The sequence below is a fragment of the Juglans microcarpa x Juglans regia genome, chromosome 1D (genome assembly GCF_004785595.1).
Source record: "Juglans microcarpa x Juglans regia isolate MS1-56 chromosome 1D, Jm3101_v1.0, whole genome shotgun sequence".
NCBI classification, from domain to species: Eukaryota; Viridiplantae; Streptophyta; class Magnoliopsida; order Fagales; family Juglandaceae; genus Juglans; species Juglans microcarpa x Juglans regia.
In genome coordinates this window covers 11,928,999-12,001,087 of record NC_054594.1, presented here as the reverse complement: position 1 = coordinate 12,001,087, position 72,089 = coordinate 11,928,999, and the positions used below count along the sequence as shown (strand labels likewise).

Sequence of the window (72,089 nt, the reverse complement as noted above, 5' to 3'; positions counted from 1 at the left end):
AGCAAAGTTTTTCCAAGAACACTGGGATACAGTAGGCAGTCGAGTCTGTGAGGCAGCTTTGGAAGCACTAAATGGAGGCAGGTGGGAAGGCAAACTAAATGAGACTTTCATAGCACTCATCCTAAAGAAGACAACCCCTACTCAAGTGACAGACTTCAGGCCAATAAGTCTATGTAATGTATTCTACAAAATCATTGCTAAGACCATTGCTAACAGACTCAAAGCTGTCTTGACTGAGATCATATCCCCTACACAAACAGCTTTTATACCAGGGAGGCTTATAACTGATAACATCATTGTGGCTTTTGAATCCTTGCACACCATAAAAGCCAGGTTGAAGGGAAATGATGGTTTTATGGCTTTAAAACTCAACATGAGCAAAGCTTACGATAGGATTGAGTGGGAATTCTTGGCTTCTGTTATGCACAAGATGGGTTTTTCAGATTCTTGGATTGATTTAGTCATGAAGTGTGTTACCTCAGTCACTTATTCTCTTATAGTAAATGGGGTGTCTCAACCTTTTTTCTGTCCCTCCCGAGGCCTTAGACAAGGTGATCCTCTATCCCCTTACATTTTTATCTTGTGTGGAGAAGCTCTCAGTTGCCTCCTGAACAGGGCAGAATATAATGGTTTCATAACAGGCTTACCTCTTGGACAGAATTTTTTGCACATTACTCATCTGTTTTTTACAGATGACTCTCTACTTTTCTGCAAGGCCAACTCAATTGAATGGAGTCATCTTTACCACATGCTGGACACTTATGAAAAAGCATCAAGGCAAAGACTAAACAAGGAAAAAACCTCAATCTTTTTCAGTAGGAATACTAGAGAGGAAACCAAAGAGATAGTCACAAGCATTGCTGGGGTTCGAGGGACCAATTCATGTGAGAAATACTTGGGTTTACCAGCCCTCATTGGAAGATCCAGAACCTACTCTCTCAAAGGCGTTTTAGCCAAAGTGCAAGCCAAACTAAGCAGCTGGAAAACCAAGCTGCTATCACAAGCAGGGAAGGAGATCCTTGTAAAGGCTATGATCCAGTCAATTCTCATCTATCGCATGGGAATCTTCAAGCTGCCAAAACAACTACTCCATGAACGCAATAGATTGATCAGATCCTTCTGGTGGGGGGCAACAGTCCCATGATCACAAGATACATTGGGTAGCATGGAAACAGATGAGCAAGTCTAAAAAGTCAGGAGGGCTTGGCCTTAGAGATTTTGAAAATTTTAATGCTGCCCTTCTAGCTAAGCAATGCTGGAGGATCCTTTCTTTTCCACATTCACTGGCTGCGAGGGTACTTCAAGAGAAATACTTCAAAGGACAGAACTTCCTTTCAGCAAAAAGGGGCTATAACTCATCCTTCCAATGGCAGAGTTTTATCTTTGCTAAACCACTACTTGAGGAAGGGTTAATTTGGCATATAGGTGATGGGAATTCTGTGACCATCTGGAATGACAAGGGGATACCTCAAAAATCCACTTTCAGACCTCAAAGTTCCACCAGGTTTTTGCCAGTAGACAATAAAGTGGCTTTGCTCATCGACCACCCTACAAACCAATGGAATCTTCCTGTGCTAGAAGCAATTTTTAACAATACAGAAGCTAGAATCATCAAGAGTATACCCGTCAGTCCATTCCAGAAATCAGACAAGTTGATATGGAGATGCACTCCCACTGTCACTTTCTCAGTCAAGAGTGTCTACTACCTAAAGGAGGAGATGGATGAAAGAGAGGTAGGCCAAGCCTCTGAGCTCGAGAAGGTGTTTGAACCGTGGACCAAAGTATGGCATATGCAGATTCCAAATGCTACAAAGTCTTTTCTATGGAGAGCCTGCCTAAATGCTCTTCCCTAAGATACAAACCTTTTTTAGAGAAAGGTCACTAAAGATGCTTCCTGCCTCATCTGTCACTTATGTCCAGAATCCATTGAGCATGCACTGTGGGAATGCTCATCAGCCCAGGATGTTTGGGGTCAAAGCAGTAGAAAGCTTCAGAAAACAAAACTGTAATCACATACTTTCAAACAACTTTTAGAAAGTTTGTTTGAGCTCCTAGAAGATGATGTGATGATTGAGTTTGCAATAACAGCTTGGATGATTTGGAAAAGAAGGAATGATATGGTTTTTAACAACACTTTCACGCATCCAAACTCCCTCATTCAACAAGCCAAAGTTTTCATTGAGGAGCTCAGTCAGCTACAACATGCCACCAAGTTTCCAACACCTGAACTGGGGAGGTCATCCCAATGGGAAGCTCCTCCATGTGGCCAGCTAAAACTGAACTGAGATGCTGCCCTTGACAAAAACAATTGCAAGGTGGGGGTTGGTGTAGTTATCAGAGATTGGGAGGGAACATTTAAGGCCACCATGAGGAAGAAACATGATCTTTACCCTGACCCGCTATTGACAGAAGCCTATGCTCTCCTGCAAGCAGCCATTTTCTGCAAATCACTAGGTTGGAAGGAAATCATCTTGGAAGGGGACTCTCTACAAGTTGTCAACTACCTCAAGACTGGTGAAGTTAATGACTCGTATGTGGGCACAATGATTAGGGACACTAAGTCGATTTTGAACTCACTCACATCTTGGATTGTGAGACATATTCTTAGAGCTGGTAATGTTGTAGCTCATGTCTTAAGTCGAGATGCTCTTAGTAGTAGAGATAGTATCTGATCTGTTGGTACTATCCCAACCTGTATCCAAACTCTTTTTTAAGTGAATACATGAGACTTTTCATAAAATAAAAAAAAAAAAAAAAAGGGTGTGGCAGTTTTTGTAGTATTGTGTTAAGTCATGGAGATTGACAATATGGCTAACCTAAACTCAACCCGTTTAATTAAATAGGTCAAAACCTAAAATCCTAATATGATCCCTATAAAATAACATATAAACTTAACACGTTTTGCATAACTTATTTAATAATGAACTCATAATGAGTTAAATTAACTAATACCCGTTTCAACCTAGCTATTTCATCCAAACGGGTTGAGTTGATCAGCATATTTATTTTGACTTAATTAATATAATTTTATATATAATATAATGATAACTATATAAATCTTTCACAATTAAAACTAAATTCATAATAAAATATTAAAATCAATATCCAAGCCATAAATAGGCAAGAGCAACCGGCTCTAAATATTTCTAGAGAGAGAAGCTCTACTTTCTCTCTAGAAAAAACCACCTCAGAAGGGGTTTGGGCGGGGGGGAGCTTTGGCTCCTCCCTCCCTTCTCCCAAATGCAATTTTCTCCAAGTGTTTAATTTTCTAGTCGGTGTTTTGGATTTTGTTTTTGTTTTTTTCCGGTCAAAACATGGAGAATCAGCGTTCGATGTTTTCCGGTAGCCAGCAACCACCACATGCCCCACCGTAGGGTTCCTAAGCTGCTGATCTTTCAGACTACCAAAGGTTTTTCGCCAAAAGGTGAGGCACGTGATCCACACGCTCGGGTCAAAGTGCGCGCATGGCCTCTACACGCCACCATATAGAGGGCTCTGCTGCCACCACATGCAACGTTTTCTGGGTCAACAATCTCGGTAGCTCAGGATCGACGGGTCTAGCACACTCTTAGCATGGCGCGTGTCCTTCATGCGCCATTACAGCCTCCTTGCTCAGTATTTTTTCGATTTTCATTGTTTTTTAAATTTATGTTTATTTATATTTCTATTTATTGGGTATTTCCTATGTTTTTATGTTCTGTTATTTGTGTTTAGATAAAAATAAAAAGAAATAGACTATTGAACTTGTTGTCCTCAGCAGGAGAACCCTTTCCTCATTTGGAGGATGGGTGATGGTTTTCCCGCTCCTCCTTTGGAGGATGAAGGGTGATTTTCCCTCTCTTCTTTTGGAGGATGGGGATTGGTTATCTCAAACAAATAGTGATTAAAATATTTGTTCTTACAGAGCATCATATCTCAGAAGGTGTTGTCATTAGAGAATCTATAAAAGTTAAGACAATGCCCCTCACAAAGAAATTTATGTGCGAGAGATCCCTAAATAGATGAATAGTTTGGTTTGTAATTTGAGTTTTTTCCTATATTTATCAGTCACAACTGTAATTTTAGTTTCATTGAATGAAATGAAGTCTATTTTCAAAAGAAAAAAAAAAAAAAAAATAAAGGCAAGAGAATTAATATATGTCTAAAAGATAAGATTATTAAGTAGTCGCAAACAATAACCGTTAATAGTTTTAAGATATTAAGTATTCAAATAATAATATCAATATAACATCCTCACAACAACAAAAACATAAATCTTTGATTTGGTTACTAAGTTGAGATGAGATGAGATAAAAGTTAAAAGCTGAATAAAATATTATCAGAATATTACTTTTTAATATTATTTTTCATTTAAGATATGAGAAAGTTGAATTGTTTATTGTATTTTGTTGGGGAGTTTGGAAAAATTATAATGATTAAATAAAATGAGATGAGATGAGTTTAGATTGTTTTAGTATCCAAACCATGTCCTTGAAGATGGAAGTGGATGTTAGACTAAAAACAATTCTAGAATGCGGAATAACACTTTAGAAACAAGAATTGATAGATTTTAATGCCAAGAAAAATACCTCCAGCCATTGATGCTATTCACTGTTTTTGCTACATTTCTCTCTGTGTTTGGCACTTTCAAACTCTTTTCCACTCTATTTAGATGGTGTAATACCGAAGGGAATTAAGTGAGTGAGTCTGGGGACCAAACACTATATTTATAGCCGAAGCCTCCATCAAACTTCGGTGTTACGTGTCTCACGTGATCCTATTTTTCATGAGATCAATTATGAACGTGATGGAAAAGTGGTGGACCACTTCAAAAACTCTTAAGTGATATACTCGTTCTCACGAACGTCTCCGTGAGAAACGGTCAATAGTGGAGTATTAGCTTTAATCTTGTTGAAAATAAATTTTTTCTAGTGATACAGGTTGATTGCAAATTAACTGGTAATTGACCTTATTATAATGTCAACTCATTTATCAAACTTAAACCTACTTAAGTCATATTGTGTTCAAGCTCGGTTGACGAGTCGTGTCACATAATTATCTAGTCTATCTAGTTATTTGTTAAATGTCTAGCACCCTCGTTTTGGACTTTCTTACCTTCGTTAATGCTCCAATAAAGGAAGATAACTAGTAGGTAAAACTGCATCCTATACATATACACAAGTAGTTGACCTCCCCACCCCCTGCCATATTCCACACGAAAATCATTTGTCCCATTCATACGGGCAGATGGGTGAGGGGCAGGATTCGCCTGATTGCTAAACAAGGAAATAGCAAAATTAACCAATCAAACGTCCAGTACTACTATCCGAATGAACAGAATCAATCTGAATAAAAACCAAAAATAAGAACAAAAACGAAAGAAACCAACCCATTTGTTTCAAAACGCTAGTGGAGGGAAGAAAAATAGGAAATATTTTTTAAAAGATGACTAAATTGGAAACGACTTCGAGGGTAGTTAAGGACGCAGTGTGCGAGGTAGTGGGTTTTGCTACTAGATTTACATAATTGTTTTTAATTTTCTATTTTCAAAATTTTTATAAAAGTAAATTCATAAATTTACGTATTTTCATGTTATACATTAGATTTATTTTATGATAAAAATAATTTTACAATATGACGTATTACATCAAACTACGTACGTTAGTTTGTGATCAATTTTACTTTTATCAAATTTTTTTGTAGTTAAAATATTTTCAAACAGAATCCTTTTAACCAAACAGTGGGGATTGGTTTAATAATTTTTGTGAGTTGAAAGTGTATTTGAATGGGTAGTTTAATTTGTAGTGTTATGCTTTGCCATTTGAAGAAGAGTCACAGGCTACTTACGGGAAAAAAAATACAGCTCCTATGGTTACAATAGTTTTCTATTTCTTTCTTGGCTGTGTACCTACAAGAAAATAGGTCTTTTCCAGTGATTTTAAAATCATCACAAAAAAAATCGTTACAAAAGATTATTATTTACGGCAATTTCTAAGTCGCCGCTCAATTCCATCGCAAAAAATGGGAAACGAGGAGGGAGATTTATTGTTTATTTTTTGCGGTGACTTTTTACACCTATTGCGGCAATTTTTTTCGTCATAACAAAGTATTGTAACTGTAGCGGCATTTTATTTCCGTCAAATTTTAAAATCGGCGCAATAAATGCTTTTTGCAGCGAATATTATCACCGTAAAGGTCTTTTTTGCCAATTAATACTATTAGCGGCGAATCAAAATCGCCGGAAAATCTAATAAAAATTAAAACCCCTGCGTTTTCCCTTCGTTCCTTTAAATCTCTCCGATGTCTCCTCCTCCCCTCCCGTCTCACCCCAATCCCTCTTCTCCCCCGATCCCCACTCTTCATGCCGACACGCAGCAGCCACTGCACGCCGCCGTCGACCCACCGTCACCGTCCACCTCCACCGTCGCCGGCCAACCCAACCAAGTCCCTCCCTCGCGGCTTCTCTCTCTCTCTCCCGTAGATCTCCCTTGAATTCCTTTCTCCCTTGGATTCCCCATGCCGCCGCACCACCTCCAGCTACCGGCATAGCTACCCCCCAACGGCCTCCAGCCCCTCCACCGAAGCTCTCCGTCTCTCTCACCGTCGATCTGCTCTCTCCCTCAAGGATCTCGCTCAAGCTCCTATACCCACCATGCGCCGCCTTCCTCCACGACACAGTACCGTAGAAACCGCAACCCATTGTATTTCAGAATCTCGAGATTTCCAAAACAGAGGCTTACGGTACCCAAAGCTTCTCTCTTTTCCAAAGGTATTGTCTTTGTTTGGTTTCTAAGAAAATTAAATTTAAAAAATTGGAACTCTAGCAAGATTTTACTTTTGATTCCTCAAGTGGTGTTCGGTAACGAAAATAATACGATGAAAGACTCGGATTTGGTTTGGATCAATTGTTGCACATAACTAAGTTGGGGTTTAAGTAAATAAATTTAGTTTTGTTGCTGTTGTTGCGAATTAGAGAATTTTGACATATGGAAATAGAAGGTTTTGTTCATATATGCCTTTTGTTTCAGAGAAACTAATAGAGAACTAATTGAACATATCAATTTCGATGGGTTTTTTGTATTTGGGTTTGGATAGGGACATACGTTGACTGAAGAGGAAGTTGTCAATGTGCTGGCAGAGGTTTTTCTGCATCCAAACTATACAATTGCTAGTGTAATTTATTACCAATTCTTTTAATCATTGGCTTTTTTTTTTTCCTCATTGTTTGTGAATACTTAACCGTTGGACTGAGATAATTTTTCCCTTCCCCTTTATGGCCATCTTGATGGCTCCTTGAATTTTTTTTTTGGGAATTTTATATTCTAGGGTCATCTGGTTGCATTAACTTAAAACACAGCTGATGTTTTGAATTTGTTTTGATGCATATACATAGACTTTTGTTTATCGGAAATGAATTGTTTGAGTTTTCATTCTTATTGCATTTGTAGGGAACTAGTAGGCCCACTCATTCCATGTTTTTCCTTTCATATTCTCATCAAGACTCCACACCTTTTTCCACAGCTTAGCAATTTAATTGCTCATAGCAGGGTTCTAAGTTGATAGGTATCTGTGAAAACTAAATTATAACTTTCACTGACATTTGGCTAATGCCAGTGCTCTAAGGTAGAGGAAAGGTTGAATAAGCTAGATGTTATCCCTATAGAAATCTTGGGAGAGAGAGGATCTAAAGAGAGTGTAAAGAAGTGCCTAGATTTGTAGAGATTCTCTCTTTTTATGGAGGTCTCTTTCATTGTTTAGAATAGTTGTGTCTTATTTGTTTTATATCACTTTTACTTTTTTGTATGTTAATCAACATCTTTTAGATTTATCTATTGCTTTTATACTCGGCATTGGGCTATCATGTAAAGCTTGAATGTCCGTCCTGCTTTTGTATAGAATTAATCCTTTGTACTCAAATTTAACATCTTATATGTGAAAACAGATTGGTAAGTAGTTATGTGGTATTCAGTATCATGCTTCTTCTTGTTATGTGCAGATGCTACGTACCAAAGAATCTTTCAACTTGCGGGCGCAGTTAGTTTCAAAGATGGAAGGAAGATTTACTGGTTAGCATTATTATATATCATTTTGTAATTGATTTTCTGGGAAAGTGGAAGTTGAAGGGGTATTATAGAACCCCAAGCTGTATGGTTGCCAGGTGCTACTGAGCTACAAAGGTGTTGACATTGGAGTATGTTCAAGGTTTATATCTAAAAAAAATGTGTTTATTTTGCTTCACGTTTCTAAGTGTTCTAAATTATTAAGCCACCTCATTTATTTTATTTTGGTAGTAAAATACACATTCATTCCTAGATCTATTGGTTTATCTGTGTTTACATGATTAAATACACATTCATTCCTAGATCTATTGGCATTCACAATGCCATTAATCTATAGCAGTATCATTTTTTATGTGTGCTGTACAAATATTTTGTTTCTTGCATAATCTCTTTGGTGCACATGTCCATCAATTTGCCATGTATGTGTTTTAGGAACATGCATACATGCATGCAATTTCATAATTAGGTTTCATATTTTCTACTTCCTGATTCCTTCTTGTGTTAATCAGCAGATTTTTTATATCATCAAGCTGAAACATTTAATTGATTTCAGGCAGTACATATAACTAAAGTCCTCGAGATTGTGTTGGATGCAGAGCTAGGGGCTATCAATTTTATTTTAGATCATGTAGAGGTTGATTTTATTTTCATCTAGGATAAGAAAGTGACAGAAGTGAGAACTCAAAAAAAAAAAAAAAAAAAATTGACATGCTTTGGGCTCTATGATGAAATTATTTACTAAACCGTATTACCTCATAGTTTAAAAGCAATAGATGGTTCTGATCAGACAAATGAACTTGCTTTTTGTAGCTACTAAATCCTAACATGTGCAATTTTGACCCAGGAAAAAACAAAGAGGATGAGGTAAAAAATATATATATCTAAATGAAAAGAAAACTAATTGTTTTCATGATTGTTTGTCATTTTACATATATATATATATATGCGTCTGTCTAAAAGTATGGTTTCTTATGATTTGAAGGATCTTAAAGTAATCAGGGATGATTTGATGGAGCTGAAACCAACATGTTTTGTTGGAGTGCCTCACGTTTTTGAAAGAGTGCATGAAGGCACTGAATCTAGTCATCTTTCAGCGAAAACTTAGTAAATTCATTATTTCGGCTAACCGACCTTGTTGATCTTCATGCTCATCAATATATATTTTAGGTATTCTACAAGAATTACAAGAACTTAAACCGATTCAGAGAAATATTTTTCATCTGCTCTACAGATAGTAAGTTGGTCTTCTATATATTCCAGTATGTTCACTTTATGGTGATTGTTTTTCTGTCGATTTGTCAATAAATGAGAATCAGGATGGTTTTCCTGTCATGCAGCGGGCTTACTTGGACGAATTTAGGATTTAAATAGAAGAATGCTGCACCGTTAGCAGATCTATTGGCATTAAGGAAGGTTGTATATTTCTTCTTTTCTCCTGCTTGGTGACACTTGTTATTAGTTTCTAAATAATTTGTAAGTTTGGTTGTGTATTTCCCACTTGTGCAATTGCTTTTTTGAGAAAGAACATACAATTTGGATGTGTATAATATCTTTTGCAGATTCTCGAGCATTTTTTTTTTATTTTCTGAGAAAACTGATTAAACTTATTTGCGGCGAATTTTAATCGCTGAAAATAATCTTTTCCGGCGAGACTTAACTGCTAAAAATGTATAATGGCAACAATAATTCAAAATCGCTGGAAAAATTTAGAGTCATTTGCGGAGATTTCTGAACCTTTTGTGACGATATGTATCGCCGCAATTGAGTTTTCTTAATGATTAAATGATAATCGGAAAGGCCATTTTCGTCAATTTTTAGGACAGTTGCAACGGAAAAAAATCGTCGCAAATAGTGTATCTCAAAAGGATTGTCTCATCTATTGTTGCTATTCGTGACTCTCATCCATGGACCATACAACTGACTGTCTTGAGTGTTGTTGAGTTCTAGACATGCCTGTTGAATATGACCTAGCTTCCCATGTGTAACAGAATTCTAATAGGTGCTCATATTTGAAAAATATCCTGATTGTTAATCTATTTGGATGAGAAAGATCAAAGCCTTCAGGGAGAGGATTATTTACGTTGATCTCCACCTTTATCCTTAGGAATCTTCTTCGTGCTACCCCAAATATATAAGCCAAGTCAACCTCTATAAGATTGCCCAAAACCTACCCTATTTTTACTGCATTCAGTTTTGTCAGCATTTCCAGAGCAATCTGTGTATTTGTATCCAAAAGATTGACTAGCTTAAAGAAATTTCGTAAATACTAAGCTCAAGGGCCATTGACGAAGTACCATATGGAAGCCTTTGAAATTCCACGGGCGGTTTTCAAGAACACGATCTTTCTCTTGATTTGTTGGAAAGGTGAAGAGAAATGTATTGACATCAAGATCTTCTATCGTGAGACCAATAACAAAGCTCTAGACAACTTTAATTCTAGCATGAAACATTTTCTTGTTGAGAGGCTTTGAAGAGACTAGCTTCCTGACCAGTGCTAAGCTTGAAAAATTCTTTAATGCTTTTGGCTCCAGTTCTAGCTTTATATGATTCCATGTTAAGGCTTCTACTTGAGTGATAAAGTTTTTCGAGTTCTGCTTGATCGGATGACATACCATGAAGTTACGAGAGTTAGAAAGGTTGAAGACATAGAAAGGGATGGAGTGAGGGTGAAGATGGTGTGTTGTTAAAGATGATCGTTGAGGTGAAGGAAGGTAATGAGGAATACTGCTACAAAGAGGGGAAAATCTCACCGACAGAGAGATAGAGATAACTCATCTAGAGAGAGAGAGAGAGAGAGAGAGAGAGAGTTGGATAGTTTTCTAGTGGGCCTTCCCGTTACTACTCCTGTTATTAGACCTCCCATGGCCATGGGCATAAAATGTGCCATTCCATCATTGATATTGCTCAATACTATTGCTGCCAACTTGTTTGTGCCAACATCTCCTTTATTGTCCCCGGGGTATACATACTTTGGAGACGGTGGTTATTTTTGTGTGGTTTTCCCTCAAGTAGACTCGGCCTGCTTATCTTAACAAAAGAAAATTACACTTTCTATTCTTCTTCGTGTCATGACCCAGATTTTCTTTTTCTACAACCTTTAAATATTTTCTTATATATATATATATATAATATATATATATATATAAATATGGCCATCCAAAACTTGAATATTCATTATAATCTTTCTCTCGAAGTATTCTATCATAAAATCTTACAGAGAAAAAAAAAAAACATAAATTTCCAAATCTTACCGTCCTATCTTCATGTTCCCGTCCTAATGCATTTCTCCATCCTATCTTCCATTTTCCTCCCTTTCATCATTTTTCTATCCTATTGCATTTTTTCATCATATATTCAATTTTTCATCCTATCTTTATTTTTCTGTCCTATTGTATTTTTCTATCCAATCTTCAATTTTTTATTTTATTTTATCATTTTGTCTCTGAGAAGATCGCCTGGCAGTGAGCACATTCTTTCTCTACGTCTCTCACCGAGGTGGTGAGCTCTTTTCTTTTCAGAGCTCTTTGTTTTGCTTTAAATATTTTCTTATATATATATATATATATTTATATGGCCATCTAAAACTCGAATATTCATTATAATCTCTCTCTCAAAGTATTCTATCATAAAATCTTATAGAGAAAAAAAAACATAAATTTCCAAATCTTATCGTCCTATCTTCATGTTCCCATCCTAATGCATTTTTCTGTCCTATTGTGTTTTCAATCATATATTCAATTTTCCATCCTATCTTTATTTTTCTGTCCAATCTTCAATTTTTTTTTTATCATTTTTTTGCCGAGAAGATCGCTCGGCAGTGAGCACATTCTTTCTCTAACGAAGAGATGGCAAGCTCTTTGCTTTTCAGAGCATTTACCCTGGATACGACCACTTTGATTCCATTGTGCTCACCTAGGGGTGATCACTCTAGATCTTGGGGTGAGTGCCTAGTGGCGAGCACTTTTCTTTCGGTATTGCCCACCTGGTGGCAATCACTTGTCTCTATTACTGCTTGATTGGGATGATGAGCATTTTGGTTTCTTTGGCGTTTTCCACATTCCTCGCCGACATGTTTATTTGGAGCGAGCATTATTCCTCCCCACATTGCCTGCCAAGTGGCAAGCAATTGTATCCATGGTGCTTGCCTGATGGTGAGCTCTTTGCTTGTAGTATTGCTTACCTACTGCCGGAGGTCTATCCCTCTTTATGTTCTTGGCCAAGATGGCAAGCACTATCCCTCCCTATGTTACATGCCGAGTGGTGAGCATTTCTACCCTGTAATGCTTGCCTAGTGGTGGGCACTTTGCCTACAATATTGCTTGCCTATCACTCGAGCTCTATCCCTCTTTATATTCTTCGCTGAGATGGCTAACACGATCTTTCCCTATATTGCTTGTTGAGCGGCAACCAGTTGCATCTATAATGCTCGCCTAGTGACAATAACTTTTTTACGAATGATTTTCAGCTAATAGAGGAAATATGGCATTAATGACTGAAATGGATGTTTCTTGCCTAGCAAGAATGACTGAAAAAGGGTTACAAGATGTTCTTGACATAAGAGTGTTATAATGCATACCAAAATTATCTCTTTTTGGATAGAGGCGGTACTAATCCTACCCATCCCAAGGATAAACTCCATCCAAATTCACATCTTCATGAGACAGGTCCATCATAGGAAAGTTTGGAAACTCGTTTCCTAGTGGAGGGGCGGGGATCACTATGGTGGGTGCTACTGGGGTCTGGCATATCTTGATTATTGGGAGGTTAGAGGAAAACCAAGGGTTTCCACATATGTATTGCCATTGGTCATTAATTATTCTTAAACGGGTGTCTGTCTAGGAACAGACTCGCAAACTTTCGTCAAGCATTTGGATATGATTATCTATAATGATAGTGATTGACACACTTGAAAAATTCTTAGTCGTGGTTCTGCTATAAAGTCTCATCTATTAAAAAAATAAAGGGGAATGGGTGATTTCAACAACTCAATAAGTGGAATAACTTGAGTTGAGAGGAATACCCTAAGTTCTTCGAGGATGAGAGCGAGTATGACTTCTATGACACGTCAAATGTAGAGTATGTTCAACTAGATGATGAAAATTTGAAAGACAAGTTAGAGGAAGAGACGAGGTATGATTCGGAAGAAGATTAAGAAAAGGCAAAAGAGGAACCAGAGGAAGGTGACAAATTAAAAGATAACCAGAAAGAAGATAATGATGAGTTGGAAGAGAACTTAGAGAAGGTTTTGAAAAAGGTCCAGAGGAGGAAGACCCGGAAGATGACCCAAAAGAGAGGATGAAGAAGAGTGGCCAATAGAACATGAAAGCCAGAATAAAATGATGAGCTAGATGATGAGTCAAAGGAAAAGGATGATGAGCCAAAGGTAATGTAGAAGAGGTAGGAGATGATAGCAAGAGGGCATTTGGAATAATTGGGACCTATATAGCGTGATCTTGATTATTGGTTAGATAATTGGTAACCTTAAAGAGTAGATGTAGTCCATGACGAGATTCCCGAAGAACAGACTGAGCATGAGATAGATTAAAATATACAAAGTCTTATGGATGTCGAGTTATTGAGTTTGGTTAGTTTTGTTGGTTGATGTTTATCTTATTTTTCATTTGTTATGGCACTATTTGTTGGAATATTTTAATATGGACTACTGGAATGGGAATCTGAAGTTTTTGGAAATAAGGATTTTTTATTTGAAATAGTGCCATGTGCATGTGTAGTTATCTATAAAAGATATGAAGAAGAACAAGGGTTTGGAGGCTACATGGGGTTATATTTAGAATGTCTCATGTACAAGACATTTGACAAAGTTCTTAGAGTGTGCATAGAAAATGTGTTCGTTTTCAAGGTGAACAACGTTAGGATGACTAGGGTCAAGTAATATTTGATAACCATTAACAATTTTAGAGGGAAATCCTAAAATGGGTGATGAAGAGAAGATCAAATTTGTCTTTTTTGGAGAGTGGCTATGATTATAGAGGGAATGGGAGGGGGGGCGGGGGGGGGGGGGGGCGGGGGAATGTCATAACCCAACAGATTTTCAAAGTAAAAGCCCAACCCTAGCCAAAAAAAAAGGAAAAGAAAGAGAAAGTTTAGAGCAAAACATGTGTTTTGGTCTCATCTTCTTCCCTGTGTTTCCAACCCTTCTCCTTCCCATCATTAATCTTTCCTTTCATAACTCCCTTTATTACTCCACAATTTCCTTACCATATCATGCAAGTCAGAAACCATGATCAATTTTGTGTCTCTCTTGGTACCATAGCATAATAGGTCTTTATATACCCTCCACCAATAAAACTCATACATTGCTCCACTCCCAATCTCAGTTTTACTCTGTCACTTTTGCTAGCGTCACCCTATTACTTAGGCTAGCCACGGCTCCAAGTGCATCACAACACTGCCATCGTTGAGTCACGTGTATTCTCTCTCCCATTTTCCTTTTCATCAAATAGTGAGGATTGGTTTAATAAATTTTGCTAGTTAAAGTGTACTATAATGGTTAATTTAACTATATATTGCCATGGTTTTCCATATGAAGAAGAGTACTCATATACTAAAGGAAGAAAAGAAATTATTATGGTTGTTGTTGGCGATAAAATCAAGCCCAAGGAAGAGGCTAATAATTAAGCCTAGAGATAATAAAAGTTGACTCATACATAAAAGGAAAGGACTTCAGAAGGCAAGTGATACTCAGTCACTTCAAGGAAGGAAGGAGACCTCTGTAAAGAGAGAGAATCTCCTCAGATTTGGACAAACTCCATTACACAATATGACTCTTCAAAGCTCATTCTCTCAAAAAACAAGCCATCTTCTTCAACCTCCAGATCCTCTAAAACTTTCTCCATTGTATTGAGAGATATGCGAAGCCATGAGAGACTATATAATCACCAACATAGTAAATTTCTCTCTTAAACAACCCGTGGACGTAGGGTTTTAGAGCGAGCTATGTAAATCTATGTACCTCTCTTTTTATTATTTATTTATTGCTTATTCTTACGGATATATGTACGGGCACTGTATCAACGTTGAAATCATGTTTGTGGGCTTTTTGACCACACCAGCGTGGCCCGAACCACATCCGTGGGACTGGAATGACTCTTTCTTCCTTTCCAGCCTTTGATTGATTTTACGCATTAACAATTGCAATATATACTTTTCTACTTGTGGAATCTCTTCTTTTAGAAACAAAATTCCAAGATGGTTGTAAAGGATAAAAAATATTTTATTAGGGTTTGGATAATTTATCATTGATTGGGGAAACAAGCTAGATATTCGGGAAGTTAATATTTACATATTGAATTTGTTGTTAGAGAAATGATATTGTAGTGCTAGGCTGTCCAAGCCCTGTGCACTCCCATTGAAAAAAGTAGAAAAATCTAAAACTTATATGAAAAATTTATTTTTTTAATGGTAGGTCCCACCTTTTTTCAAAAGGAGTGCGTAAGGCTTCCATACCTTAGGACTGTATCTATTGCGGACCTATTTTGTAGCTCTGCCAACAACTTCCAGTAACCTACAATCAAAAGGTAGATGGGGCTGGGTTTACCTAGGGACACCTTCGATACTTAAGTCAATATATTACTTGAAGAATATTTCAAATTTTGGGGTATTAAGAAGTTACTTCAGGCCTGCTCTTTGACATTTATTTATACAAGCTGGTGAGGGTTGAGAGAGGCTTACCTCATTGCTCAACCTTCTTTGATCTTCACTGAAATCCAACTTGTCAGAGCTCTAAATCAGCCGCTACATTGGGAGGGGGGGGGGGGGGGGGGGGGGGGGGGGGGGGGGGGGGGGGGGGGGGGGGGGGGGGGGGGGGGGGGGGGAGGGGGGGGGGGGGGGAGGGGGGAATTAATGCCCTAGGCGAGTATCGTGGGTGGATATCGCACCTGACATAACCTTGCCTATTCTATCAATAATTAGTAATTAATGATAGTTGAAATTGAATTCTATACTGGTGCGCTACGACTTTTGGCCCATTGGTCATTGATTACAGGCCTTGGACCTTTGATGCACAGGTGTCTCTTGTTCGAGGGTTTGTCCCACTCTTTATAAAGGTCCATTCGATTCTCTAGTTACCCCGCAAATCCCTACCACACGAGTGTGGTGGGAATTTCTAATTTATCTTTTAATTATCCCCTTTAGTTTTGAGTATCTGCTCCATCAATATGCCTCCCCACATTTGGGATGGCATGTGCCAGTTCACTCTTCACATCTTTTCATGCAGCACAAGTCACAGGATTTGCTCGTTTCGTACCTGTGTCAGTCACACTTGTCGTGATTTCGTTGGAGTCATTTAACCGTCACTTCTCTTATTTAGACTCCCATTTTCATAGTTTTTTACTTTTTGCCATTGCATTCTTTTCTTGAAACCCTAGTCGATTCTTTCTGTTGTACTCTCCTCTAAACCCTAAGTTCTCTCATTTCTCTTCACCTAGTCGACTCTTGCTCTTTCTGCCCCAAGGCTTTCTTCAAAAGGTCGAGGGGGCCGGTTCTTACCACCCAAAAGACTTCAAGGGTAGTTGTTGGTTTGCCATGACTTCTGAAGTAGATCTGGACTTTGTGAGGGACTCGTATTTTTTTTTTTTTTGAAGAAAGAGTTGGGGTCACATGTCCAAGAGTGACCCCTCCTTATTTTATTCATATACCCTCACTTATGATGGAAGAATACCGTGGTTATAACAAGCACTTGGGGGATTACAAGATAGGAATAAACAAACACCCAAAACCCTAGTGTCAAAAACAACCTTATACTCTATAACCAAAACCAAAACCAATAATAACACCAAAACATATAAAACCAACATCAAACAAAAATTAAGCAAATCTAACACGTGGAAACCCCATTTTATCCATCTTCAACATTCCTTTTAGTAAGTGGGGAAGTAAAGAGAAATCCTCCCATATCATACTATTACTGTCAGAACCCATCCGAGCCAAAAAATCTGCAGGAGCATTGCCTTGTCTATACACATGAGAGATAAAATAGTTCAAAATACCAAGAATCTCAAGAATTTCTTCCCAAAAATCTTCAAAATACTAGAGACCACAACAAGATTTCATCACCCACTGGAAAAAAAATCATAGAATCAAGCTCAATATCAACATTAACTAGATTCAAGCTTTTCACATTCCGTAAACCAAAAAGGAGCCCCATCCCTTCGGCATAGTTACTAGATCTGAGGCCAATATGTTCCGCAAAACAACTAATCAACTTTCCACTATGATCTCTGATGACCCCTCTAGCACCCGAACGACCCGGATTGCCTAATGAATTGCCATCCACATTAAGCTTCACACGATCTTGAATAGGTTTAAGCCACTTGATAATGTGCATAGGTTTAGTTTTCGGAAGTTTAATAGGAATCTTTAGGCTTTGTAGAATAACCTCATCATCATGAGAAAGTGGGGATGTACCTGCTCTCAATTTTTCACCCACTCGACCAATCCAATATAAAATCTCCCGCCAAACTGTACTAATAGAGCTATAGAGACCTTTCATACAGCATTTACATCTTCTAAGCCAGAGTCGCCAAGTGATAATCATAGGAATAAAACCCAAAAGTTGGCCAAATTGAGAATGCTTAGAAGCCTTACCAAACCACATGGAAATAGTGTTATGCCAATTTTTCCTAGGACCATAACTCGAACCAACAAGCACAACAACTTTTTTCCATATCTCTCGAGCAAAATCCCCGCCTGCTAGCACATGGTTTTGATCTTCATAGCCACCATTTACACAACAATCATACTTGGAGACAATGGAAATGCCCACCTTTCTCAAGTGATCATCAACACTTAACAAAGAATTAAAATCCTTCCAAATAATAATAGAAATATTCTGAGGTAAAATAAAGTTCCAAACCCAGCGCAACCACTGTACCTTGGGAGATCGAACTCTCAGAATGTCTCAAGCATTGTGAGTAGAAAAATTACCATTAGAATTACCTGTCTACACTAAAATGTCTTCCCCTGCTTTAGCCTTCCAAAGCATACGTAGAATAGCAACCGAATTTCTCTCCCTAATTAATCTTTGAATCAAAGAGACATCCCACCCATACTCCACTCTACAGTCTTTCACTCTAAGCTTCGGGCAATCAGAGATAGAAACAATATCACAAAGCGGGCCCTCCTCAAACCAATTGTCCCTCCAAAAGGAAATATTGCCATCTTTAAGTTTCCATTTGGAGTTATTAAGGACCTCCGGCATGTAAGACATAATACTCTTCCAAAATCTACTACCTTTCGCCTGGTTGACAAGAGAAATATGATTATCTCTTATGTATTTGGCCCGAAAGAAATTCGCCCACAAGGAGTTCTCCTTAATGATTTTCTAAGCAAACTTCATATGAAGAGATTTTTGAACCTATTTGAGGTCCTTTATACCTAACACTCCCTCATGACAAGGCTTGCTAATATTCTGCCAAGAACACCAATGCTTCTTTGGCTTGCCCTCCCTAGCACCCCAAAAGAAATTCGACATATAGTTTTGAATCATGGTTAGCACAGACAAAGGAGCATGAATAATATAGAGAGTATGAACGGGAATACTTGCAAGAATATGCTTAATAAGTAAAAGCCGATCCCCATTAGAAAAAAACTTATTTTGCCAACCTCCTACACGGCGTCGAATCCTGCTCACCAGATCATCAAGATGAATAGCCTTAAGTCTTCCAGATATAATAGGAATACCAAGGTACTTGAACAGTAAAGTACCCTTAACAAAACCAATAATACTCAGAGTAGATCTTCTCCTATGCAGAGATATCCTCTTGGAAAAAATAATAGAAGATTTAGTTTTACTCACTATTTGGCCCGATCAACTTTCATAGAGCTCTAAAATCTCAAAGATCGGCTTTATAGAAGCTTTATTCCCATTAGCAAATCACAATGTCATCAGCATAAAGGAGATGAGAGACAATAGGCGTACCTCGTAGATGATAGAAAGGCAAAATCTTGCCATCCAGAAAGGCTTTCTTAATCATGCAGGAAAGAATCTCCTCCACCATAATAAAGAGATAAGGCGAGATCGGATCGCCTTGTCGTAACCCTCGCCTAGCTGGAAAAAAATCTTTAGAAACTCCATTCATCACTACAGAGAACCACAGGGAAAGAACACGATTTATGAGACCACAGGCCATATCTGAGAAACCCAAGTTGGAGGCAACTGACCTTGATTGCAGCGTAGGTTACTTGAAGGATTTGCTGGAAGAGTGGCCCTTCTCATGAGCCTGTTCTTGATGGGGTTACGTCTCCCCTTTTGTCATCCAAATCGGGACATTATGGATTAATTAGGTTTAGCCTCGGCCCAACTTCATCCCAATGCCTGGAGGATGTTATTGTTGTGTTGCGTAGGGTGGCGTTGAGTCCTGGAACCGCTGTATCTGGTGACTAAGAGTCGATTGATTAGGTTCTATCTCCCCTTGATCGCATGATTCTAGTCCTTGATCAACTAGAGGAGGAGGAGGAAGATATTGACATGGAACTGCACTCTACATTTCTGGAGCCTGTACCCAAGGGGTTTGTGGATGGATCACCTCTCTGAGGTGCCATTTGAGATTATGAAGCGCATATCTCTAGCCTTGGGGAACTTGACCGAGGTGCATGAGGCTGGCGAGGAGGTGCCTTCTCGAGGCGGTCGTGATGCTTCAACATCGTCCATTGCTTCCACCACATCTAGCGGGAGACTCCCAATCTTCCATTTGATCCTCGAGGGTTGTCTTGAGATGACCTTTCAAGTGTGGAGCTTAGTGTTGGTGGAGATTTTTGTTTGCTAATCCTATCCCACCTTTTAATGTTTCACCTTTTGGTGGGGAAGTTTCGTCGCCTGCCAATTCGGAAGGGGCATTGGACCGGGTTCTTCTTCCAGGCAAGGGGAAGAAGAAGAACCCAGTCCAATGTCCCTTTATCCTAATACAATCTATTTTTTGTTCCCCAGGGGGTTGATGACCTCACCAGCTAGATCGTTGACTGCCGACTTTTTTAGAAGACAAGGTTCGTGTCCTTTGTGCTTACGCCGAAGAGACAAGCCAAGTTATCTCTTAGGTGAAAGGGACAATGTTGCGAACACTTGATCTTATTGGGAGTCTCATTCCCATATGTTAGAGGAAGATGTTGCTGATCTCTGGGACGAGTTGGTCAGTTTGCACCAGGATCTCCATAAGTTTAAGGAAGAGGTGTCTAGGTACCACTTCAAACTTTTGGAAGAGGGGTGCAATAATGGGCGAGATATGCTTCAACGCCTAGAGCATAAGCTGTAGGAAACCAAAGAAGTGTGTTGCTGACTATGCTAACAAGCTGGCCGATTCGTTGAATGCTCGTCTAGAACTCAACGCAACTCTTAACTACCCTCGTGTTGAGATGGCTTAGTTGGAGGCTCGATACGAGGTGGCCAATAAGGACCTCAAGAAGCATAACGAGAAGTTCTTTTTGCTCAATCGCATCATTGATATTCACTAGAAGAGGTTTGGTGACTTTGAAGAAAAAGCTGTCGCGTTGGATGTTGAGTCAGAGGTTTCTAGGGAGGAGGTTGCCCGTCTTTCTCCTCTGCTCATGGTAGCTAGGGATGTCTGTGACCAAGTATGGGGATTGGGCTACAACTATGGTATGAATAGGTTGAGGAGCTACCAGCTGAAGAACCCCCATACAAATCTACTGTTGCTGAACTTGGACTCTATTAGCCCTAGCCTTGCTGTCTTCCACTTTATTGACTCATTGGGTTGAGATGTGATGTCCGACGCCTTTCCTTCTTCACCTCATAACCCCTAATGATAATTTTTTTTCTTGTATTCTATTTACTTTTTGAACTGCTATATAACTATTTTTCTTAGCATATCACATCGTTTTGTCTTTGGATTGGATTTTTGCTGTGTCCGTTTTGACTTTGATGCTCTTTCACACCTTTATATTGATAGTTGAATGTCTGGACACTTGCTGTTATGACCAAAGTTTGTAACTTCTTCGTGTTCATGGTAGAGGGACTGTCATCGCTCATTAATTGATGTGCGAATGCAATGACAGTCGTCGGCCTGAGGGCGATGGGCGTGGCAAAATTCTATAATTGCTCATTAATTGCCCATTAATTGCCGTGTCAAGGGCACTCGGCTTGACTAGTTACAATGAATATTTCTCAATCTAATTTGGACAATTTTATAATTCTTAATATCCTAAATGTAACACTCGTGCAATACCATTAACATGACAAGTATTAATATACGTGTCACATCGGTTATAAAAACAATTAATTTGAACATTTACCACGTCAGCACTATTACGCAAAATTCATACATAAATGTTAAGAGCAACATTTTTCCAAATCAACCTTTGTTGTTTCGACTCTCATATAATCTTTTAATGATATAGTGCCGGTCCAACACATTACGAAGACATGGTCTTATTTATTTTCACAATAAATTTTATATCATCTCATCTTATTTAATTATAACAAATTTTTTAATTTTCATAAAAAATAAAATAAATAATTTAAAATTTTCAAATTTTAAAATAATAATAATTTTTTTAAAATATATTCTAATAATATTTTATTTAATTTTTAAATTTTTTCTCCACTCATGTCATCTCAATATGGACTCTCAAGTATTTACTACATATATATATATATATATATATTTAAAAAAGGTGAGAGATAAGGTATAGCTTGGAAACATAGCAAAGAATCCGAGGGAAAGAAAATTCCATTCCCCTCTTAAAATGGCGTCGGTGGCATCAAACATAAGCTAGATAGAAACGTGACTACAAAATACATTGGTAAAATTTGTTAAGCCCGTTGAGTTTGCTAATGAGCGTGATTATTGACGAGGACGCCAAGCCCTTGGTAGAGTCCTAGTCAACGTAGGAGGGAGAGAAAAAAAAGTGTAAAAACATGGTCGATCGTCGTCATCATCAATCATCATCGGCATCTTCATACAGCATTGGGAAAGTTTGTTCATCCGTCTTTTTGGTCAGCCAATCATTTGTTACCGCACCCACATGTTTATTGTTTTTTAATTTTCTTTTGGGATTAATGTTAGTCTCAATTTGTTCCTTCAGAGGTAAGCAGTAAGAACAAGCCGTGGATTTAGAGCTTTAGAGCATTGCAGAGAGAGAGAGAGAGAGAGATGGGTCTGCTCACTCACAGAGTGGAGAGAAGTCAGATCAAGCCCGGCGACCACATCTACACTTACAGAGCTATCTTCACCTACTCCCACCATGGTCTCTCTCTCTCTCTCTCTCTCTGCATTCTCGATTGTTTAAGTTTTCCAAAATTTTCCAATGTGGGTTCCTTATCCAATTCATGACACCGGGTTTTTCTTTTCTTTCCTCTTTCTGGGGAGGCTGGTGTTTTTGTTTTCTCTTCTTTGTGAATTTACTTTCGGGGATTTCATTTTTGTTTCTCTTTTGTCCCCAGAAATATGAATGTGGGTTTCTTCTTCATTTTTTTTTAATGTACGTTTCCTCTGTCGATATACTTTTTGGGGTCCAACCTTTTCTTTTTCCTCATAATAATTGTCGTTTGAATGGTGTACAGGGTCATCTTTTACTAGAGATGAAAGTTTAATTCGCAAAAAATGTTTGACGTGTCCCTTAATTTCCGCCGCTTGTCATGATTTCCAAAATTAACGATTGCTTTGTGTTTTTGGGATATCGGAATGTGGATTTACTTTACTTGCAAGTATATGCTTGGGAGTTGCTTGATTTCTCGAGTATTTTGTCCATTGACTTCTAGGATGAGAATTCTTCTATTAGACCAATTTTTCCGATTCTTGTGCTGTTGCAATTTATTACCATTTAACCGGATGGTTCTCAAAGTCGTCACTTTGAAGAATTTATCCTTTGACTTCTGCATTGATGTGTCATACCATATTCTGTGTAGGAGTACCAGGGTTATCCATAATTACATCGTCTAGTATTTACTGGTAATGCTGTTTTTGGTGTCTATGAGAATGCAGGATAAGTAAACCAATTAATTTTACCGTTTTTGGATTTTATTTCTTTAATCAACTGAATCTTGTACATTTTGCTCGTTGGAACTTGGTTTTGTTTATTATTTGATGGGAAACACGGTAAATTATATGAGATTATCTCTTATTTGTGAGATCTTGCTAACCAATCTGGCTGACCAGTTTAATTTATGCAAATTTGAGATATTTCAAGATGGCACTTCTCAAATTCTCGTGCTGATCATATGATGAATTAAGATTTTCCTTGGTGTAATTGAGAGCTCGCTCTAGGGCTTCATTGCTGGTGGTTTGGGATAGTTAGCAGCAACAATATTTTACATTCGCTGAACCGATAGTCACATGGAGGGTAATAGTAGTTGTAAGTGATATAACACATAGAAAAATCACTAGCGTTCTGTAACCTCTCTGATGCATATCATATGCAAAGGGGATTGCTTAAGAGTAATATTGATGCCCCTTTATCTCCCTTCCAGTGGGTTAGTCAGGGAATTCTTTATGAAGTTTTCTTGTCAAATACCGGTAACCTCCCTTATTAGAAAACCATGTTTCATCCACCATCACTGTGAGAAATCTTACCACTACAAGTGCTGAATACAGGCTGATGAATGTGAAGCTCTTTCATTTCAACCAATTAATGCATGAAAAAGTTTTAAGCTCACTGGCTGTCCCTAAAGTTATTTTGTCTTCATGATAACGACTTCATGTCATAGGGTAGCTTCTTAGTCTACCTATTTTGGAGGGTTTACCTTGTACTCCACTCTGACCTATTGCAGTTTCAGTGACAGTGAATAGATGTCAAGGGCTATGAGACTTATATCATGAAGTTGTCCAAAGAAAATTTCTTTTACTGGATAGGTGAGAGAAATTGTAAAATGATGAGAAAGTGGACTTTCAATGAAAAATTCTACTCATCAATCTAATATCTCTTAACAATGATATATAATTCCAACGCCACAAACGGAGTTTGGAAGATTTAGGCTCACTCTTAAGGCTCCTAACAGATAACTTCAATGGAGGGACTTATCATAGGAATTGTAGGTGAAATATTTTAATTTCTCTGTTCTATTCAATCTCTTCAACAATATATTGTAAAATCTATATCCATATAATATATGATTTTTCAAGGCGTGAAGTTTTGTTCCTATGAAGTCATGCCTACTATCTCATTATATTTTTTATAAATGATTTTTAAATGATATAAGCCATTGAGTTAGACTTATTAAATGAAGATTAAATAAACACTTGAGAGAATGCTTATATGTAAGCTCTTTTCGAAATTTTTTGAAATATTTGGAAAAAAATAACATTTAAATATGCATGGGTTTTTATGGGGTTTTGTGAGTGGTGGGACCTACTAGAAATATGTTGGAGTTGAACATATTTTTAATATGTTTTTATTGGGTTTCGAATTAAGTTTTGTGAGCTGATTTGAGTTTTATGGGTTTCTTTCTTCTTCTTTTTTTTTTTTTTTTTTTTTTTTTTTTTTTTTTTTTTTTTTTTTAAAGTATCATGGAAGTTGAAGTAAGATGATGAAAATAAATTTTGAGAGTATTTTTGTTTGATGAAAACAAAATCACCAATTTATTTCTTTGAATTCATTGTTATAAGTGAATGTATGTTTTCTTCAAATGCTAACAAATTGAAAACAACATTCTACCTTGAAAGTGTCCTAGAGCATGGTTATGTTTTCTCTCTCCATTTTCTTCTCACATATGATCCCTTAATTATTGTGATCATAATGAAATTTGGATTTAAAGAGTGGGCTTCCAAGGTAGAATGATGTAAGATATTGCAGTGAAAGAAATGTTGTCCTATCATTTCCCTCTTATAATATTTACAGAACTCGAAGATAATAGGTTGTTTACCTAAATGTGGAGGTAATCATCTTTGTCTTCGTCATTTGTATTCTCAAGGATTCTTCTACTGCTGATGCTTTCTGTTTCAATCTTGTTACATATGTTCTCCACATAATTTGCACTGTAATTCTAGTTCAGTTTCTCAACAAAATATATAGTTCAGATCAGATAAGTTGTCCCTTTTTGGATTGTACTTCATTATTCGGTGCAGGTTACATCTATAATCTTACTTTTATGCATTGTGACGGACCTAGTGATATGCATTTGTAATTGGATCATTGGACTAAATGCTGATGGAAATTTTGATCAGCTTTCCATTGTTTTATAATCAGTGTGACTTGCCTGCTGCATCCTAGTAGATGTAAAAATATAAAATGAGAGTTGACGTATATCATCCTTCATATTTTTTTTTTTTTTTATGTTAGGCCTAGTCTGGATAGACAGTTCAGATGAGATAATATATTTTAAATAGTAGTGAGATTTTTTGAGTTAAGATGAGATGAGATAGTATGTAGAAAAATGTATGTTTAGATAGTGAGGCGAAAGGAGATAGTTTTATAGAGTACCCAAATTGTGCACTGTTCACGCCACTTTTCACTGTTCATATACTGTTCACACACTGTTCAGGTCAACTCACGCACTGTTCATGTCGGTTTGATTTGTTTTATACTTTTATTTAGGTTCATTTAAGTTGATGCTTTCAAAACTTAAAAGATGAAATATTGTGTTGGGATAGCCAAAACTACTATATGTTACAACTTCAGATGAGATGTTTTCATCTGTATTGGCTAACCAAACCGGGCCTTAGTCTCAGCGTCCATTTCTGTGAAGTATCAGAAATTTAATGAAGTGGGTTTTATTCTTCTAGCAAATACAACTGTACCTTGACAATCTTTCAAACAGCTGACAATAAATGGCTTTGTACTTTGACTCATTTTGTGGTTGGATTAAGCTTAATCATAAGCCATATTGAATGCATACCGTGCAGGTATTTTTGTTGGGGGAAGCAAGGTGGTTCACTTTAGACCTGAGAGGAATTTGAATCCAGGGGTTGGGACATCTAATGATTCTGACTTGTATGATTCGAGATTGAGCCTCCCCTCATCTTGTTCTACCTTTCCCGACTGTGGATTCGGGCAACCAAACAGTGGTGTAGTCCTCTCTTGTCTGGATTGTTTCCTTGGAAAAGGATCTCTCTATTGTTTTGATTATGGGGTAGCCCCATCTGTATTCCTTGCTAAGTTGCGGGGCGGCACATGCACCACTGCAGCATCTGACCCACCGGAAACAGTTATCCATCGAGCTATGTATCTCCTTCAAAATGGATTTGGAAATTATGATGTGTTTCAAAACAACTGCGAGGACTTTGCACTCTATTGCAAAACTGGTCTTCTGATAATGGACAAACGGGGGGTTGGAGGAAGCGGTCAAGCTTCTTCTGTCATTGGTGCCCCATTGGCCGCCATTCTTTCTTCTCCTCTGAAGTTGCTAATGCCAAGTCCCGTTGGTGTGGCTACAGTGACGGCTGGAATGTACTGTATGAGTAGATATGCGACTGATATTGGGGTTCGAACTGATGTGATCAAAGTCGCAGTGGAGGACTTGGCTGTAAACCTGGGTTGGGCACATCCTGAAGATGTAGCTGATGACAATGGGGCTAACAGGCTGATTGCCGGATAGTAGAAAATTTCAACCTTGTTCATGTGACACTTTAGCATATAGATGATTTATGGTTGCTTTAGCATATAGATGATTTATGGTTGGCGTTGATTGGCGTTTGTTGACACTGATAAGTAAAACTTCTGATGTGGGTGTTATCTTTCACACTGCACCACCCCAGTTCCCCACCCTCCCATGCTCTTTCCCTCAAACATTTCCGTAATAATACAGTGCTTTCTGGTCTTGTGCTATGCATGAAATGATATATTATGCTCTGTTTGCCAAATAAATGAAGGTAATAGCGATGGGTGCAAAGTAGTGTAATTTGAATTTTGCACTTATAATGTGTGGAGGGGCAAGAATTTTTCTTTAGTTTCATCATTTCCTTTTCTATTCTCCTTTTCTTCTGCTTTTACATGTATGTGAAATGGCAAAATTGTCAGATCGTATTAGTTCAATGGTCTATGAAAATAATTCAACATCAAAGAGCCAGGGATGTATATGTGTGTATAATTTGTGAATAGCAAGTCTATTGTTTTGCCAACTACGCTGAATCAAGGGCCATGGCTACAATATCCACTATCACCTATTGGCCGTAACATTGTATACCTCTTAAGGACTAGGAAAAGGTTGCAACGTGTGTGATCAGGGACGGTGAATGCCAATCAACTCAAGCCAATATTTTCATGTAGTTGGTTTCATGAACAGTATAAACACTTTTTAAGCTGACGTTGGTTTGATAATTTTTTAAAAAAGTGGCAGGACTCGTACGTTATAAAAGTATGTTTGTATATTAAAAAAAAAAAACTTGAAACGCGGCTAGCCACCCAGAACGCTCTAGCCGCCATGGGGCCCACCAAGGAGGCTCAGATCGGGGCAGCCATTAATGGTGGCTAGGGTGGCTCCACCAGTTGGTTGTGTGTGCAATGTGCTTTTTTTAAAGATTTTTTTAAATCTTTTTATATAAATTTCTTTTGAACATGAATTTTGAGTTTTGAGTATTTGAAAAAGAATTAATCTTCTCATCATTCAAATTAACTATCAACATCCTATATCTTATAAAAAATAAAATAAAAATCTGTCAAGTATAGAGTGAATAATAATTGATGTATAGCAAAACCCTTTAAAAAAATATGGAGTCTTAAGATGATTGAAAATAAAACTCATCACATTTTATTATATTTTCTTCATAAATATCATTCAAATACAAATACTTTCAAATTAATTATTACAATTTTTTTAAATTTTTTTTAAAAAAATAATAATTTAATTTTTTTAATCTCAAAACAAAAATAACATTAAAAAAATTATATTCTAACAACAATTTAATTTTATAATATTTCTAATTCAACTTATTCTCTCTTATTTGTCAAAAATTAATAAATACTTAACTCAAACTGTTTCATTACTATTCACAACACCATTTTTAAAGGAGATAAACAATCTCAGACTCAAATAAACTAGGTCTCGTCCATCAAAAGACTCTCACTAAAAAATAACAGAATAAGAGAGAAAGGGACAAATAAATGAGAGAAAAGTAAGTCAAGCACGCTAATACTGTTTATCAAGATTCCAACCCAAAAATTCGAGTATATTTAATCCGGAACTCGGATTGAAACCCAACCCAAATTAGCTCGGATTAGACCCGGACATAAACCCAGGTGAAATCGGTTTTAAAAATCCGAAACCCGGTTTCCGCGTTCTGCAAGCGTTGTTTTTTTTTTTTTTCTTCTACAAATGCTGAACGTCTTTCTCTGCTTTGTCTTCTAAAGCTTTGTCAGGTCAGGTGATGTGATTTGCTACTTGACTTTCTTGTAACGGTCGGTTTATTCCATACTATAGTAGTTAGTAACGTCTATTTTTTTTTTTTTTTTTTTTTTGTAATTGCCAGCTCTTTTCATTTCAGGCGATTAGATTTGCCACTTAACTTTCTTGTACGGTCAATTTATTCAAGGGTATCGCAAACCTCTATTCATTGGCAAACATGATTTATTCAAAGTCGGTTAATTGTATGCTGTGCAATGGAAAAAACAGTTTTTACCTTATCACCCAAGTTCTTTCAGCTGCTCGTATATCTCGCAAACATCTCGTGTTTCTACTTTTTCTATGCCTCTTTAATCTCCACGTTCTTCTGGTCTTTAAAAAACATCAAAACATTAAATAAAAAACATAAAAAACATTAAAAAAAAAAGAGTACCTCGGTTCTAGATTGGGTATACCTAGACTTTTCTATGCGGGTATTGGCCTAGATTTGTTTCGGGTCGGAACTTGTAACCGGAACCCGGTTATCCGGGTTTCGGACTAGGTCGGAAAAAAACTCAGCTCGGATGATCAGACTTAGGCACGTCAATGATGAGTGGAATAAAGCTGTCATCCCTACTACTCCTAAGGCTAGGAATAAAAAGGGATCAGATAGGACGAAAAATGAAACTTCTTCGACTCCTTCAACTTAGTGATGAGAGATGCAGCAAGAATATATCTTCCAGCAAATAGATCTCAACTTCCATTATACAATGAGAAATGAGAGACTGTAAAATGCTTATGTTATAGTGGATTTTTTCTTTCTAAATACCCGTGGGCGTAGATATTATGCCGAACTACGTAAATTTGTGTCTATTTCTTCTTTATTTTTCCTACATTTATTTTCTATTCATTGCCATGAATGTACGCATCGACGCAGTACAACCATATCGGACCACTGGCAGGGGCTCCAGGCCACATAGATTGAGGCCCGGAATGATGTCGTGAGCTTTGAATGATTCCTTCTCCTATTCCGACATGTTATGTATTTTTTGGCATTAACATTTGGCGCAGCCTGTGGGATCGATTGATTCTCTACACTGGAAGATGGAGAATGATATTTTCCAACTTTTGAAACTTTCTCCAAAGGAGCAGATAAAGTTTTCCCAGATAAGTGTTCTCAACTTCTCGCCTATTATTTTATTAACAACATTATTACCAAAAATTGCCTTTCTTCGCCCATGCTGTTAAATGCTTTGTACATTTAAGTGCACAGTACATAAAGCATATGTACCCACGAAGAGAGTTTCTCGGCCATATAATCAAGTGTATTGTGCATTTAAGTGCACAATGCATAAAGCACATGCACCCAAGAAGAGAGTTTCTCGATCATAGAATCAAGTGTACTGTGCATTTAAGTACACAGTGCATAAAATCACATGCACCTGGGAAGAGAGTTTCTCAGCCATTTAATCAAGTGTATTATGCATTTGAGTATGCAGTAATGTGGCATGCACAGTGAGCTTATGTGATCTATGTGTGTGGGTAAGCACCCACTGTGCATGGCATGCACAAGGGTATTACGAATGCACGTTACCGTTCACCCAGTAGGTCCACAGCGGCCAACCGTGGACAAGATGGTTTCTGTTTTGAACGTTTTGGCCCCTGCCGGTAGGGGTCGTGCACAGGGAGGCTCATGACAGCCTATTGTGAGCCCGACGAACCTACCTCGTGTGGACTGCTGGCCCTCTCTAATGAGCCCAGGTGGTCCCTGACAACAGAGGCAACTCTGTCACCCCAATCATGCCATTGACACTACCCTGCCCAGCACGACCATGGTCCCGACGAGGCCTCGACCAACCCCCATGGAGGTGGCATCCGCCATTCAACACGTGCACTGTACTGCATATGGTCGAAGTTACTTGGACACGGCCATCACGTGGACCACCGGCATCGTCTGTCCCCTTCGGGGTATCCGCGTACACGGAGACCGCAAGATGGGCAACGTACAACGTTGTGCACTCGATGGGAGCCCATCTCCTAGTGGCTTTTGTGGATTAGCGGTTGTCCACCAGTTACCACTAGGACCACCGACGATCTTTGTCGCCGACAGGGTACTCCACGGCTGAGCTTGCTTCTTGGCCGCCCTTACAAGCAACCAGCTCGCCATGCCCCCATGACAAGCGGCACTTTGCATGGCCATGCACGTAGGCAAAACTTGCCCGACCATCTCAATAATCGCCTAGGGTGGGTTGCTTGGCCATAGAATTCCGAGACTAGCCATGAGTTGAATGGCCACGGTCCTGCCATGCACCTTTTTGCCTGGACACATGTATCATGACTCGAGCTTGGAACTCCTAGGCTAGCTCCTCCCTCAACTGGGGCTTGCATTGCACAGCCACCATGGTGGGCAACTCCCTGCTCGATCATAAGATGACCAGCACTTGAGTCGCTCGGCCAGTGTCTTGCCTAGCACTACACCCCTCAGTCAAGACCCAAACTCCTTGACAAAAGTAATCTCCTTGCCAACCTTGCCTGGCCAGAAGTTGGCTTGCCCTAGTGCTGCTCCGCCAGTGCATTGCTAGGCCGAGTCTCGTCGATCACAATAGAAGCTCGACCACACGGGGTACACAGCTCTAGGACTATGCTTAGCCAAAGTGAATTTGCTCGGCGCATTGCATGAGACATGCAGCGGTCAGTACTTCATACTTGCCCACAATAATAGTTCCTTAGCCACATACATCTTCCACTCAGAGTTACTCGACCACATGCACCACAACCTTACTTGCTTAGATTCGTGCATCAAGGCCACACAAAATTCCTTAAACATGACTTCCTCGGCCTCAGTGGTTCTTTGGCCACACAACTGCATAACAATGAAGCTCAGACATGATGTCTCTCAACCACTATCAACACGACCCGCCGCATGAAGTTACATGGCCAAAGAGAGATGCTGCGATGATCACACATTGCATTTTCCATGCAACATCCAACCCACGTGATCAAAGTTGCACAATATGTGTTGATCAATTTACTTGGTGCTCCATGGATTTCCAACAAAGATTCACACTCTCCAGACAGTGAACTTTGCTTGGAGATGTGGTAAAAAAATTGAGAAAAACACAAAAAGTAACCAGCAACAGACAACTTCAGTCAAGCGAAGAGAGACTACAATGGCAGCTAAACTTCTCCAAGTTTGTCTCCTTCAAAATTTATGTGAATTTTATTTTTACTAACAAAATTGCTTCCTGTGGTGTGAAACATTGGCTACATGGCCCCACTTGGGCATCGCTTGGGCGTCTTAATATGCCTCCATCAGAATAAATTGCTTGGCATCGCGGGCACCCAAATTTTCATCATCGTTGATACATGGCTGCCCACAAGAGTCGGCGACACGCCTCCAACCTTCACCATGCTCTAGCAAAGCGATTCAGGTTTGCAAATCTCACATTTGTGATTTGAGTTATTTACGCTAACCTAGTTGGCTTTTTTAGCATGGACAAACGTATTCTTCAACAAAGCTGAGTCCCTTGACTCGCCATAAAGTTGGGCTAGGCACAAGTCTAATGACTTGCCTAGATGGCCAGTCGGACACAAGTTCCTTGATTTGTTGACCTCCGTGCCACTAAGCAGAGTCCCTTAACTTGCCATGAAACTAGGCCGGGCACAAGTCTCTTGACTCTCCCAGACGGCGAGTTGGACACAAGTCCCTTGATTTGTTGACCTTCTTGCCATCAAGCTGAGTCCCTTGACTTGTCCAGATGGCTAGTCAGACACAAGTCTCTCGACTTGCCCACCTTCATGCCATCAAGCCGAGTCCTTTGATTCGCCACGAAGTTAGGCAGGGCACAAGTCCCTTGACTTGCCCCGACGGTTAGTCGGACACAAGTTCCTCGACTTGCTGACCTTCGTGCCATCAAACCGAGTTCCTTGAATCGCCATGAAACTAGGCTGAGCACAAGTATCTTGACTTGCCTAAATGGCGAGTCGGACACAAGTCCCTTAAATTATCTAGACAGCCAGTTAGACACAAGTCTCTTGATTTTTCGCCTTTCATGCCATCAAGCTAAGTCCATTGACTCACCAAGAAGCTGGGTCAGGGACAAGTCCATTGACTTTCTAATCCTAGCGCCAACAAAGACAAGTCATTGGACTCGCTCCTGGACAACAATACCAGCACAACATGTTCTGTAGTAAATGTCGAGTGTTACACCTGTGCCACAATCGCAGCCGGCAGGTTACAATCGGGAATGAGCCTCCGAGCTTCACAACCGCCTTGCACGGGATACCTTCGAGAACAAGTTAATGGACTTGACCACTGTCTAAGATGGACCTAGAGGGTTCACGGGCTCCCTAACCTCTTAGAGCAGGTTACCACCAACAAACATCAATAACGAAATGGGAACACCAACTGCGATTCACATCAAGGGGCAAAAACCTGCCAACGACACCTGAAAAAAAAAAAAAAAAGGAAAAAAAAAAAGCTCATGTAACTTACCAGGCAAACGTCTATAAAAATGAACTAAAGGGCGGGAAAGGTCAAGGATCACCTGACCCTACCCGTTCCTCACCGAGAGTCAACAGACAGGTCAGGTTGCTCAACTGCCCGATATCCCTCACGAAGAACTCATAGTAGGGAAAGGTTGGGGACCGCCCGACCTCCCAGGAAACCAATAGTGGTGCAGGTCACTTGACTGCCCGATCCTTGCGCTCAAAGTCGAGCTTCACGCCTGCATCTTAAGCAGTCGAGCCCATCTCTCGCCAAAGCCGAGCTCCACGCTTGCATCGTATGCGGTCGAGCCCATCTTTAGCCAAAACCGAGCTCCATGCTCGCACCTTATGCAGTCTAGCTCATCTCCAGCCAAAGGTGAGCTCCGTGCTCACACCTGACAAGGTTGAACCCATCTCCCGCCGAAACTGAACTCCGCACTCACATCTTAGACGGTCGAGTGCACCTGCCAGTATTTATTTCTTTATGAATTTCAACAGACTATCTTTATCGTATATTTTATCTTAGAAATTCTCAAGACCTTCTTTTTAAGCAAATCGACCTTAAGAATAGTGGGCAACTAAAGTGGATAAAATATCCTAGGCCTAGATAAATTAGGTCCAGCCCATCAAAGGGCATTCACTAGATAAGAACAAAATGAGAGAGGAATAAGAGACAATGAGGGAATAAGGGAAAAGAAGATGCCAGAGGGAAAATAAGGAAGGGACGTAAAAGAAGAGAAAAAGGAGAAATGAGAGAAAGCAAGTCAGGCACGCCAATGAGGAGTGGAAGAAAGCTGCCATCCTTCACCACTCCCAAGTTCAGGGATAAAAAAGGATCAGACCGGAAGAGAAAGGGGACATCTTCAGCTTCTTCAACTTAGCGACAAGAGCTCCAAAGCGAATATCTCCTCAAGCAAATAGATCTTTGACTTTTATTATACAATGAGAAATGAGAGATTATGAGAGACTGTAAATTACTCATGTTATAGTGGATTTCCCTTCCCCAAATGCCCGTAGATGTAGGCATTATGCCGAATCATGTAAATCTGTATGTCTCCCTCTCATAAAACGTTGATGTGGGCCGAGAATGATTCTTTATCCTATTCCAGCATGTTGTATGATTTTTTGGCATTAACAATGTTATTACTATTCACAAAATTCTTATCTCATCCCATTCTCCAAGCATCCCCTATGCCTAATTTGGATGGTAAAGTCCTCCCAACTCATCTCATCTCAATATCCAAACACCACAAACACAAACACTTTTAAATTTCAAATCTTTATTTTTTTTTATCTAATCATTAAAATCTTTCTTTTTCCAAACTTCCAAACTAAATAAAAAATAATAATTCAATTTTTTCAAATTTTAAAATAAAAATAATATTAAAAAAATAATTTTATAATAATTTTATTCAACTTTTTCTCTTTTCTTTCCCAAAACTCCATAAAACATATTAACTCAAACAATTTTGCTACTATTTACAAGTTATTTCACTGTTATTCACAGATTATCTCATCTCATCTCACTATCCGAAAGCCTTAACATTATATATATATATATATATATATATATATATATTTGTATGTTTAGAATAGAGGGAGAACTAGTACGGACATGAGCAATTTACAAATATTTAATAAAAATATTTTTTTTAATTTAATTATACCTAAGATAAAGCAATAGTCAACAATTTTTTTTAAAAGATAAAGTTTATTATGAACTTGTGCACGCAGCACTTGTCTTCTAATTGTGTCCCTATACTATTCTTGATAATATATAGTATATATATATATATATATATATATATATATATATATATATATATTATCCATGTACGTGGTATATAATTTTTCAAGGTATGAAATATCGATTATTTGAAATCTTATCATCGACTATTTCATTATAGCTCTATTAAATGAGTTTAAGTAATATATTATTTAATATGCCATTGAATATAAATTATAAAATAATAATTTTAATTTATATTAAATAATGAATTGAATGAGAAGTAAAAGTTAATTAAGTTACTAATTCACGTTTAAAATTAATGGCCCCTTAGATTTCCTAATGGATGTATTTTTCTCACTTGTTCTTTTTTATTTTTGTAATGACTAGACTCATGAATGTTTCTCGATTTTAAAATAAGTTAATTAACCTTTCAGTTGAGATGCTTGATCATGACCATAATTACTTTGATGCACTATTTAAAGACACTACAGGAAAACTACTTATTTACGACCAATTAATTCTAGTAAAATGACTATTTGTAACTAAAATTGATTGTAAATAGTCTTTTAGTTGCAATAAATTAGTCACAAAAACTCGTTTTTCTTGTAGTGAGAGTCATTGATCCTTCTCTTAACTCAAGTGAAGTTAGTGAGGTTTATCATCAATATATAGCATAGAAACAAATGTGAATAAGGAGACTAAAGATGCAATTAGTTTTTAAACTAAAGTTTTGGAGATCAAAGTGTTACGTACATTGGCACTTGTTTAAAAGTTATTGTAACACCTCATATTTTAGTGTATTTTAATGAATGAATTATTTTTATTGATTCAGAATTTATTCTCTTATTTTAAAATTATTGGATTTTTAATTAGGCTATTTTTATGATTTTTAGTTTATGAAAGTTATTTTTTTTAAAGTACTTTCTTTAAATTAATTATTGTTATACGTTTAAATTTCTTCTCAAATTAAATTAACTTATTGTTGGGTTTAATTATTTATTTTCAAATTAATCACTGCGTTTGAATTATTTTATTTCACTTGCAGTTTTAAAATCGTTTCTGTTGGATCATTTTTATGATCCAAAATGTGAAGATTGGACCTCATTTCTTTTCATACATTTTCTCTTTTCTCTTTTCTTCCTTTTTCTTTTCTTCTTTTCTTTTCTTTCTTTTCTACTTCCTCTCCTGGTTCCTTCCCGCGCACGCACGCCAGCCTTCTCTCTCCCTCCGTCCGATTCTTCTTCCCCTCCCAGTGCCGCCGTGAGCCGACGGTGACCGACACCGCCCGGCCCACCGTCTTCCCCAGTCGCCGACGAAGCCACCCCTCCATTTCCAGCCCCAGCCGCGCCGCCGTTAGCCACCACGAGCCCATTGAAGCCGCGACACCTCTTGTGCCGTTGCGCCGCCGTCGCACCACCATTGGCCACCATTTCTTCACTACTTCATCCTCGACCTCCAAGCAACCATTGGACCCAACCCCACCTCCGATCCTCCACCGGTGAAGCACATCCAACTCGATTTCCGTTTCGGATATTTTTGACCTTAAGCCACCCTTTGCGCCGCCACCCACGGCCAACCATTACTACCACTAGCTTTACCGACATCCCTAGGCCCTACCCTATCAATCTCAGGTCTTCGTTTGCACCCGTTGAAAAGTGGGTATCTGTGACCCACGGCCATAGTGTATTTTGCACTGTTCTGCAGTTGTTTTTCCACTTCTTGCGCTTCCGTGATCCTCCAAAAATTATTATATAGCATTGTAAGTATTTTCCAAAGAATTCTCGTGAATTTAATGTATTTTTGCACTAGCACATTACACTGTATTTAATTGCTGATTGGTTTTGCCGGACTGAGTTCGAGGAGTAACGGGGTTGATTGGATTGGGTGATGGAGTTGTTAGTATGATTGGTTTAGACTATGAGATTTGTTGGCTGTTCGGGTTTAAATATTGGTGTTTTGTGTATGACGTGGGTTGTGGTGGATATTGGTGATTTTAGGAAGTAATGATATATTTTGGGATTATGAAGGTTTTAAGTTTTGAGAAATTTAAAATAGGTTATTTAAGAAGCTTAGGCTTAAATATCGAAATATGTGATCTATTGGAAACTTACAGAAATTACGTGATTATTTTTATAGGTGACGATTTATAGTCGACTCGATATTTTTGAGGAAATTTTTGGAAAAGTTAAGTCGTCCAGATAAGCGGGGTTCCTATGTTAGATTTGCATAAAAAGAAATGAACTGAGGTTGGTTTGTAAAAATGTGCATGTTGTTTTAAAAAGAAAAAGTGAAAAACAACTTTAGTATATGTTTTGCATTCCCTCATGAGATACGTATGAAAGAGAAAAGAAATGTTTTCGACATGAAATGTGTAGACATGAGCAATATTTGACATGTTTCTGAAATATGCAAAAGCGCGAATATGATATCATTGAAATTTTTATGCATGTGATATGAAATGATTTGAATCTGTTTTTAATCAAATAGAAATGATATGAATATGTTTCGCACGTGTTTTGATATGATATGGATATGATAAAACTTTGGCATACTTATCTGTTCTGAATATGGTTATGATATGATGATACTGTTCACGTGATATGGTTGGTACCACCATGATATAATATGAGTGCACCCACTTTGGAAACAAAGTGGTCTTTTTACGTGATCTTTCCTGTGTGCACACTCGGGGTTCCGAGATTGAAAAAGAGGAAGTTCACCACATGATACTGTCTGGTTTGGCCATCGGGGATAACACAACCCTACCACGGGGGTTAAACATGGTATATGATATGATATGATAAGATGAAAATGTTCAGTTATGTTATGCCAAAGTGTTTTTGAATATGAAATGGATTCTTAAATATGAATTGTTGATTTTGAGTATGAAAAGATTGAAAAGTCGCTCTGATTTTCTGATAACATGTTTTTATGAGATCTGCATATAAAAATAAAATGTTTTTGTTTCTACATACTGAACTTTCTGAAAAGACTCATGTTTACATACTAGTATATGTTCTCTGCTTACTGAGTTGTTGATAACTCACCCCTTATCTCCACCATCTTTTTCAGATGATTTGAATGTTTCAGTTGAGGATCAAGGATATGGAGCATGGGTGAGAAGAGTTAGAATGATGGTTTAAGCATAGAAGATTTATATGGGTATTGAAAGTTTTCATTCAGTAAGCTTGTTGGGTTCTGATGTTGTGATTTGTTGGGAGATTGATGTTTATATTAAGATTTTGTATTGTCTTAGAATAGTTATTCTGGAGTAAGTGATGTAAATATATGAGTATTTTGTGCGATAGAGAAAAATTAGAGTATGTACTATGTGGAAGAAAAATGATTTTTAAGTGACATGAGTTAACTCTTCGGACTCTCGAGGCGGGACGTTACAGTTATAGTAGTTAATTATTTCATATATAATGGCTTTATGATATGTTGATTTCATTACGTACATACAGTATTTTTATTTTATCACTTTAATTAGTTATGTATGTACGTTATATATAAAGTGATCAGCACTTCCACTCTTCTATCAGACTTAACCCTTAATATAGTTTTATTTTGGGTGCTGTTAGGGTGCCGCACAACAGTGATGGTTGGGCGTGCTCATAGATAAAATTTTATTTTTTAATTTTTTTAATTTGTTTTTCATATTTTTTAATATTTTTTAAAAATATTAAAAAATAACAATACACTAGTAGTCACTTCTTAATTAATAAATAAGTTAAAAAATGTAAAAAAATAAAAATAAATGCATAAACAGTCAAAATAAGTGGGCAAAATGAAACGGCATAATAACATTATTCTTTTATTTTTTATCCTAAGAAATCTATATATATATATTAATATAATATATATATATATATGTATATATATATATATATATAGTGGAAAGCATATATATAAACTGAGCCAGTTCCTTTCAAAAGACAGAATTAAACTTCATTTTCCCGTTACCCAATAGAGAGATACTATTCTTCATCTTAAATTTTGTGGAATCTTCGTAGTTTCATCATGTTGTGCATCTGGGGTTGGCTCCTTAGTGGTTTTCTTTTGATTGGGTTTTTCATCCATAGCAAGCTTGAATTTTGCAAGGCCTGCCAACTGGTCTACTGCATTTGCACTGTTCTGCTGCAATCTCAATCAACAAAGATACTAGAGTTGCCAACGGAAGAAACTCCACGATAAGTGGTATGGTTGTTTTTGTGACGGGTTCCCTATTGGCTTCACTAATGGGAGCTTCCAGTGTGGACAGCACTGTATGTTCAGTGACGGAATTAGGAACAGATTTCAATGCGTCTTCAAGTTCTTGTACAGCAAAGTTCATCTCTCCAACCAAGAAATCTATCTTGGATGATTTGGTGGTATTTTCTATTGCAAGGGCCAATTCTTTTAGGACATCTGAAGAACAGGAGCTCAATGCCATGCATGCATCCCTGAGATGCTTCTTTAGATGCTCTGGTGCCTGTAAAAAAGCTCAAATATTATTGGAATTCATATTCCAAGAATAACTAAGAAAATGTTTATGGTGTTAAAATGTGTAAGCAAAATTACAAATACCATTTAAATCAACAGTTTTCCTAAAAACCTGACGATTCTTATTCTAGCTAAGAGGTGGATAACCTGATTTTTTGAGTTTACGGAACTGTTGAGAGCCTCGACGCAATAGGCACAGTTACGCATTGTGGCCCCAACCTTGAGGTATTGTTTCCATGGATGTCGCAAGTTGAACCGGTCATGCCCAGGTTCCCATATTGCCAACTTGGCCTAGAAAATTGGAAAAAGTAAAACGATTGAGCAGTCAAGTTGTATCACTGCTAGCAAATTGACCCACTAGGCCGAGATTTAGTTAGCAGCCCTACCATGGATTCTTCAGTTCCCTTGGAATTAAGCACACATTTATAGCCTTGCATTCTTTTACTGCCATCTTTCTCACTTTCTGGCACAGTTTTGTCTTCCTCGAAGTATTCGGTTACACATCCTGTTAAATTTCAAGTTGACAAAGAAACTAATGCTCTTGATTTGGAAAATTAAGAAGAAAGATCTGCTCGAGTCCGGAGAGACTCAAGTAGAAGAAAAATATACACGACTACAACATTTATTACTGTTCTTATAAATATTTTGAGGAGCATTAACTCGATTCATATGTCAATTTCTCTCCAATTTGTAACGCTCAATGTTCTAATAAGAATTTAAAAGAGATATTGATCTGAAAATTGGAGTGTATGTTCATGCATTATACCTTCAAGGGAGTCGTCAAGTTTTCCTAGGTTACGAAAGATCAAGAGGTGGAGCTCAGTGCCGGACCAAAAGGGATAGACGAGAATGGTGATAAGGATGCAAAGAGAGGTCCCAATGGCAATAGTTGATAATCTTTGGTGTCCCAACTGAAACACTTCATCCGCACGATACCCAGAAACTGAAACTAAGCTGAAGGTGAGGATGAAGATCATGGTACCATAGTCAAAATGGGTTTTCACAGATGGAATAAATCGAGAGAAAGTTGCTGCCGAAGCTGCATGCAACCAAAACAAAGGAAAGTATTAGCTTCTTTATTTTTTTCCAGGAATTCTCAATTGCCAAAGAAAATTATCCAAGAAAACACATGCACGTACGTATGTACCTAAGAAGAAAACTGAAACTCCAACAACTATGGGCTCAAAAGTTTCTCCTGATTTGCATGCAATCCACTGAACACCTAAAGCAAGAGATCCAGCAAGAAAAGTCCCTATTACTCTATTAACGCACTTGTAGAGTGTCGCACCTGCGCCGTAATAACGTTATTTATGTAATAGATCAGAAGTGATGATGATTACAAAAGACATAAAAGAAAAGCGTATCTAGGAATTTGAATGTATTTTTGGAGTACTAACCCACATTCCATTCAAAAACAACTACAACCGTCATAATTGCCCACATAGCATTCCCTCCAAGACCGTCGTATAAAGGCCTCATATAGTAAAAAAGTGATATGAGGAAAAGGGTCAACCCTACTCACTACAACAGAATGTGTGTTTTTTGACAGAGAAAATTGTCACAAAAAAATGGCAAACCGTCACTAAACATATTTGGTGACGGTTTGAAACCGTCACCATGACCGTCACCTAAAGTGCGTCACAGAAAACATTTGGTGACGGTTTACTGTTCAACCGTGACAAAAAATATTTTTAGTGACGGTTGGAAGTGTTCCGTTCGGTACAACGTTCGAACGTTCCTTTTTTTGTGACGGTTATGAACTGTCACAGAAAAGCACGTTCGGACATAAAATCAAACGTTCCGACGTTATACCCGACCGATTGGCGTTCGAATGAGAGAAGTTGACGTTCGTTGGATATCGTGTTCGAACGTATGAAATTTACGTTCGAATGTTAATGCGTCCGAACGTTAATTACATTAAACGTTCGAATATTTGTTTGAACGTAAACGTAAATGTTCAAACGTAGCGCGTTTAATGTTCAGACGTTATTTCGAATGTAAACGAAGGAGCGTCCGAATGCAAGTTCTTTGTTTGAACGTTAGTCGCTTTACCGTTCGAACGGTTTGTTCGTTTTAGCGTGAGTACATTCGAACGTATAGTTTAACGTTCGAACGATTCAATTGTATTTACGTTCGAACGTTTGTTACAGTGTGAACCAACGTTCGAACGATTTTTATTTACATTTGAACGTACAGATTAGAAATACTAATTTCATAAAATTTAAAAACATAATACCAATTGTATCATATTACATACCCAATTAACAAGTAACAATGTCTTATAAAAGTACAAAATTAGATATTAAAACTAGTCAGAAATATTGATAAAATTTATTTCTTCTTTTTCCCTCGCCCACGGGGATTCTGTTGCAACGACATAACACGTTCCATTTGCACCATCATCTCCCGTTGCACTTGCTCTTGCACTTCATTGCGTATTCTTTCCTCTTAGTCTCTCTGTTGGTCCTGCAAACGCGTCTATAAATGAGACTGTCATTCTAAGAGAGACTCTAACTCTTGTTGTCTCGACCTCATATACTCATTCTCATGCCGTGCAGCTTCTAAATCTGCCGTAAGATTATTAATTTGTGAAGCCGATGAGGTTGAGGAGGATGAACATTTATGCTTGATAGATCGTCCCAAACCTCTTGCAATACTAGACTGCGGCCCGAGCACTTGCGTGAATATGTCTATGCCACTAGGAGAGGATTCCTCAGAAGCCGACTGCCCTCAGAAGCCGACTGCATCTCCAACATTTTGCTCTGCAATTTAAAAGGTAATGATCGTAAATAATTAGTAACGTATTAAAAGAAATAGAAATAAGAAATAAACTATTAAAATATTATATAAATAATTTATTTAACAAAATTAACACTGCTTACATAATTATCTGCAGCGACAGGATCCATCCACTCACTATGCTCATTAGTGTGAGCAGCAGCATAGACATGAATGAGGGAAAAGTTTTTAGGATCATCACGTTTCTAACAAAGCGAGAATATTAGCAATTTTAAAAAGATAATATTAGTACTTATCAGAAATAATATCAGGAAAATAAATGAATTTTATAATTTTTTAATTACCATTTTTTCAGCAAGACGGTGGAATGACCTTGAACCGGCACGATGGTGGACAGTCAGAACGGATCTATTCTGTGCATTTGTAGAACTCAAGTGCTACAAAATATATTAAAAATGTTAATTGTAATATGTATACATATAATATATAAAACGAATATGAATGAAAATAATTAAAAGATATAAATGTAAAATATCTGATAATCTGGAGATGCGAAAAGATCACAACACTTTCTCCAATCATCTAACTTCATCTGCTGAAAAGGAGACTGCTCAGCCTCTTCCAACGTCTCAAACTTCTTGAAGTGGTCATGACATCGTCCTTTGTGACGTCGGAATAGTGTAGCCATCAACTCATTCACGGTTCTCAAATCCTCGCTACGGCCAAAGTCGAGGTCGAATTCATCCTAATAAGGGAATCAGGTAAAAAATATAATATATTAATCTAGGTGAAAAAAATGTACTGAAAAGTAAACTCACCAGCACACAACTTCGAATGTGCTCCTTAATCTCATTCGGAACATCTCGCCATGAGCGCACATAAAATGGAGCATAAGCTCGAACTACTGTGCCAATATAGGAGGAAAGCGCTGCTGCACTATCATCCACTCCTCCAGTGGAATTATCAGGAATTGTGATTTTCAGTTTACCATGCCTTCTATTTTTTTCAAGAGAGATTCCACGTGTATAGCCACGACCGCCACGTGCAGATGCATCAACTACATGATAATAGATATACTATAATTATAATTATATAGTTATTGAGAAAAAAGTATTAACTATATATATAATTATCAACGACAATATTTCCTTACTGGTAGGTGTCGACTGGCTATTGTTCTCTTCTGTGTTAGCTTGATCTTCAGGAACGGATTCCTCGAGTGGGAAGTCCTCAATGGGTTCAGGACTTGGACTTGGCGGAGGCACATTTCTTCGTTGTCGTTTTGGCAGCATTCTTGAAAATAATTAATTATATCAAAGAAAATTAATTAGAAGAAATTATGAAAATTCAAGATATTTTATAGTCACCTATATGAATAAAATATTTAGTACTTTTATTTTTCAGATGAATTTTTCATGCTTGTTTCAGAATCTCCATCAATAACATCTTCATCATCATCATGCACCTCTTCTTCATTATCTTTATCCACCTCCTGCCCGGATTCTGATTCGTCTTCATCTTCTGACTCGTCTTCTTCTTCTTCCTCCTCACTGACTTGAATTGAATGATCATTTAATACAGACGGGTCGAGATGTACGGGTGGGACATCATCTCTACACAAGGGGAGCAACTCGAGTGCACCGAGGTCAACAAACAAGTTAATACCCTCTCCATCTTCCTGGTATGCCTCAACAATCGGAGTGTCATCTTCATATCCACTATTCTCATAATCTGCACCCGTTCCTGCTTCATATATATTTCGAGGAACAAATTTTTGTACGACTTGCCAAATTATCTCCCCACTATCTTCATCAGCACTTTTCATTGGATCAATCAAGTAATAGACTTGGGTAGCTTGACAAGCCAATACGAATGGATCATCTTCGTACCATTTAGATGCAGTATTGACACTCGTAAAGTGATTATCCCTATGTATCGAAACCCGACCACCGCCTAGATCCCACCAATCACATTTAAAGACATATGTTACAGACCCACCCAGATATTTCAATCCGATAATATCACGTATGACACCATAATAGTCAATATCATCTGTTCCATGACTCCCCTCGACCAACACACCACAATTTTGAGTCTTTCTATTACGTTCACGGTCCAAAGTATGGAATCTATAACCTCGAACCGTGCATGCAGTATATCGAAGTGCTCTATTTGAGGGACCACGGGCCAATGCATACAATTAAGAAGAAATTGATCCGGGATCACGAGCACGTTGTTCCAAAATCTATAAATTGAAATAGTATATATTTATTATTTCATTATCCAGAGTTAAAAATTTCACAATATAACATATATATAATTTTAGTTCATACATGTTCTTCAAACCATCCGGAAAATTCTTCCTCGTGTCTTGCCTCTATATTTTCTACGCCTTCCGTCCTAAGTTTGTCCATGTGGTCACCGTTATAACATGTTGAAAAAGAAGTATATTTTGAGCACAACAATTCTAATTAATTTAAAGAAAACTATAATTATTCAAAGAAATGAAATGACATACCTAAGATAATCATCAATCTCTCGGCAGTTATTTAGCACATACTACCGAACTTTACCCAACTCTCCATCAATTAAATCGTAACCTGTTTGTGCACCCAAGGGTCGTACATTCTGGAAAAACACTGATAGCTCACGAGGAGGTGGAGTAGCAAGATCAGCATTTCGCTCTTGACGATTAAATCGTGTCTCAACACCACGAAGATATAGAGAGCAAAATGTTAACCATTCATCATGTATATAGGCCTCTGCTATTGAACCCTCAGCTTTGGCTTTATTCCCAACAGTGCGCTTCAATCGACCAAAATATCTTTCAACTGGATACATCCAACGGAACTGCACCGGTCCACCCAGAAGTACCTCTCGTGGTAAATGTATTGCTAAATGGACCATGACATCAAAAAATGATAGTGGAAAGATCTGCATGAATTTACATAGTATAGTAGCAATGTCTTCTTCCAATTTCGACAACACATATCGATTTACTACCCGAGCGCACAAATCCTTGAAAAACATACATAGTTCAGATATGACCACACGTACATTAGATGTAAGCTTCCCACGAATTCCCACAGGTAATAACTTCTGCAAAAATACGTGACAATCATGACTTTTCAATCCATTGATTTTCTAATCATCAGGACTCACGCATCTACCAATATTTGAAGCATAACCATCTGGCAACTTCACACCTTGCAACCATTTGCAGAAATCCATCCTCTCCCCCCTCGTCATCGTAAAACATGTATGCGGCATGACCACCCTGTTGCCTTCCACCCGCAAATGCAGATTATGTTTAATTCTCATTCTCTCAAGATCTTTCCTCGTTTTGATCGTGTTTTTTGTCTTTTTGTTAATACTCATCAATGTACCCAGTATATTATCACAAATATTCATCTCTATGTGCATTACATCCAAACTATGTCGCAACTTGCATGACGACCAATACGGCAAGTCAAAAAAAATACTACGCTTTGTCCAATTCAATTCTGGTACGGCTCGTTTTCTCTTGTTCTTTCCCCGACCTTTGCCAAAATTGTTCGCTCTAACATGTTGCAGTTGTTCCACTATCTCTTCTCCAAACAACTCTTTTGGTGCAATCCTATCCTCTACTCTCCCATCAAACTTGGCACATTCTCTTCTCCATGCATGATTTGCTGGTAAATAACGTCGATGACCCATGAAACACAACTTCTGAGAAAATTTTAGCCACTCACTAGTAGTTTCTTTATTACACGTCGGACACGCTAACTTCCCTTTCGTACTCCAGCCAGAAAGATTCCCATACGCCGGAAAATCATTTATGGTCCACATTACCGCAGCATGCATCTGAAAAGATGTCGACTTAGATGCATCATAAGTTCTAACCCCTGTTTCCCATAACTCTTTCAGCTCTTCAATCAACGGCTGCATGAATACGTCAATATCATTCCCAGGTGATCTAGGGTCAGGGATGAGTAAAGTTAACAAAAAGTTTGGCGCCTTCATGCACCTTCATGGTGGAAGATTGTACGGAATCAACACCACGGGCCAAGTGCTATAACTTGTACTCATATTCCCAAAAGGGTTGAATCCATCGGTTGTGAGTCCCAGGCGCACGTTCCGAGCTTCTAACCCGAACTCTGGATACTGATTATCGAAAGACTGCCACTTAAGTGAATCAGCTGGATGCCTCATATACCCGTCATTCTTAACTCTTTTCTCCTCGTGCCACCTCATATCATGAGCTGTTTTCTTACACATATATAGTCTTTGCAACCTAGGTTTCAAGGGAAAATACCGCAACACCTTAACCGGGACGTTTTTCTTACCTTTCCACCTCGACTCTCCACATACAGGACATGCTTGTTTCTCCTCGTTCTCATTCCAGAACAATATACAATCATTCTTGCATGCATGTATGGACTTGTACTCAAATCCTAATCCCTTTCTCAACTGCTTCGCTTCATAAAAGTTCTTAGGCAATGCAGACCCTTCGGGAAGCACCTCGTTAAATAAGTCCAATACCATGTTTATTGCTTTCGTCGACATCCCACACAATGATTTAATGTGAAGCAACCGCACAATAAACGACATTTTGGAATGTTTTGTACAACCTGGGTAAAGCTCGCGCTTTGCATCTTCCCACAGTGAAGGGAAATTTTCACAATCAGTCCCTGATCCACCAGTTGAGGCATTGTTGTTAACCTCATCCATAAACATCCCAGCTCCAATGTCACCCAACATCTCCTCCATCTCATCATGCTCATAATCATCATCCATGTGCCGCAAATAATTGTGATGATCGACCAATACATTTGTTGACCCTTCATACGGCTCACCATGCAGTACCCATCGCGTGTACCCCAAATCCATACCGTTCACAAATATATGACGCTCTACTTCATCCAATCCTATCGCACACAAATTTTTACACCCTCGACATGGACACTTAATGTAGCCACGACTATCAGCAGAAGCCCGTGCAAAATCAATGAAAGTTCTTACTCCACATGCATAGGGTACGTAATCCTTTCCAAGTCTATCGTCCAGACGCATCCAATTTTTGTCCATTTCTAAAAACATCTATATAGTAAAAAAAACACGTACATTAAAAATTCACATGCATGTCATGCTCCAATTCTCATTACTTTTTTGATAAGGTAGTTGGTCTTATCCCATTCGAGATTATATTCTCCATATTGCACAAATCTTGTCACTCTACTAATTTCTACGTTAGTAGAAATTTCGGCAGCACCTCCCCATAATTCTCCAAGTATACATGTTCAAATATCGGGATTGTGACCCTACGAACAATATACCCGAAGAACAGTAGAAGAAGACACCGAAACTTCATATTAAACGTGGAAAGTAGCGAGTAACAAAAATGTGCAATACAGATAATATAATCTCAAACTGTCCACACTAGACAATTCAGGAATCAGTGGACACATAAATGTACACTGATTCCCAAACGGGTCTAAGGGTATTTATACAATGTCACACGCATCTAGCAAAAAATCATATAACAATATCTCCATATTGTTAAACTAAAGAGGGATGGAAGATTATGTGACCCTACGTTTCGTGTCTTGTACACAACGATGGAGAATGATCTTGAAGAAATGTTTAAATTTTGGTCTAATTACTTAACCGTCACAAACTGTCCGACCTCGACTCTCCTCTCAAGGCCGAAGAGACTATGACAGTCAAGCAATTAGACCAAAATTTAGAGATTATAATTGTTATATGTAATTTTAAAGGTTATTATATAATTTTAATTATTATCATTCCACAATTATAATCTTAATTGTTATACTTAATTGAGTGAGTTATTTACTTATATAGACAATAAGTATATAATTTTTATATAAGAATCTATTTGATCCTTATTTCCTTTCTCTTTAGTTTATAATAAATAAGTATATTTACATATTCAAACTCTACTTATTTAGTAGTTTCAAGACTTTTTTATTGAAGAGTATTTTAAAGGTTATACTATAATTTTAATTATTATCATTCTTAAAATATAATTTTAATTGTTATACTTAAATTGTAAAAGAAGTATAATATAATTTTAAATATTATAATTCTTAAAGATTTAGTTTTATTTGTTATTACTTAATTTCAAATATTATTATAAATATTTAATTATCATTCTTAAATTTCAATGGTTATACAATAATTTTAATTATTATAATTCTTAAAGAGTTACTTTTATTTGTTATTACTTAATTTGAAATATTATTATCACAATTTTTGAAATCCATATCACAAAAACACATTGTATAAATATCATAAAATTCAAATAAAGACAAGAAATAAAAATTTTTTCTTACCAAACTCAACTCTCTCTAACTCTCTAACTCAACTCTCTCTCTCTCTCTCTCTCTCTGTGTTGCGCGCACGGGAGAAGAAAAAATGATCCGCTTCCTCCCGTGCGCGTACTGATTAAGTTCTAAAATTATTAGTTTAAATGTTCGAACGTTTAAGTTGTACGTCCGAACGTTATATGCTAAAATTATTAGTTTAAACGTTCGAAAGTTTAAGTTGTACGTCCGAACGTTATATGCTAAAATTTTCCCCGCTCATAACGTTCAGACGTTTACAGTACATGTTCGAACGTACCCTTTTTATTTATAACATAAAATCTAGCGGGAAAGTTCCCACACTTTCCTCATATATGTTCGAATGTATCACAATTTTTCGTTTGAACGTTTGTAAATTTACAGATAAACGTTCGAACATTTAACTTAAACGTCCGAACGTACATTTCATCAAAGTGTTACCATATTTGAGCGGGAAATTTCCCGCACTAATTTAACTAACGTTCGAACGTTAACATATTTGGTGTTCGGATGTACATAATTTTCTGGTGATTTTCATCAAATAACGTTCGAACGTATAGTCTAAACGTCTGAACGTCTGAATAATCACACAGATACCTTAATCTCCCGCTCTTATTTTAACGTTCGAACGTTAACTTGAAACGTTCGAATGTACGATTCCTACTATACTAACTTATAATATATTTGTAATAATGTAAACATATTCAAACGTCATTCACAAATAATAATTTAAATATTTCAAGTCCATATCACAACATATTCATAATAACTCACAATATATTCACAAAATAACATGCCACATGTATTAACATATTTTTAAAGTTGAGTAAGCAATAAACATGTATTAACAAAGCCTAATGAAAATATATTTCTAATAAGAAACACAATATTTCAAATTCATATCACAACATATTTACAAAAGCTCACAAACTATTTACAAACTATACAAATAATAATCACAATATTTCAAGAATAAGCATAAAATCACAACAATATATTGATAAAGTTTAGAAATATACCTAGCACTCACAATATCCTCTTACAAATCAAAATCTTCCAACTTCCCAAAACAAGCAATCCTTCAAAAAAATACAATACTAACTTATTAGAAATATTCTATAACAAAAACACATTGTATAAATATCATAAAATTCAAATAAAGACAAGAAATAAAAATTTTTTCTTACCAAAACTCAACTCTCTCTAACTCTCTAACTCAACTCTCTCTCACTCTAACACCCTCTCTCTCTCTCTCTCTCTCTCTCTCTCTGTTGCGCTCACGGGAGAAGAAGAAATGATCCGCTTCCTCCCGTGCGCGTACTGATTAATACCGCAAATTATTAGTTTAAACGTTCGAACGTTTAAGTTGTACGTCCGAACATAATATGCTAAAATTTCCCCCGCTCATAACGTTCGGACGTTTACAGTACACGTTCGAACGTACCCTTCTTATTTATAACATAAAATCTAGCGGGAAAGTTCCCGCACTTTCCTCATATATGTTCGAATGTATCACAATTTTTCGTTCGAACGTTCATAAATTTACAGATAAACGTTCGAACATTTAACTTAAACGTCCGAACGTACATTTCATCAAAGTGTTACCATATTTGAGTGCGAAATTTTCCGCACTAATTTAACTAACGTTCGAACGTTAACATATTTGGTGTTCGGATGTACATAATTTTCTGGTGATTTTCATCAAATAACGTTCGAACGTATAGTCTAAACGTCCGAACGTCTGAATAATCACACAGATACCTTATAAGAGCGGGAAATTTCCCGCTCTTATTTTAACGTTCGAACGTTAACTTGAAACGTTCGAACGTACGATTCCTACTATACTAACTTATAATATAATATATATACTACATTATATATATATATTTATAACTATATACTACAATGTATAGTATGATAGCATAATATTTTCAATGAGAACATAAATGTATATAATATATAAATTATACCATATATATAAATCAATAATATATATTAAATTGTTACTTATTAAATTCTTTATTATATACTAACTTATACTATAATATGTATACTATATTTTATATATCTATAACTATATACTACATTGTATAGTATGATAGCATAATACTTTAAATGAGAACATAAATGTATATAATATATAAATTATATCATATATATAAATCAATAATATATATTAAATTGTTACTTATTAAATTCTTTATTATATACTAACTTATACTATAATATGTATAGTATATTTTATATATCTATAACTATATACTACATTGTATAGTATGATAGCATAATACTTTAAATGAGAACATAAATGTATATAATATATAAATTATACCATATATATAAATCAATAATATATATTAAATTGTTACTTATTAGATTCTTTATTATATACTAACTTATAATATAATATATATACTACATTTTATATATATATTTATAACTATATACTACATTGTATAGTATGATAGCATAATATTTTAAATGAGAACATAAATGTATATAATATATAAATTATACCATATATATAAATCAATAATATATATTAAATTGTTACTTATTAAATTCTTTATTATATACTAACTTATATTATAATATGTATACTATATTTTATATATCTATAATTATATACTACATTGTATAGTATGATAGCATAATATTTTAAATGAGAACATAAATGTATATAATATATAAATTATACCATATATATAAATCAATAATATATATTAAATTGTTACTTATTAAATTCTTTATTATATACTAACTTATAATATAATATATATACTACATTTTATGTATATATTTATAACTATATACTACATTGTATAGTATGATAGCATAATACTTTAAATGAGAACATAAATGTATATAATATATAAATTATACCATATATATAAATCAATAATATATATTAAATTGTTACTTATTAAATTCTTTATTATATACTAACTTATACTATAATATATATACTACATTTTATATATCTATAACTATATACTACTTATTAAATCATCAATAAACACCATAAGCTGATAAGCTATTCACAAAATTCACAAACAATAATCACAATTATTTCAAGAGTAAGCCTAAAATCACAACAACATGTATAAACATATTGCTAAACTTTAGAAATATAACAAGCACTCACAAAAAAACCAATAATCTAATTGTCAATAATATTATATAACATCCTAATATATAACATAAACATTTATAATATAATATTAAATTGAAAAACGTTCGAACGTAATAATAAGTACGTTCGAACGTTCTGTGTATATAAGGCCAAAACCGAACGTCGAAACGACATTTCCAATACGAATCGTCTACTCCATTGCACGCCGCCACGCCTCCTTCACCACCGCCGTCAACTCCGCCACAACCGCCACTAAAGGTAGGCATTCATCTTTTATTCAAGTAACATGTATTTTGTTGAGATTTGGATTGAGTTTTGTTTAAAACCGGATAAGTGGTTGCCGGATATTCGTTGTCATTTTTCGGCCACCACGGCTAGTCATTGGCCGAATAGTCACCGTAGAATGTTTCTTGAAGTGTATACTTCATTTCCACGGTGACATTTCGGTATTTAGAACCGTATAGAGAAATTTTTGAGATTTCAATAATGGCTGAGTCGACTCAGCCATTCTGCGTTGAAACGTTCGAACGTTTCACCAAGACGTTCGAACGTACGCCGTTTAAATTACAGAGCCGTTACGGCTTCCACGTTCGAACGTTTAATTATAACATTCGAACGTAATGATTTTCTACATTATTCATGCTTCGACGTTCGGACGTTCATATTTATGTTCACACGTAAAACAAATATGTTCGAACGTATTTGGTTTAACGTCTGAACGTACGTCAGCCAATATTTATTTACTGCTTATGTTCAAACGTACATTGTTACTTTCGAACGTATTTGTTTTACGCTCGAATGTAAATATATTGACATTGTTTTACGTGCGAACGTATAAATAAACATCCGAACGTTTTATCTTTAACGTTCGAACGTTAAAGATAAAAGGTTCGAACGTTACGGCAGAGCATCTTAAAATTAATACAAAAAAATGCATTATTGTAAATAATTTTTTTTTCCTTTTCTATTTTCAGGATATGGCTCTTCCACTGCATACTAGGAAACGAGGGAGGGAAGGAGCCACGTCGGACACTGCCCGTATCGGAGCTCGTACTGTTATGGTAGAGTGAGATGTCTTAATTAATAAGTTCGACGAACTCTGTTGGCAGCAGACGAACCTGAGAGATGTTTTCCTCAGTAGAGGCTGGGAAATATCTGCACATTGAGGGGAATGTATACCCCTCAATGGTTCAAGAATTCTATATGGGGATGCGTGACATGCCTCAGGATGCATCCTCTCACACCGTGACTGTACGCGGTGTTTCCATTGAGGTATCAGCAGATGTCATAGGCGAGCACCTTGGGATTCGTCGAGGAGTGGAGACATTTGCACACTCGACACCCCGTGAGGATGTAGGCACTTCTACATCATCTACTGGTCGGGGATGTGAGCCAGCATCAGCCAGAGATGCAGGCCAGTCAGAGGCTGAGGATACTGGCGTCGAGGCTCGGGATGATGACCGAGACGAGGGATCGCATGCAGATCGAGCGGAAGAACGCCTTCAACCAGAACCATCTGCTGCATTTCTTCCGCATGTTGCACCTTATTGTTGCAACAAATGTCGATCCTGTGGCTCATAAAACCACATTTAGTCGGCTTCGGGCACAATTTTTGATACGAGTGGCACGTGGAGATCCTATAGATTTGCCATTGCACATCTTTCAGAGGATCCGTTACGAGGCGAGCATCGTCTCCACAGATAATCTCCCATATAGTGTCCTCATCAGCCGACTATTACTTGCACGGGGAGTGCTGACCCAGCCAGAGGAGCGGGTCAAAGATCAGATGAGCCCCCTCGACATGACCACGCATCGACGTAGCATTGGACAGGCGAGGGGACGTTAGCCACCCCCTGTAGAGGATCTAGTTCCTCCGATGCAGCCTGAGCCAGGTCATGTCGGGAGTAGTAGTCAGCATACGCCGAGTACATCTGCAGGAGATGTGCGGCCTGCTTGGGTTGATGCGGTCATCTCACAGCTGACTGCGCATATCGATCATAAGATCGATCGATCGCTCGAGGCTATATCGGCGTCTGTTGCCGAACTCACCCATCGTGTAACTATCCTCAACGACAAGGTTGATACCTTGACTGAGGAGGTATGGAGTTCGACTTTTGCGGATAACGTTATCATCTGACTGTTGTTTACTACATTCTATCAAATTTTGTATTTTATTTTTAATATTTGTAACGAAAAATATTATTGAATATTTCTATCGTTTTTTAATTTCAATTTTTAATCTTCTTTGATGTTATATTTTTTAACTTTAACACTAAATCACTGCATTTCAAATATATATAAATCAATAATATATATTTATATATTACAAAGTGTGTATATATAAATATATACAATTCAATTTTTTAGACTTGTTCACAAATTATGCACAATAAAAATCACATAATTTTTAAATTAAAGTCATTTAATTTAAATTTACAATGAACGTTCGAATGTTATTACTTAACGTTCGAACATTGGTGCAAACATTTTACGTTCGAACGTAAAATTAATAACATTGGAACGGTTGCGCCAAAACATTTTACGTTCAAACGTAAACAGACATAATGTTCGAACGTATATGTAACGTTCGAACGCATATTTCCCATACGTTGGAACGTAAAATAATCTCATTCTATCTTTAGTGATGGTTTCCAGAAACTGTCACAGAAAATGCCTTTTAGTGACGGTCTAGGGACTGTCACAATTTCCTAACCGTCACTAAAAAGCAATTGTGTTGTAGTGACTTTGACACCATGGATGACTTTCTTAGATTCTGCAACTCCTAGATTCCAAGCATTTTCTAAGAACCTCAAAACCATCGAGATGAACCTGCCAAAAAGACCCTTTAACCCAACCCAAGTTTTGTCCAGAATCCCAGATTCTGGGACCAACACCTTCGATTTCCCCGTCTGGGAAATTGATCCTCCATTCCAGTTTCTCCGACAGGTCATTTTCCTTCACCATTTTGGACAAGACTAAGAAAAATTATATATGGATCGGAGGTTGCTGCTAGGGAGACTTGATTGCCATTGTGTTGGATGGATTAGGCTTTTATGGCTTCTGTTTCTTACAATATGGCTAGGCTGCTATGTCATACGTTGTTGCCAATCAAGTGTGTGTATTATATATGCAGTCGATAGTGGCGCTTGATTAGTCAAATTGCTTGAAATAAGTACTCCACGAGTGAATCATGAATCTGTGATTATTTTAGCACGAATGCCTTCAATTAGAGGAGGACAGAAAGTGCGAAGATAAATTAAATAAATTGATAGGCGCCTGATCATCTGGTGCTTTCTGTCCTTTTAGGGCAATTAAGTTTGCTTTGGCAAATAATTTATTTGTTTGGATTTAGAGATGAGTGAAATAAATTGAGATAATTTGTGAATAGTAATGAAATGATCTCAACTCACTTCTCAATTCAAGCTCCTTCAACGGGATGTTGTGTAACATGTTGTGTACTACGGTGGCTATCACTTGTAGAGATTTACCCGGTTTGGAATAGAAACTCATTTTAACTCATCTTATTTCATCATTATAAATTTTTTAATTTTTACACAAAATATAATAAATCATTTAACTTTTTCAAATCTCAAAATAATAATAATAATAATATTAAAAAATAATATTTTAACAATATTTTATTCAACTCATCTCAACTCATCTATGAATTCAAATGGGGCCTAGTGATTAAGTATGATATTCCAAGTGCAAAAATAAAATAAAATAATAATAATAAAAAAAACAAAAAAAAAACAAAAAAAAAAAAAAAACAAAAAACATATATAAACGAAGAAACAAAATGGAAATTCACATTATTAGGTGGACATACGTACTGAAAGTTCTGTACACAGATGCGTATTAGATGTTTAATTATAATTACCATATGAAGATGGGTTAATAAATGATTTAATTTCGGGCTTAGCCCTTCAATTCCCAATGATTGGTCACTATTTTAAAGATGTTTTTATAAGTTTTACTTTTTAATTTATTTTATTATAAATGTGTATTTTGATTTTGCGTGGATGAATTTATTTTACTTACCATAAAAATACCGACGTGACCGCTTTTGGTTGAAGAGTGCAATAGTCACTATTTTAAAATTAATTGATCTTCCTAATAAATTATTAAATGGACAAAGAAAAAAAAATTAAATTTTCTTTTATGTGCATGTTATTATTGTTAAATACATGTATTAAATTTTATTTTTCTTTTATGCAAATACATGTATTAAATTTTATTTTTCTTTTATGTGCATGTTATTATTGTTAAATACATGTATGAATTCTTTAATATTTATTTTGGCTCTTATCTAAATTATTATGCGATATATAATTGTTTATCCAGTATGGAGCAAATGATTTACACCCAAATTGAAGAAAAGATTGGTTGCCTAAATGTAGAAGATCATTTTCTTAAATTTTGTTAAAAAATCATTAAACTCCATAGTAAGGTGGATATGGATCTTTTTCCAAATAAGAATTTTGATAATATTACTAGTTCATTCATTGAAGAAAAGTTGAAGTGAACAATTTGTGTGTCAAGATCTACTCCCAAATGATGATTTTGATGACTCTATTAGTTTATCCATCAAAAGTTCATCCATTAAAATAAAGTTGGAGTGAATAATTTGTGTGTCAAGATCTACTCCCAAAGGAGGATTTTGATAATACTACTAGTTCATTCATTAAAGTAAAGTTGGAGTGAACAATTTGTGTGTCAAAATCTACTCTTAAAGGAGGATTCTGATGAGACTACTAGTTCATCCATCAAAGTAAAGTTGAGGTGAACAATTTGTATGCCAGAGTTTACTTCCAAAGGACAATTCTAGTGATACAGATAGTTTATCCACATAATTTAAAGTTTGAAGGAATACTTTATATGTTAAGTTTACTCCCAAACGAGAATTTTGATGATACAACTAGTTCATCTATAGAATTTAAAATTGGAGGAAACATTTTGTGTGTTGAGGTTCACTCCCAAAGGAGGGATCTTGACGACAATGTTTCCCGTACAGAATGAACTTTAGTTTAGAGAATAATGAGCATGCCAAATTCACACTAAGAGTTTTAGACCCGGGTTTATCTATTCTAAGTCTAACATAAATTATTATTGAGAATAACGATAAAGTTCATAAAATTACAATGTTTAAGAAGATTTAATTAATTACTACATATCAAATTATAGGAGTTTTTAAGTTTTGTATATAATAGTTTACTTCAAAGGCATTATTATTTCTTTAAAGTAATGAGATATGAATAAATTGATAGCATGATTGTTAGCTAAGACACAAACTTATTTTGCTAATTTGTATGAAAAATCATTTCTATCTTTTGGCAAAGAAAGAAAATAATGGTGATAAAAATATAAGAATTGTGTCAACTGAACTTTGAAAAAAACAAAGACACATAAAGATTTAAGTGCCCTAAGCATAAGATATGACTCAAAGGGAAGGGTAAACCTTTTTCTTATATAAGGTTCGAAGAAGATCTTATACATGTTTATACATTCTTATTAGATTAAACTAGAGTGCAATTGTTCATATTTATTTTGTTTGTATAAGTTTCAAATCAAACTATATAAATGTTGATATTTATTTTAGTGGCTGAATTCAAGCACAAATATTCAAATTTTTAAATTGTTTCAAAATGTCATTTATGTTTGTTCCATTTTTCTTTCCAATAAAATTTTTATTTTTCATGCCTTCTTAATAGTGCTTTTGTTAAAGGTTTTTCCTTGTCACTCATGAGGCATGTATTGGAACCAAATGAAAAATGATTTATGAAATTTTTTTACAATTTGTGGAATAGAATTTGAAACATAATTTGTGACATAAAAGTTTGGAGAATATCTCCAAGAAAAGTTATAAAGATTAGTAAATAAAATATTTTCCGCATTTAGATTTTCTAATCTCAGGATGTGTGTTGATTTATATTAAATGAAAGCAAATCAAATCTATCATGAAAAGATGATACAAGGAATAGAGAGTTTCTTGAGATAATACATATAGATGCACGTAAATTTTTTCCTCTATAATATTTGATAGATATAAGTATTTCATTACTTTTATAGATGATTTTCATGATATGAATGTATCTATTTACTACATGAGAAGCCTTAAGCTATTAGTAATTCTTTAGGTACTTCTCATAGGGAGGAATTGTAGTTAGATAGAAATGTAAAAAGTATTGAATTAGATTGAAGTAGTGAGTGCCAAGAAAAGTATTATGAGTCAAGCCATAATGATGACCTATTTTGTTAACTTCTTGAAAAGATGTGCAGTAAAATTATTAAATACAATGACATATATCTTAAATTGTGTTGCTAGTAAGTAGTTTCAAAGACTTAGTTTGAGTTGTGGAATGATAGGATACATGATTTAAGGCATATACATGTATGAATAGTCAATCTAAAGTAAGATTTTACAATCCAAATGAAAGAAAATTGGTGTGAAGCCCAAGATTAAATGTGTTTTCTTTAGTAAGATGAAGTACAACATATTGTTTAATTGGATTTTTTTATTTTCTGTATGGGTGTGAGAGACGTGCCCAACACGTGGGTGTGTGTGTGTGTGAGCCAGCCTAGAGTATGCAAGTGAACCCAGGCTCATCCCTGTAAACTATGTTGTTTTAGCCTAAAGAAAGAGAACCCTAAAACATTTTCTCTTCCCCCTTCTTCTCCCTCTAGGGTCGCACACCCCAACCCCCTCTCTCTCTCTCTCTCTCTCTCTCTCTCTCTCTCACACACACACACACACACACACACACACACAACCATCTTCTCTCTCTGCCTTAGCCGTGCCCCACACCTTTGTCATTGCGGTGATGTTCTAGCAACTGCCCCGCTGCTGCCCCTATCGTTGTCATGCGCCGCTACTACTCACCACTGAACAACCTCAAGCCCTAGTAGATTCCTCTATCCCGGTCATGCTCTTCTTCTCGTAGATCTCTCACTCACACTCACTCTTCCTCTGTCTAACATCCTCTATTCCCTCAATCTAAACGTTGCCGCAATCAACCACCACAAGCCGCACCCCAACTACCTTTCTTTCTCACGGTACCCCACATCCGTCCTTGGTTTCTCTTGCTTGTGGTTTGCCTCTAGCCACCGTGCCAGGGTTTGCACCTTTTGTCATGGTTCTTAATGTGCCATTCTCCACAATTTTGATTGTCGACACTATGAAATTTAGCTGCATCCCGAGCTTTTGAACCTAGCTACATCGTGTCGCCACTCCCAGCAGCTTCCTAGTGGCAATCAGACCACCCCCACCCTTTCCCCTCCACTTGACCTATTTCCCCATTGAAATCTATCCAACCTGTGCCTAACTCTCCCTTTTAGAGTTCGGAGTTGCCGCCCACCGCCACCCTCTGTCGTGAGATTCCCTTCGTCCACCCTCTATTTTCATCAAATCTACCACCCGCTATATTTCCAACTGTAAAGTCTCATGTGTTGCCCTAATCTGTCATTGTCCACAGTGCGCCGCCACTATGCTCCGCCACTCTTGGCGCTACCATACTAAACACACGAGATACCTTAGATAGCGTGCTCGATCATCCAAGATTGCCTTCCACTTTGTAAGTAAAATCCTAGACTGACCCTCGGAATACTGACACTGGAAAAATGTGTTTCTATTGTAGTCTGGTTTTGTTGGTTGAGTGGCCAAGGGCCTGTGGAGTGTTGGGATAATAACTGTAGTTGGTGATGAATTGTTGGTTGAGGGTCAGGTGAAGCCTTGGAAATTGCATGTAGTTGTGAAAATGTGGATTTTTGGCGTGTGTGGCAATTTTTGTAATTATTGAGAATGAAATTGGTATTGTTAAATTTTTGGTAAGGTAGAAAGATCTCGAATTTTTCCCTTGCTGTGAAATGCTTATATTTTCTCATATTTGTATTTTTGGATGTCATTCTATTGGTTTTATTTACTGAGATTGCAAAATCTTACTATGGTGTCCCCACTTGCAGTTCCTCTCTGCAGAACCTTAGACTTTGATAAAGAGGACGGTTATGAGCTTGAAGGACCAGCCCCACCTGAGGAGTAAGACTTGGGGACTTCTTCCTTATGTTGTTGATGTGATGTTGCTTTCTTTTATCTAGTTGGATGACTGTATTAATTTATGGATTATTTTGTTAGAGTTTGTAATTTAAATTTATGGTATACTTAGCAGTTCAAACTATCCCTTTTTGCTTCTCCGCTGCATTTATAACTGTACACTTTTAAGTTGCATGCTTGCACACACTTGCCTTCTTGTTGCACTTGGGGTGTGTGATCCATGTGGTTAGCACCTAGGCGTCGCGACTCCCTCCAAATCACACATGGGGGTCGAGGGCACCACATATGGTATCCAGAGCCATAATCAAAGCCTTTATGGCTCTGGATACATTCACAAGTCACTTAGGTACAGTACCAAAAATTCTAGGCTTCAATTTTAGCATGATAGACTTGAAAATCTGTGTAGTAAGACTTCTTTTTTTTTTTTTTTTTTTTTTTTTTTTGTGCAACGTTAGTTGGGATTCTTAGTATGATAGGCATGAGCCTTTATTATAGCTGGTTTGAACTTTTAGCAATTAGGCTTAGATTTGAAATATCGAAGCTTGAAGGGAAATGATGTGATCTAGTCGATCTCGTTGGGGTAGAGACAAAAGTGATAAGTTGTTAATGGTAACGTTAATTAAGGTTTTAGATTCTATAGAATTTATAAAACAAGATATTTGAAATCCGAGGTTGTGGATTTTGTAGACTTTTTATATGAGTTAATTCGATGTGAAGACTTAGACTTTTGCGGACTATGTGAAACGATTTGATAATATTTGAGGCTTTAGAATTTGCAAGTTTTAAGGGTTTTATTAGATTAGAGGTTTAGAGTTATTAACTTTAAGGAATGGTTTCGAACAAGATTTACTACAGGTTTTGCAGGCTTAGTTTGCAAATTTGATCTAATCTAAGTTGTAGATTTGAAGACTTTAAGAAGTGGATTTTTTTATTTTTTATTTATTTTTATGAGAATCAAATGTATCGATTATGCAGAGTTTTGATAGCAGATTGTATCCTATATAAAGTTGTAGAATGTATTTGTTTTGGAAAATGATTATTATTGGACTTGAGGTTATAGGGTCGACGAATTTTAGGAAACGAGCCTTATCACATTAAAGGATATTAGAAATGATTCTTGTGGATTCTAAGGATATAAGTCCAACGGATTGATGGAGAAGATATGTTGCGTAATGGTGTAGGTGATCAAGTTAGTTTGAGAATAGGATTGGGTGGACTAGATTATATCTAAGGCAAACTTTGGTTATATCTCGGTGGACTCTAGTGGTGGCCGTTATAGAGTTTAGTTACTTCCAGAATATGCTAATCGAAGGTGATGAGGATTAAAGTATATGTTGTCGGGTTGATTGTCATAAGGTCAATTTGCTTAGTGTTGGACCTTTTGAGCTTGCTGCATAATTTAGATGGGATGCGTGGACTTTCGATTAGATAGGCATATCCTAGATGAAGTTGGGTGTGAGGATACTATCATCTTAGAGTTGATCATTAGTATATGTGTACCCAACTACCTTATTGCAGCTTTCTGAGTTCCATTTCAAATCAAATTCATTCCTTAGTCATTTGGTGGAACAACCTTTTGTGATTAATTGTGACTTCATTCATTAGATAAAATTTCTTTCACTGATTGGAAGCCTTCAAGTAAATCCCAACTTTCACCACATCACGTTTGACTTATTACCGCTTTACTTTGACGACTCATCCTTATCCGCAGCATGGGCTTGACTTAGTCTATGGGATTCTAAGTTTTTAGATCACTTCAAGGAAACCATTGGAAATGATGTTCTAGGTAGACTCTTTTAAGCGTTAAAACCTTACCCATTGATTTGTTGATATTGTTTTTGGCATTTGGAATGCTTAGGTCGATTGGTAGTAGAATGTTGTAATTGATCACATGTGCATTTTCGTGGCGTATTGGTTTTGACTAAGGATACAAGAGATCGACTTCTAATTTATGTGATTGGGTATGAATTTCGTAGAGTAGGGGTCTTTGTCTCATTTAAGTGTGGAAGGGGTTGCTTATGTAGGTGTTGAAGTGGATTCGATACAATATTGTTAAATTCAAGAGATTTTAGCCTTAGGCTTTTTGGTGAGATGATCTGAGTGTGCAACCGAAGCATGATACTTAGTGAAATGATGGTTGGCTACAATTTTTGTGATTGTCTTTAGGAATCAGTTGTGACTTGAGGTCACTTAGGGATTTAAAATTTGAGGCTATACTTTGCTTTGGAGATTGAATGTTCGGTTGGGGGAATTATAGACATTAATGGTTAACTTGAGAAGAGACTGATAGGTCACCAAAGTGTGGTGTACAATAAAAACTTGGAAGTTGAAGCTTTGGCATCAACAATGGATAGCATAACCTAATTTATGAGGTATTGAAGCATTAGGATCCATGGGAGTAGTAGAATAGTTTCTTTTTGAGTGGAGCTTTTGAACTGCATGGCTTGCCGTGAGGTTTTAGATATGATATACTATTGGAAGAACTAGTCATGCTAATACTAGAAGAAGTTATGGAAGTAAACTCAAAGATTATTAGCTTGATGAGCCATTTGGTAGTAACTGTAGTTAGCTAAGTAAATTTCGAGGAAGAAATTCTTTTTAATGGGGGGAGGATGTGAAGCCCAAGACTTTATATGTTTTCTTTAGTAAGATGAAGCCTATCATGTTGTTTAGGTGGATTGTTTTTGTGTGTGGGTGTGAGAGACGGGCCCAGCCCGTGGGTGTGTGTGTGTGTGCGTGCTAGCCCAACCCATGCAAGTGAACCCAGCCCTTTCCCCCTAAACTACGTTGTTTTAGCCTAAGGGAAGAAAACCATAAATTTTTCTCTTCCCCTTTCTTCTCCCTCCAACGTCCAAACCCCAGCCATCTCTCCCATTTTCTTCTTCCCGCAATTTGTAAGCCCCGCACAACCCTCTCTCTCTCTCTTCAACCATCTTCCCTCTCCATCGTAGTTGTGCCCCAGACCACTATCATCGTCGATGTCTCAAGCAGCCACCCGTAAGGCTTCATCCTCCTATCGCAGTGATGTTCCAGCAATTGCCCCACTACCACCCTCATCATTGTAATGCGCTGCCGCTGCTGATCACTAAACAACCTTACGTCCCAGTAGATTCCTCTATCTCAGTCATGCCCTTCTTCCCGTACATCTCTCTCTCACTCACTCTTCCTCTGTTCCCTCAATCTAAATGTTGCTGCCATCAACCACCGCAAGCCATACCCAACTACCTTTCTTTCTCATGGTACCCCATGTCCTTCCTTGGTTTCTCTCGCTTGTGATTTGCCGCTAGACACCTTGCCAAGGTCCGCACCTTTTGTCATGGTTCTTACTGCGCCATTCTCCGTAATTTTGTCTGTCAACACTGTGAAACTCAACAACATCTTTTGAACCCAGCTACACCATGGGCTGCCACTCCCAACAGCTTCCTGGTGGTAGTAAGGCCATTCTTCACCCTTTCCCCTCTACTTGACCTCTTTCCCCATTTAAATCTACCCAACCCGTGCCTAAATTTGCCTTTTAGAATTCGGAGCCGCCGCCCACCGCCACCCTCTACCGCAAGATTCCTTCGTCCACCCTTAATTTTCATCAGATTTGCCACCCACTATATTTCCAACTATAGTCTGATGTGCTGCCCGGATCTGCCGTTGCCCATCGTGCGCTGCCGCCATGTTCCTCCACTCCTAGCACTACCATATGACACGCACGCACACACGAGATAGCTTAGACAACGTGGCCAATCATCCAAGATTGCCTTCTATGTTGTAAGTAAAACCCTAGACTGACCCTTAGAATAATGACACTGGAAAACTGTGTTTCTATTGCAGTTTGGTTGTGTTTGATTGAGTGGCCAAGACCCTATGGAGGGTTGGGATAATAACTATAGTTGGTGATGAATTGTTGGCTGAGGGTCAAGTGAAGAGTTGGGAATTGCATATAGTTGTAAAAATTGAAAATTGTGAAATTTGTGTTGTTATACTATGTTTGTAGCCGTACTTTGCTATGTGATGTCATCCAATAAGTGCTTGTTCCATAATTGCATTTTGTTTATTGCATGTCATTAAATTGTATGAATTGTGCTTTGTTTTGTGGGTGTGCGTACCACAACCCCAACCCGAGATGAGGTAGTATCTTAGGGGAGCTTCTCTGGTCACTTGAGAGCGTGTAAACCAGAGTGACGTCCCTGGGTTGTTGCCAAGTGATAATGGGTTCGGTCGAGATGATAACACTCTCTTGTCGACTCCGTGGCCTCTCTACTGGTGGAGGCTAGAGGGTGTCTAGTCACGTACGTGCACGCGCTGGGTGCGGAGCTGGGCATCGTTCATTACGAAGTCACATGCATGGTCATTACTTGTGATTTGTCAAGGGAATCAGGGTGTCTAGATGGTTCTTAGGGGAGACCATGGTGCATACAATGATTAAATGGATGGAAATGTGGATTTTTGGCATGCGTGACATTTTCTATATTTATTGAGAATGAAATTGGTGTTGTTAATTTTTTGGTAAGGTCGAAAGATCTCAAATTTTTCGTTTGCTATGTAATGCTTATATTTTCCTATGTTTGTAATTTTGGGTGTCATTCTATTGGTTTTATTTGCTGAGATTGTGAAATCTCACTGTGGTATCCCCGAACTGCGGGTCGGCTCGGCAGAACCATAGACGTTGATGCAAAGAACGATTTTGAGCTTGAAGGACTGGCCCCACCTGAGGAGTGAAGACCCGAGGACTTCTTCCTTATGTTGTTGATGTGATGTTGCTTTCTTTTATCTAGTCAGATGCCTGTATTAATTTATGGATTATTTTGTTGGAGTTTGTAATTTAAATTTCTAGTACTCTTAGCAGTTTAGACTACCCCTTTTCGCTTCTCCGCTGCATTTATAACTGTACACTTTTAAACTACATGCTTGCACACACTTGCCTTCACGTTGCACTAGGGGTGTGTGATTCATGCAGTTTGCACCTCGTCGTCGTAACTTCCTCCAAATCACACGTGGGGGTCGAGGGCGCCACAGTTGGATTAGATAATAGTTAATGGGTACATTATTGATTGCTCATGGAGATCTAAATGATTTAAGTTGTATTGTCTCTATTCATAGTTTGAATTTTCAGGAAATTGAAATGTTAAATTTCTTATGGTTGGAAAAATCAATGGGAGTATAAAAACTAGAGATGTGATTGTCGTGAAGTAAATTCTTGTACTTCAAAAATGCTTGTAGTGCGTTTTTATGATTATCTTAATAATAACATAGAACAACAAACAAATGATTATCTACCTCATTAGAGAAACATCGTTGAAGAATTGACTATGGAGACATCAGAACAAGTAATCTCATATGATCTTCTTGATTTGAATTTTGGGTAGATTATGTGGTATATTTTCAAAATTTGAATTTGACATAGAAATAAATGAAGGTCTGCATGTGTTTTGACAAGTTATAGAAATAAGTGATTTTATAAAAGACCGATGCATAAAAGAGTTATTGAAATCTAAGAATCAATGCAAAGTCTGTAATTTTGTCTAAATTTTTTGAAATGTATAAAAAGTTGAATGTAAATGGGTGTTGGAGACAAAACCCTAGCTTTAAAATCAATGTTGAACGATATAAAGTCAGACTTGTAATTAAAGATTTCACTCAGAAATAAGCATTTATTTAAAAGAGATTTCTAATAAACCAGAAAGAACTCATTAAGGATCATTATGACATTAATAGCTCATTATAGAATAGAGTTACATCAAATAGATGTGAAAACAATTATAAAGTGAAAGTCTGAAGTCAACAAGAAATGAATAAAACGATTACTTAGAAAAGGAAACATATTTTTTAAAAATTGGCATCTAAAATTTGATAATACCAATATTTTTTTTTGGATTTAAGAAAAATATTTATTATTAATGTATATACCTTAAGATCAGTGGGAGTATATTTGTTTTTATGGTCATGCATGTATATGACTTTTTGGCCAGTATGAATCATGGTTTGTAGTATGACATTAAAATTATGTCTCTAAATAACTTTAAAAATGAAATTTATGAATGAGATACCATTCATAATTGAGATTAAATTTTAATACCAAGACCATAACTGTTAAGATTGTCTCAGTATAGTTCCATAGAGTTTTGAAAGATTTTACATGAATAATTATTGTTCAATAAAAATAAAATGTGACTTGCTCATTATTTTACGGTGTCCACGAATTGATTAAGTTGTTAAGGAAATTCTACATATGATTGTTATAATAAATCTAATGATTGCACAAACTTGAATAACGTTAAATATCAGATTTTCAGTTGGCATTCTTGGTTGTTGCTAAAGTAACCCAAGAATGTTTGACCCCAAAGTTGTGAAAAAAGTGCAAGGTTATTTGCAAGAAATTAAAGACTATTATTGCCTTAAGAAGAAATTATACTCTTGAAGTAACTATTTAGATCCTATTTTGTAAGATTACTCTAATGATGGAAAATACAGTTAAGATTATGTATTTTACTATCTAGTAGAGTTATTTTATGAAAAATTATGATCCAAATATCTTACTACTTCATGTGCAATAGGGATCGAGTTTGTGGTATGCTTTAAGGCCATAATATATGGTATTTGACTGAAGAAATTTATTTTAGGACTTGAAATTGTCAACTTATAGCTAAGCCGCTAAGAAAGTATTGCAAGAATTTCTCAGAATATTTTTCTCCGAATGATAAGTATTTAATGAGATTTTAAATATCTAAGTGTTAAGGAGAAATTACAGAAGTAAATATGTGCATAACAATAGTGTGTTAATGATTATACTTTAAAGGACATGTTGAAAAGATGTGTCATATGCTTATGGGAAAACCTTCCCATAGGAACATCCGCTATTCTTCCATCAACGGAGTCAAATGAGCACACGCCACATAGAAGCCACATGAAAACACGGGTAGACTGTACTGCATAGGATTTGAAAAAAAAATTCCCTCTTTCGTACGACTACGATGTTCCTTCCCCCTCTCTCGCGTGCTCTCTCTCTCTCTCTCTTTCCTAAGAAAGCCTTTGAGGAGCAGGGACCACCGTTGCCCACTGCCAAACTCGGATTCTTCGTCGACTGAAACCCAATCCCGATCTCAGATTCCTCATTGACTAAAACTCATTCCCTTTCTCGGATTCTTGTCCACGCGATCCCTCCTCCATGTTTGTAAGTCACCCTCTCTCTCTCTCTCTCACTCCACCTTAAGTCGCCGTAGTTGTGGGTCATGGAATTTACAGTTCAAAAACTAATGGCAACTGTTGTAAAACTAATGGCAGCGGGTCGTAGAAACTGTGTTTGAAAAACTAATTTCCTGTTCAAGAATTTGTTCTTGTTTGTTTGAAACTGTGTTTATGATTTTGATAGAAACCTGTTGTAATTGATTCTGTGAGTATTGTGATGTAATAAGGATTCGGTGGAATTGTGAATGACAGTTGTAAGAATGAAAATGAGAGACGTAGGAAAGTTGTTTGATGAAAGATTTTAAAGAGTCACAAGTTAAAATCACATTCAAACAAACTCCACTCATTGCCTCAATATTTGCTTGGACACAGGGGCTAGAACATAGGTCAGTTTTTACTACATTGTCACATAGACTACACCAAATTCTGTGCATTTTGATTTGTTGTCATTTGTCACCATCTGAAAAATTATGTCTTTTTATGTTTTTTCTTTCTAAAGAAATGTTTGAATTAAGGTCTTTTATGCAGAAAATTAACTAGCTACATAAAATGATAACAAATTAACAACTTAGATGGTAGGAGAATTTTAGAATTATTGATCAATTTGTTTTCTAGATTATTTGCCATGATTTAATAACTATGCCAAGGTTTAAATGTAGTTCCATAGGGAAAGTCCCAAGAGCTTTCCAAACATCATGCGCTCAATTGCTAGCCTTTAATGATGTCATTTATACATTGATTAAGTTTCTTCTCCATTGAAAGCTTAATATTACCCAACATTAATAGACTAATTCGTAGCTACCAATCAAGTTTATTGGTTAAGCTGGCAATTACTAGTAGTGTTTATTGTTTGGGTTCATATTCACATATGCATAGAATTTATTGTTTCTTTCTCCCCCTTTCAAAATATGTTCAAAGCATTTATGTTAGCTTGTCAATTATTGAGCCTTGGTCATATATGTAAATAGATAGGTGTCACTTTTATATGTAAACCAATGTCAACTTTTGCTAAAATTAGCATACGTTTTTGTTCCTAACCACCTCTAATTGTATTTCATACTTGGTTTACTATCACACACACACACACACACACACACACACATTATATTCTAAGGCCACTAATCAATCATTTGTTAGCCTACATTCTGCTTTCAGTTGGCCCAAGATTGTCTGTCAATATTAGATTTTCCTCCTAAGTACTGGTACAACACAGCAATTATATGTAGCTTTTGTGCTTCCAGAATTTTTATTCTGTGCTTTCCAATATTTGTAGACCTGATGATATGTACCAGCCAAATCCATACAACACTACTACTATTTTAGCAAGCTTTATGGCTGAAGGAACGACATGATCAGTCAAGAACGTGTAATGGCTGAAGAAGCAAAATTTAATGTTATGGAAAAGAAGTACAAGGGAACATTAAAAGTTTTATTATTGTCATGGTTTTGTATTGTTGTGGTTTGTGTTGTACTTATTTTGTACCCAAACGAGAATCATGTATGTCAAGTTATGCTAAGATCCCATGGTTATTAGCCCGTTCGTAATTGCATTTTTTAGTTGTTCAAAGAAGTTTGTTTGGAATGTATTTAGACAATTTTTAAATGTAATGAAAGACTAAATGTATTACATTTTTTTTTTTGTATTACATTTTGTATATGAAGATGCATTTCTTTACATATTTTGAACAAGATATTGCACAAGAATATTGCAGTAATTTTCTGAACAAGGATATTGCACAGGTAGTCAAATAATTTTCTGAACAAAGATGCATTTCTTTACATAATAATCGTTGCTACAAGTTCAAACATAAAAAGATGCAGCCACTTTGAAAATATATTCAAAATACAATGACTCCAAAAACATAGGTCCAAATACATTAAGTTTCACTCCAAAGGTCCAAATGTTCAAAATATCTTAAATTCCTGAAACAACCATAAATAAGTCCAGATCTTCAACAACTCCAAATTCACTCCATCTCCATCTCTCACATTTACTCCGTCTTCCAAATTCACTTGATCTGCACGATCTTCCATATTCATTCCATCTCCCACATTCAAATCATATTGCTCTTCCACGATTTCAACATCAATACTTTCATTTTCAACTTGTGGACAGTTTCTACTCATTAGTATCTCAACTTCATCACTATCCAAACTCGACAAACTTGACATAAGACAATGCTATCAATAAAAAATAATATGACCAAAACAATTCATTAAAATTAGAAAGGGTAATGTGGACTATCAAACACCACCAGCTCTGTCTATTATTTAAAAAAAAAAAAATAGAAAGGCCCTTGTAATAATTTTTTTCATTAAAATTAATTCTACATTCTTCATTCTTTTCCCCAAAATAAAGCTCTATGCATGCTTTTTACTTTCGGTATCTATATATATATGGATGTCTTTTTGGAATTATCCGGAGATTTCCAAAATTAAATCATCTAAAAAAATACCCCAGGAAATTAATTTGTCTCTAAACATCTAGTAATAAATTGACATTCTCTACCCCAAGAAATTAATACAACACAAATGATAATGGATACCACAGAAATTAATAAACTGAAATTCACTATCTCAAACGATAATGGATAAAAGACTGATTTTTACACTACCACATACCATGTGGTTTGCACTTCGCAAGAAATTGATGAAAGTATTGATGTTGAATGTGCGATGGTTTGCGTGGTCTGGAGGCCTAACGTGCGACTATGTTGGATTGCGTCGGTCTCGGCTGGAGCTCTTCCACAGGCACATGGAGGTCGTACGGCGTGCGGCAACGTGTGTTTGAATATGGATGAAGTGGGTTGATGGTTCTAAGGAGGAAAGAATACACGAGTTGTCAAGGGTCTTGGTTTTTGAATTTTGCTATGGTACGAAGCGGTCCAGAAATGAGTTGTGTGCTTAGCTGATGTGTCATCTCCCTATTGGCTTCCATTACACTCACGTTATAGGGTCTACCGTTCCAAAGAGGAACTGTATGCTTATATCCATGATGTGAACATATTAAAGAGATCATTGATATACTGAGTATTTTGTTACTGGACAATGAAAGATATCTATTATAGTTATTTCTATTTTCTTGTCTTTCCACTTTATATGTACACTAAGTGGTGTAGATGAATAATGACAAAATAATATCTAAAATAGATATGAATTGGAACCCAATGCATTATAGTATAAGTCTTAATTCTCCCAATTAAAGATCATGTTAAATTAAGTTATTGGTGTTGTGGTACATGGAAGGGAATTTGTTAGTCATATAACAAAGAACCGCCGTGACTCGCATTGGTAGCTGGTTTGACATTGATATTACGAAACTTATGTAATGTATTCTGAACTATGAAAGTTTTTTAGAAATGAATTTGTGCAGTATAGTTAATTTCCTGTAATAAATTCATGAACAAAAAATATTATTTTATGGGTATATGGGCTAAGTGGGAGAATGTAAGAGTTTTAGTTAAACTCTATGTTCCACATACCCATATCCTGATAGGTTTAGAATAGCTCAATACTTATCACTTAATTGATAAGTCACAGTGGGATAAGATTAACTGCAATGAGATAAGATTAACTCTATATCTAATTACAGTGGGATACAAAGTTTCTAGATTTCTTAATGGTTAGAAGTCTATAAATAGTACTGAGGGGTTAAGGGTTCTCATCTACAACATCATTGTGCCTCTAGCCATCGGGAGACACTTGGAGGTAAAATTGTTAGGGTGATTTTTCTCTCATAGTCAGATCAGATTCTCTATCAAACTGTAATGGAATGAGGTACGTTTTCTAACTGTTACTATTTTATTACAGTGGATCATAGAAAATCGAAGATTCAATTATTAATGTTCATGTTAAATTATTTAACAATTTCTTGCATAAGACACATAAACTCATGTAATGTAAGATCATTGATCGACTAAAAAGTTTAAACTTTAATTCTCCCTTACCCCAAAATTGTGAGAATAGTTTAAACTATATATATTGCTTAATCAAACATATATTTATTCTGATATCTAATTCACCAACACTTTATTATACCCCACCTTTGCATGTATTTGGCATTGAAGATGTGCTAAATATATAAGGTTGTAATTCCATTTTCTTACATGCATCACGTTCCATATAGCATGCATGCACGTGTGTTACTAAAATACTCTAACATTAATTTATGCGAATCAAACACCAAATATATTATAATTTCCTTATCAATATTGGCGTGTCTGTTTTATTATTATTGAATGAGAGAGAGAGAGAGAGAGAGAGAGAGAGAGAGAGAGATCAGAGAGAGACCTAATTATACTGTTTAGGACTGCGTTAACCTCGCTCCCAGCTGACTCGACAACTGCTAATGAAGCAGTACTGCAGCTGCAAAGATACCCATTAAGTTGTTTTCTCTTCTGCTGATCTCTAAAACTCACGATAGAACCTTGGTTAATTATTTTTTCAATGCAAAATTAGGTCATCATGATCAAGTCAAGCGCCTGGCTGCCAGCTTGACTTCTGAATGAAATGATCGATCTTACTCTATTCATGTGTTCTTAATCTAATTGCTAGCTACCTGGTGATCATACTCACTTAATATATGCTTAATTATAGATGGTGATCAATTGTGTGCTTCTCTCTCTCTCTCTCTCTCTCATTCTCTCTCTCTCTCCCCCCTATGATAGTTGCAGGTAGTACAGAAAAAATGAACATTCATGATAAATTATTTGCGATGAGAATGATTATCATTTGCCATTTCAAGTTCTAAAGAGATAAGAAAAGCAATGAGTCTATCATATATTCTTTATATATATATATATATATATATATATAATATAAGAAAATGATAAACTTACAAACTCTTTTCTAACTATTTTACAATTATATTTTAAATGGCCGTAGCATATAAGTAATGCAAAAATAAATTACTTTCAATAAAGTATCTAAATTACAATATTATTAAGTATTAAATGATCAAGTTACAAAATACTTAAAAAAAGGAACTCCTCATTTTATATACTTGACATGTACGTACAGAAGCTGTATGCATGCATGCACGCACTCCCGAGTGGATTGATATGGTAGAAGCTTATGTGGAACATATCACAAAAACGAATCTTTAGTCCTTAAATATTAATGCATGCTTATTATGATATATATCGATATTCCCTAATTGCTACATCACATTAAGATCTAAAACATGCAGATAATAGTGGCGCCCGCGGCTTTGTACTGGAAATGAAATTAAGCGCATCGACTTTTTAAATTATTAGATTTGGTGGTAGCTAATGGTCTGAGCACTATCAAGCCCTTAATGCAGGAGTTTATATAGATATTGTATCCCTGCATCGACTTATATTAAACCTATATATCCTGATTATCTTAATCATGCGGGCTTACGCGGATCGACCTACCTACCTCAACAACATTAATAAGGTTTAACAGTGATAATAAAAATAAGATCAAGGATTATAAGTCAGTATATATTATAATTAAAGCCTCTTGGATCATTAATTATAAAGGGTAAAGAACTTCATTCTGCCTCATAGGCAATGTACAATCTTCTTCATGCTATTTCATGATACTCGTCGTTTGAGATCAATGACTTTGATATATAATACCGTTTGTGATGACTTGAGATTTTCTCATATATATCGTATATGAGTCTATATTTAAAAGGAGCTAAGGTCTCGTTTGGTTGCTATA

General features: G+C 36.6%; 1 protein-coding gene, 2 long non-coding RNA genes and 1 pseudogene across 5 annotated transcripts; 3 read left to right on the top strand and 1 right to left on the bottom strand.

Moving 5' to 3' along the window:
• Positions 1–21,729: 21,729 nt before the first annotated feature.
• LOC121234438 (protein LEAD-SENSITIVE 1-like) lies at positions 21,730–26,767 on the top strand. 2 transcript variants are annotated; one of them, XM_041130381.1, is made up of 3 exons: positions 21,730–21,987; positions 22,098–22,259; positions 25,853–26,767. In XM_041130381.1, exons 2-3 carry the CDS (start codon positions 22,166–22,168, stop codon positions 26,542–26,544), a joined length of 786 nt encoding a protein of 261 aa, XP_040986315.1. In that variant the 5' UTR covers positions 21,730–21,987; positions 22,098–22,165; the 3' UTR covers positions 26,545–26,767. The 2 variants fall into 2 exon arrangements, with proteins under 2 accessions (XP_040986315.1, XP_040986307.1); XM_041130373.1 differs by having other exon boundaries at positions 21,731–22,008.
• Positions 26,768–36,007: 9,240 nt separating this feature from the next.
• On the top strand, positions 36,008–37,789 carry LOC121268306. Its single transcript, XR_005941142.1, has 2 exons — positions 36,008–36,242; positions 37,556–37,789. It is a non-coding gene; the product is annotated as an uncharacterized LOC121268306 (long non-coding RNA).
• A 678-nt stretch (positions 37,790–38,467) lies between these two features.
• Positions 38,468–54,142, bottom strand: LOC121264534 (annotated as a pseudogene).
• A 12,230-nt stretch (positions 54,143–66,372) lies between these two features.
• On the top strand, positions 66,373–68,034 carry LOC121248928. 2 transcript variants are annotated; one of them, XR_005937546.1, is made up of 3 exons: positions 66,373–66,387; positions 66,629–66,787; positions 67,675–68,034. It is a non-coding gene; the product is annotated as an uncharacterized LOC121248928 (long non-coding RNA). The 2 variants fall into 2 exon arrangements; XR_005937544.1 differs by lacking the exon at positions 66,373–66,387 and having other exon boundaries at positions 66,399–66,787.
• The last annotated feature ends 4,055 nt before the right edge of the window (positions 68,035–72,089 follow it).

What these genes read in the sequence shown, in the direction of transcription:
- LOC121234438 (XM_041130381.1), top strand. Translation starts at nt 22,166, where the DNA reads ATGGGTCTGCTCACTCACAGAGTGGAGAGAAGTCAGATCAAGCCCGGC. An exon ending in CTTCACCTACTCCCACCATG is followed by an intron (nt 22,260 to 25,852) that starts GTCTCTCTCTCT and finishes CATACCGTGCAG; the next exon opens with GTATTTTTGTTGGGGGAAGC.